General features: G+C 34.1%; 3 protein-coding genes and 1 long non-coding RNA gene across 7 annotated transcripts in view; 3 read left to right on the top strand and 1 right to left on the bottom strand.

Annotated features, from left to right (window-relative positions):
• LOC129928620 (uncharacterized) overlaps nt 1-7,095 on the top strand; it is a 14,320-nt gene extending 7,225 nt beyond the window's left edge. For all 3 annotated transcript variants that reach the window (XR_008780070.1, XR_008780072.1, XR_008780071.1), the window contains exon 5: nt 1-7,095. This exon is cut by the window's left edge and continues 862 nt beyond it. This is a non-coding gene — a long non-coding RNA (uncharacterized LOC129928620).
• A 7,525-nt stretch (nt 7,096-14,620) lies between these two features.
• Nucleotides 14,621-19,795, bottom strand: LOC129928612 (uncharacterized). Of its 2 annotated transcripts, none has more exons than XR_008780058.1 (2): nt 19,659-19,795; nt 14,621-16,866 (listed from the first exon to the last, which is right to left on the bottom strand). XR_008780058.1 is itself a non-coding variant. In XM_056043433.1 (2 exons), exons 1-2 carry the CDS (start codon nt 17,140-17,142, stop codon nt 16,215-16,217), a joined length of 660 nt encoding a protein of 219 aa, XP_055899408.1. In that variant the 5' UTR covers nt 17,143-17,857; the 3' UTR covers nt 15,062-16,214. The 2 variants fall into 2 exon arrangements, 1 of the variants encoding a protein (XP_055899408.1); XM_056043433.1 differs by lacking the exon at nt 19,659-19,795 and adding an exon at nt 17,135-17,857 and having other exon boundaries at nt 15,062-16,866.
• A 3,920-nt stretch (nt 19,796-23,715) lies between these two features.
• LOC129928734 (piggyBac transposable element-derived protein 4-like) lies at nt 23,716-25,581 on the top strand. The gene has a single exon (XM_056044499.1). It carries the CDS (start codon nt 23,716-23,718, stop codon nt 25,579-25,581), a length of 1,866 nt encoding a protein of 621 aa, XP_055900474.1.
• Nucleotides 25,582-43,882: 18,301 nt separating this feature from the next.
• On the top strand, nt 43,883-52,694 carry LOC129928733 (uncharacterized). The gene is made up of 8 exons (XM_056044497.1): nt 43,883-44,032; nt 45,078-45,433; nt 46,014-46,205; nt 46,871-46,936; nt 47,484-47,765; nt 48,343-48,452; nt 49,693-49,789; nt 52,258-52,694. The coding sequence occupies exons 5-8, from the start codon at nt 47,741-47,743 to the stop codon at nt 52,692-52,694; spliced, it is 669 nt and encodes a 222-aa protein (XP_055900472.1). The 5' UTR covers nt 43,883-44,032; nt 45,078-45,433; nt 46,014-46,205; nt 46,871-46,936; nt 47,484-47,740.
• Nucleotides 52,695-70,851: the final 18,157 nt, after the last annotated feature.

The following is a 70,851-nucleotide window of genomic DNA, read 5'->3' as shown; positions in this document are numbered from 1 at the left end:
CAAGCTGTATTTGTATTTGACAAGCTACAAGAGAGGATTAATCTACATCAGTCTACAAAAGAAAGTCTGTAAGTTATAATTAAGGATTGAATATATTCATATGATTAATAAAGTACATTGATTTTGCTGTGGTATAGCAGTAATTGAAGTTGATTATATATAGAGTTAGTGATTGATAACTCTTGGAACCATATTAAATTGATTTTCATTTTTTATATTTGTTACCTTAAAGGGCGGTCGGCGTGGGTCTGTCTTATGTTTTGAGATTGAATCGGCACAATTTATTTGTTCCGTTCGTTTTCACTTCATCTGATAGGGATCTTTAGGGATTTTCTTGTTGTTCTCCTAGTCCTAATAAGGTCCGAGTAGACCAGCCTTGTTCAGTAGGGACTTCTCTATCATTTTGAAATTTTTTGTTTAGTGGTATATAGTTTTGTTTGTACAATCGTAGTGTGATTTCTCTTTGTATTCATATTGTTTGTTTGTGTAAGTCTTGTATTTACATATCTGTGATTCTCTTGTCAAAGTCTTCTATTTATTGATTTCTTTTAAAGCAGACTGTATTGTTATCTATATTGTTTTTGTGTTCGTCACCTATACTTTAATTTATCTCTTTATTCTCTCATTAATTAATTTTTTTTTTCATTTTTTTCACTGCACATTTAACATGTTACAAAGATATATTTGAAGTAATAATATTGTGTACATATATACTATCACTTGAATTAGAGCCTTATTTTTTGAGCTCTTGTACTTATTTTGTATTGACACATTTCTCGTACTCTGATTATTTTGTTGGTACATTTTGACGCAACGCTTATTACTATTGACTCATTTGTACATTGTATTTGGCACACATTGATTACAAACTCAACACATTTATTGGCCATCTATTATTTTAAATATCAAAGATACATGCAAAGTGAGACATTATTATTTGTATTTTGATAACTAAGCACTCACTACACAGTTAATACTACATACAGATTGGAATCCTATATATTTGTTGACTTTATACACGTTGAAGATTATTTAATATTTATTGACATTATACACACTTGAAGCCTAAACCCATACCTATCAACAATGTCTACCTATGATAAAATCTTGGAGTTGGCCAGAGAAATGGAATTGAAGGGTGAAAAGAAAAGAGAATTGGATGAATTAAAGAAGAAAGAACGTGAAGTAGCGGAACGAGATGAACGAGCGGCAGAAAGAGCGCATCAGAAAGAAATGAAAGAAATAGAGGGAAAAGTTGAGTTAGCTAAACTGGAAGCTGCAAAAGTGAATCCGAACATATTACAACCACTGACACAGCAAGCCAAACCATACGTCTCGAAGTTCCATAAGTTCAATGAGAAAAACGAAACTCTTGAAAACTACATTGTGCAATTTGAGCACATAGCCTCAACGTATGACATGTCTCCTAGAGATATGGCCAAGCACCTACTCGCCAATCTTGCAGGTGAACCGCTGAACATAATAGCCACCCTGACACCTGAACAAAAGACTGACTACAAGGCTGTGAAAAACAGACTCCTCGAACACTTTGGCAAATCCGAGGACCACTACAGAAAACTCTTTCGAGACATCAGATTGCAAAAGAACGGTGATTACAACAGAATTATTTTTGAAATTTGAAATTAAGCAAAATATCTTAAAGTGGCTTGAACTCTCCAACCGTGATATGACGAGACCAGACCAAATCATTGATATGTTCTTAATTGACAGTGTACTATTGAATGTTACAGACAACATTTTCACTTTCCTGAAAGAGAAGAAAATTAAAAACGAAACAGAACTCATAACTAACCTGAATTTATTCAAAGACAGCCATCCCAATCACACCATCGACAGAAGAGACCATCATTAACACTGATTCAAGTAAATTCAAATACAGCAGCAACAATAAAACCTGCTTTAACTGCGGCATAAAGGGTCACATAAAGAGCCAATGTAGATCAATCAACAGAAGCACTTTCCAGTATCAAAGTGGCACATATCGAGACAATAAATATGACAACAGAAGAAACAGGAGAGCAACCCAAAGTTACAGCCCTAATGATAGAAGAAGGCAATACAACACCAACAACGATAATTACAACTTCCAGAACTATCAAAGAAGACAGCAATACAATACCAACAACTTTCAGAACTATCACAGACAATCCAGACGTGATGGCTACGAACGAAACAGATACAACAGAAATACTTCAAACAGATGGCAAAGTAACAGCAACAATAGAATCCATAGACGCCCTAGCAGTTATGACAACTCAGCCGCAACCATCGACACTCACGAACACGAACATGTAGCATTCATGAACTCAACTCCAGAAAATAATTCCTATCCATTACTTACAAACGGGCTGGACAACGCATCACGAAACAGTAACATTAGAACTGGAAACACACATGACACTAGTAGTTAGCAAGCTAGACATAGGGCAGCACAACATACAATTTTGTTTATTATACAATAGGATACAACACCATCACAAAATCACTAAATATCAGTAATATAACTAAACAATGACATTGTTCACATAAGTCAACAACTATAATTATCACACTATTTTACATAACACTAGCACCGTTAAGGACTCATTAGCCAGTACAAGTGTAATTCATTGAATCTGTTGATGCCATATTCTACATATAACTTTGATTGTATTTGTACACATGACACTTCAAAAGGTCATATGTGCCCAATTTTTGCATATGTGTAAATTATTTTTCCAAGAGTCCATTTGAACAGAACGCAGTCATATTAAAACCTAAGTATGTGACACTATTTATTGAAATGTATTTTTCATTTTTTCAAATGTACATAACCTTTGTAAATTGTATAGATATGACTGTGACATTGATCTTCACTGATGAATTTATTTTTTCCCACATATCAGTTTTGAAGACTATTTGAGCTTAATTCGAGGCTTGAAACGATACACTTGATGATATGTAATGCAAACAATGATTTTTTGAAAAGAATATTGTATTTAATTAGTGAGATCTATTTGAGCATTACTGATGGCTTGAAAAATAATTGATACTGTGTAATGCAAACTGAATCTTTGAATAGAAGATTGTACTTAATATGAGAATATTGGAGCATTATTGATGGCTCATGAAGTAATATATATAATGTGTGATGTAATCGCTGATTTTTTTAGGAGAAGATTGTATTTAATATGAGAAAATTATTTGAGCATTATTGATGGCTCGTGAAGCAATACATTTGATGTGTGTCATAGACACTGACTTTTTGAGAAGATTGTATTTAATATGAGAAAATTATTGGAGCATTATTGATGGCTCGTGAAGTAATATATTTGATGATGTGTGATGTAGACACTGATATTTTTTGAGGAGAAGATTGTATTTAATGACAAAACTTTTGGAGCATTATTGATGGCTCAAGCAGTATATTTTATATTATGTGATGATAACACTAATTTTGAGAAGAATATTGTATGGATATGAGAAAACTATCGAAGCATGATTAATGGCTCGAAGTAATATACTTGATTTTTGAAAGAACATTGTACTTGATTCATGAAGACTATTGGAGCACTATTAATGGTTCAAAGTAATATATTTGATTTTTGAATAGAACATTGTATTTGAGTGATGAAGACTATTAGAGCACTATTAATGGCTCGAAGTAACATATTTGATGTTACATAACGTGAAAAGCTGATTCATTTTTTCGAGAGAAGATTGTAACTTACACTTATGTTAAAAGAACTTGTGCTCACAGTAAGACATATGAGCCAAATGAATATCATGATAACGACCTTGATGCTTTAATAAGCTTATGACTTTGATGATTTAAATATGTTCCTCATAAATCATCATTAAAGAATATATTTTCTTGACTTCATGATTTAGTAGCATTGTCAAAACATTGCCATTATTTTTGTACATAAACCATTGAGACAACATAAATATTTATTATAGATACATTTCACTTGCATTGATTTATTTTAAAGAACATTGTCAATATCTTTTCATTTGACCATGTAACCATTGTCAATATTTTTCATTTGATTATGTAACCTGATGGGATAAACTAAGTATATTTGTATACGAGCATTTTTCATGGCTGCTCATTCCTTTGTAAAATTAATATTGAAAGCATTCTTTTGATAAATTGAGAATTTACTTTGAAATTTTGTGTAAAGAAACACTTGCTTTTTGAGTAATGTTGACAACTATGAGTATTGTCTACACAGACAAATATTTTTTCAAATATTGTAAGGTCAAATGAGACCATATATTAGTCTCATCAAATTTTTTGATGGCATGATAAGACATGTGCCAGAGATTATAGCACACATTGTACATTTGTATGGATTATTTCTCTCTCAAAAGATGTGACTATACATATAATAGTATTATTACTTAAATTTCAAAAGATTTTTACAAAATCTTTTTTTTTTGAGGGAAAGGGCGTAATGTCACAGTCTTAGTTGACATTGCATGATCTAAAGTTCACATCATGTTAATAGTTTAAAAGACACGTGGAATTCCTAATGTAGAAAAGAGGAAGTAGAATGAATAAAGTTGACTTTGAAGTCAGTCAGTCAGTAAAGTAAAGCAGTCAAGTGAAGTCAAGTTAGAAGTCAAGTGTTATTCTTTGGACCGAGTGGTCAAGTATATTTTAGTCCGGGATGGACAGTAGCGACTTAGAAAAGTCTGTAGTAATTTCAGTTAGAAAGTAACTTGTAGGCAGTTGTTGCCAGTGGTCTTTTGAGACATGTATTAGTTAATCTATATTTCTACACAGTGTTGCCCGCTGAGATGCGGACATGATTTGTTGTTAACGTATTGGATACTTTTGATACCGCTGTTATGCGGATAGGATTATTATTTCTTGACTTGTAGCACTAACAAGGAGTGCAGTATATTATTATTATTATAGTAAAATAAACTTCATGTTGTCTGCTGAACGAACTTGAGTCAGTCGTATAGTGTTTGTCTTGTCACGTGTCTAGAGTACTTCAGGAAGTAAGAACTCAATATTACACCATTCAACGTTCATTGACAGACCCCCTCCCTCCCAACCATTTCCTCTGCCTTATCTTGATGACTTTGACTTTAATTAGACATTAAGCTTTCCATGTGCTGAAATTTAGCATTGTAGAACGGGAAATAAATTGTCTATGACAGTTCAAAGTGTGTATACATTTTTTTTGACGCACCCTGTAAATATATTGTATTCAGTGATTTTTTTATTTTACCATTTTCTAATATTAGTTTGTTAGCTCAATAACTATTAACCTTTTAGATTGTTATCTTTCATAATGTTAATTCTAGAAAACAAGATCTCAAAATTATATTTAGGACGATGATTACAATTACTTAGTCAATTACTTAGATAAAATAATTATAAAACAAAAGTTATATAAAGACATAATTATACAATGTTTATATTTTGTATGTTCATAAAAATGTGTATAGCAGTGTTATGGAGTGTGTGTGTGTGGGTGTTTCCAAGGTAATGTTGAGAAATTAGCGATTGGTTGGCGGATATGCAGTGAGGATGGTGAAATTACAAAAATGGTCTAGTTTAATGCAAATTACCCAGGGATCTGAAACTGTACAGACAGGTTTTTTGTAGTGAGTTAGATTTTGTTTAAAATACCATTTTATATTATTGCTACTAGATTTATTTCATTTCATCTAGGTTAGTATTAGGGTTAGTGTTATGTTGTAATAAAAGTTATATTTAGTTTTGTTTCATAAAAGAAGTTTTTTCAAGTTTCATATTAAATATATATATATATATATCCAAGCAGCAGTTCTCACCAAACTGTCATACACTGGCAGAACTACCTTAAAAAAATGTTCTGCTGGAGGCTGGTGTGGGTAGTATAGAAGAAATACTTATTCAACAGCTGTGATGGGTTGGAAAATTATCCCACATGGGGGGCGACTGCATGCCAAATGGTATCTTCAAGGATGGCGTAACGGGGTACTCCTGTAAGCACTATAAAGATTAACTCAGGCACCTTTTTGCCATAGAGGAAAGTAGGTTGTAATAGGGTTTATGAAAACACTGCACTCATCTTTTATCTTCAGCATCATTATTATTATTAAACCATTACTCAAATTTTGCTTTGTTATTTTGCCATGTAGCGATTTACTGCTGCTGGGGTGAACAATGCTTAAAAAAATAAAAATATGCTGTGTTTTTACTTTGGCCCACATTTATGTCTTTTGTATTTTTCTATACCAGTTCTGTTACTATGCAAATGCAAAAAAAAAAAATGCAAGTTGTTGCATTATTGATATTTTTTATACTAATTTTTTATTTATATTATTAATTATTTATTATTATCTAAGCATCTGTTTGTATTTGAGCTGGGTAATGAATATAGATTCTTAAATTTAATTGTTGTTTGTTGCTTTACTCACTTTTAAACTGTGACCATGTAAATTTTGTCTAGATGGAGAATGGTAATGTCTTAGTGTTAATGATTAGATTGAGAATGTTAATGTCTTAGTGTCAATGACAACAGTGAGAATGGTAATGTCTTAGTGTCAATGATAACAGTGAGAATGGTAATGTCTTAGTGTCAATGATAACAGTGAGAATGGTAATGTCTTAGTGTCAATGATAACAGTGAGAATGGTAATGTCTTAGTGTTATTGATTAGATTGATAATGGTAATGTCTTAGTGTCAATGATTACATTGAGAATAGTAATGTCTTAGTGCCAATGATAACACTGAGACAATCATTAGATTGAGGATGGTAATGTCTTAGTGTCAATGGTGTAACACTATGATTAGAGTGAGATGCACGAGATGATTTCAGTTCACGTGAAAATGGGTCTTACACATTGTCGAGCAAAGAGGTACCATTTTTGATCACATGACCACGATTTTTTAGTAAGTTAGCACCATGATGTATCAAGAGACGTAGGTGTCTCTGTTTTATGAAATTGGATTAAATAATATGAGTACCTAATTGGAGATATTTCTAAGGATGTAGTTTGTATTTGATGTGAAATAATTCGTGATGATATTTTATGGCTGAGATTGCCTACTTTATGAACTATTATTTGATGTAATAAATATTTGTCTGCCAGAGAGGAGTTTGTAATTATTTTATCCATAATATGTGATGTGTTTGATTAAGAATACAAGAACACTACATCAAGGCCAGAAGAGGCCCTTATACCATTCAATCAACATTCACACCATTCAAGATGGTACAAATAGTTAGATTGAGAATGGTAATGTCTTAGTGTCAATGATTACATTGAGAATAGCAATGTCTTAGTGTCAATGATTATATTGAAAATGGTAATGTCTTAGTGTCGATGATTACATTGAGAATGGTAATGTCTTAGTGTCATTGATTACATTGAGAATGTTATGTTAATGATTAGATTGAGAATGGTAATGTCTTAGTGTCAATGATTAGATTGAGAATGGTAATGACTTAGTGTCAATGGTAATGACTTAGTGTCAATGATTAGATTGGGAATGGTAATGACTTAGTGTCAATGATTAGATTGAGAATGGTAATGTCTTAGTGTCAATGATTACATTGAGAATGGTAATGTCTTAGTGTCAATGATTAGATAAAGAATGGAAGGTCTTAGTGTCAATGATTAGATTGGGAATGGTAATGACAGTGTCAATGATTAGATTGGGAATGGTAATGACTTAGTGTCAATGATTACATTGAGAATGGTAATGTCTTAGTGTCAATGATTACATTGAGAATGGTAATGTCTTAGTGTCAATGATTAGATAAAGAATGGAAGGTCTTAGTGTCAATGATTAGATTGGGAATGGTAATGACAGTGTCAATGATTAGATTGGGAATGGTAATGACTTAGTGTCAATGATTAGATTGAGAATGGTAATGTCTTAGTGTCAATGATTAGATTGAGAATGGTAATGACTTAGTGTCAATGATTAGATTAAGAATGGAAGGTCTTAGTGTCAATGATTAGATTGGGAATGGTAATGACTTAGTGTCAATGATTAGATTGAGAATGGTAATGTCTTAGTGTCAATGATTACATTGAGAATGGTAATGTCTTATGTCAATGATTACATTGAGAATGGTAATGTCTTAGTGTCGATGATTACATTGAGAATAGCAATGTCTTAGTGTCAATGATTATATTGAAAATGGTAATGTCTTAGTGTCAATGATTAGATTGAGAATGGTAATGTCTTAGTGTCAATGATTAGATTGAGAATGGTAATGACTTAGTGTCAATGATTAGATTAAGAATGGAAGGTCTTAGTGTCAATGATTAGATTGGGAATGGTAATGACAGTGTCAATGATTACATTGAGAATGGTAATGTCTTATGTCAATGATTACATTGAGAATGGTAATGTCTTAGTGTCAATGATTAGACTGAGAATGGTAAAGTCTTAGTGTTGATGATTACATTGAGAATGTTATGTCAATGATTAGATTGAGAATGGAAACATCTTAACCTCATTGATTAGATTGAAAATGGTAATGACTTAGTGTCAATGATTAGATTGAGAATGGTAATGCCTTAGTGTCAATGATTAGATTAAGAATGGAAGGTCTTAGTGTCAATGATTAGATTGGGAATGGTAATGACTTAGTGTCAATGATTAGATTGAGAATTGTAATGTCTTAGTGTCAATGATTACATTGAGAATGGTAATGTCTTAGTGTTGATGATTACATTGAGAATGGTAATGTCTTAGTGTCAATGATTACATTGAGAATGGAAACATCTTAACCTCATTGATTAGATTGAGAATGGTAATGACTTAGTGTCAATGATTAGATTGAGAATGGTAATGTCTTAGTGTCAATGATTAGATTGAGAATGGTAATGTCTTAGTGTCAATGATTAGATTGAGAATGGAAACATCTTAACCTCATTGATTAGATTGAGAATGGTAATGACTTAGTGTCAATGATTAGATTGAGAATGGTAATGTCTTAGTGTCGATGATTACATTGAGAATGGTAATGTCTTAGTGTCAAAGATTACATTGAGAATGTTATGTCAATGATTAGATTGAGAATGGAAACATCTTAACCTCATTGATTAGATTGAGAATGGAAATGACTTAGTGTCAATGATTAGATTGAGAATGGTAATGTCTTAGTGTCAATGATTAGATTGAGAATGGTAATGTCTTAGTGTCGATGATTACATTGAGAATGGTAATGTCTTAGTGTCAATGATTACATTGAGAATGGAAACATCTTAACCTCATTGATTAGATGGAGAATGGTAATGACTTAAAGTCAATGATTAGATTAAGAATGGAAGGTCTTAGTGTCAATGATTAAATTGAGAATGGTAATGTCTTATTGTCGATGATTACATTGAGAATGGTAATGTCTTAGTGTCAATGATTACATTGAGAATGTTATGTCAATGATTAGATTGAGAATGGTAATGTCTTAGTGTCAATGATTAGATTGAGAATGGAAACATCTTAACCTCATTGATTAGATTGAGAATGGAAATGACTTAGTGTCAATGATTAGATTAAGAATGGAAGGTCTTAGTGTCAATGATTAGATTGAGAATGGTAATGTCATAGTGTCAATGATTATATTGAGAATGTTATGTCAGTTTTTAGATTAAGAATGGTAATTTTTTAGTGTCAATGATTACATTGAGAATGGTAATGCCTTAGTGTCAATGATTAGATTGAGAATGGTAATGTCTTAGTGTCAATGATTAGATTGAGAATGGTAATGCCTTAGTGTCAATGATTAGATTGAGAATGGTAATGTCTTAGTGTCAATGATTAGATTGAGAATGGTAATGCCTTAGTGTCAATGATTAGATTGAGAATGGTAATGTCTTAGTGTCAATTATTAGATTGAGAATTGTTATGTTTAAATGTCAATGATGACTGACTAAGTTTTGGAGGATGTCAGGAGGAGCATACCAGTTTACAGCAACTTCTATTAGTGACCATAAAAAGAGCAATGAAAAAAGGGCCTTAAAAGTTATTCAATTACAATCTTAGAAGCCCAACTACAAAGTACTGTTAAGTAGTAAACTCACTTACATTTTTTTAATAATACTTTGAAAAAGTTTTCTCTATTAAATCAATTATTTTATAAGAGTTAAACATACATTCTCTATGAAGAAAATATGGTTACAGGAGGCGAATCACAATATAATCATCTGTAGTGTAAACAAAATGTTACTTCGTTACCAAAGATTTGTTAATTTCACACAAAAATAAGCACAATGTCATTGTATTCACAAGAATTCATTCAATCTCGTTTTCACTATGCATCTATGCATGAAGATAAACATATTCACATTTTCTAAAGACTCTGGCGTTCAAAATTTTGCACAATGTCATTTTATTTGTACACGAAGGTAGCTGCAAAGTCTTGAGAAAAAAAAAGACTATATCTAAATCATTAAATTAAGCTTGGTCTAAGACTACCTTGTTTCTCATTATATCTTTTATACTTTGCTAATCTACTTATAAGTCATTAAGCTGCTTGGCTTTGTAGCACTGGCAAAGATATATATATTGTAACGTTTCTCACTACCCAGATTCTCTGCAAACTGTACCACACGACACAACCAATTCAAAGAACTTGACAACTCAGGGCTGAGTAACAGTTTAATATCAAATATAGATTAGGATTTTATAACATTAGCCAATTGCGATTGAACTTGGTCCGTGAACGAATAAAAAATTACGGTTGGGGTTCGATGCTTAGTGGAGAATCTTATTAGGGGGTTGCAGCACTTAAAAGGTTGAGAACCGCTGGCCTATCTCAAGAGTTGCCCTGGCTGTAAACGTCATTGTCTAGGGGGTTGGGTAACTGGAAAGCGACTCTAAGCCTTAGTTAGCTTCTTGACGACAGAAACATCTTAACTTGTAAAAGTGTAACATGAACATACAGGGCTAAATTTAACTATGTGGAGGCCCCCGGGGTAGAAATTTTGTAGAGCCCCGTATACTTTTTCAAAATCATAAATTAAAAAATCCACTTATTAATAATAAAACTATATGCCATGTTTTGGAAGAAAGAAACAAAGTAGGCCTACTTGTAAATTTATTCTACTTTATACTTTATAGACTCTTAAACAAAATTTTTATTGTATTTTTTTAGTTAAACAAAGAAGGTACATTTAATTTATCTTTGAGTTTGTGGAGGGTAAGGTCCTGGTTTGACGCACAGCCGTAGAGATTCGAAACTGCATTTCTAAGTTGTAAGCATGATACAAGCATACACGTCTTTCTTGTCAATCGTAAAATTTAAAGTTTTGTCGGAAAAAATGTTCGAAACAAAAAACAACAAACATAAAAGTGGCTGAAACGTCAAAATTTTGAGACTTAAAATCTTGTGGAGGCCCCTTTCTTGTGGATTCACTGGGGCAGTAGCTCCACCATGTCCTGTCCTAAATCCGGCCCTATGAACATAGGCTACTCTTTAAATAGACACATCTCAGAACTTTATAGTTAATGAAACACTTTATTAACTATTCTACGTATTAAGTAGTACGTCCCGTACGCAGATAAACGCAAAAGAAAATACAACGCTCACCAACAAGGACTATCTACGATAAGACTTTCCTACTATAAGCTCTCGACTTACTCAAACCCAAACTATAGTCTAAACTAACCCTCTGAAAGTATATGCACTCTCTCTCATTTGTGCCCCAGTCACCAACTCGCTCTCTCATCTGTCCTTACACACATTCACCTGGACCTGTTGACCAGGATCTTACAATCTCGTGCAACTATGAATTTAGCCCTACCATTATAATAACTAACACGGTTTGTTACACTGGTCTGTAAAAGATTAGTTACTTTATGTAAGACTGGGTGTGTATGATGTGTCTGTCAGATGGACTAGTAAGCAATCAATGAAATAATTACACGTAAGTAACATATCCGGTGGCGCTATGGTTGAGTAGTTAAGTGCTTGACTTCAAAACCTGGGGTCCTGGGTTCGAGTCTTGGTGAAGACTGGGATTTTTTAATTTCGGGATTTTTAAGCGGTCGGTCGTTGTGATCTATAGTTGTTGGCGAACTATAATAATTTTCTCTGAGTGCTGTGCAAACTGCGTTGGTAGCCTAATAATTTAAAGTCGTAGAATAAGCCAATCATAACTGTAATTAATCAACTTTTTACTTGACAGCCAATTAAATTAGTCCACCGATATCTCATCAGTCGAATCTACACCTGTTTATTATTTAAATTTGTTTTGAGGTCAATTAACAAACCTATTAAAGCACATCTTGTTTATTCTTTATTATGATATTGTGTTCAGATATGAGGTGATGAAGACAATACAATATTTTATTTTACAAAAACATTTTCTTTTAGTTTACAATCTTCTTCACATTATCTTCCTTACTAACTCTAATATTTTCACATGCATTTAAAGCTTAAATATATATAGATTACAGACATAACTTCAAAAGAGAAGATAAATACGTCCTACGCATTTCATGTTTAAATCTAGTCAGTGGCGTCACTATGGGGAGAGGCGTGGGGTGCAAAGCCGCACCGGGTGGCACCCATCAGGGGGTGACACCCAAGTCGAGAAAATACACTTTCCCAAAAAACAACTTTTAAAAATACAAATTTCTACCTCGAATGTTTCTCACATTTTAGAATCAGCATGTACTAAACTTTCTGAATTCAGTTTGATTTGACTAGTAATTTTCCTATTATGAGAAAAATATTACGTTGTACACGCCACGGGAAAGAGATTATGAAGCTCAGAAATGTAGAAAAACGTTTGGCACCCGGGGATCCCCCCAGACAACTCTGAGTGAGATTAAGGCGCTCCTCCTTAACAAATTATCTGATCAGTTGAGTGGCGAAAGTAACATTTTATTAATGCAAAATGTTGAGAAACACATTGACATAAGCGCTCGCGCGCTATTCGACACATAGGGCTGCAAGCTTTCTCCACAGCTACTTTCTGTAACGGACTTAGGTTAGTTCTTTGAGAGCTAATTTATGCCCAAACTGTAGTTCTCTACAAGCGTACAAGTATTATAAAGTACACTCAACGAAGGAGTAGAAAATTAGTATTTATTTACTGCAAACAATATAATATATAATATAATATATTACATAAGGGTATCATGACACATCATAGCATTACCCCAAATATTCAGTACGCACACATAGCAAGAATAATAATATAACATCTCCTTACTCTATGCATAATAACCGAAAAACAATCACCAACACCCTACTCAGACAAGGTCAGCTTTCTGACTAGACGGACCACAGGAAACCTTATTGTTCCCCCCCCCCCCCCCCTTGAAAAACCCCGTGCTAAAAACAATCTACAACTCAACTAATAAAATAAACAAACACACACACACAATTTCACTTTTTACACACCCCTCTCTTGACAATATACAATTGGGGCATTTAAATAGCCCCTCAAAGAACTAACCTAAGTCCGTTACACCTTCCTCTTGAATCGGTGTGACACCATGATTAAACGTTGACGGCATGTTTTTGCGCTCCTCTTTTCGGCTTTCGTGTTAAGGATGACTTAAGTAAACATGTTTCGTCTTGTCTAATTGTCACAGTCTTAGTTGACATTGCATGATCTAAAGTTCACGTCATGTTAAGAGTTTAAAAGACACGTGGAATTCCTGATGTAGAATAAAGTTGACTTTGAGTTCAGTCAAGTCAAGTCAAGTCAGTAAGGTTTTGCTCCCGGTCCAGGAAGGTTGGACGTTGCTTCCTGGACTGGTGTATATATATGTATATAGGATGAAAGTCGATGGACTAATGATTGTTGATTAATAATATTTGAGAGTTGATTTCATTATGTGCTTATTGAATATTAAGGTATTATTCGTATTTCAACGGATATCTATAGTTGAAGCTCCAGTGTCACTAGTAGTAATTGTTCTTATTGTTACCCGCTGAGATGCGGACGTGATTGATACATTTGATACCGCTGCTATGCGGATAGGATTGTTTATTATTTCTTGACTTGTAGCACTAACAAGGAGTGCAGTGCATTATTATTGTAGTAAAATAAACTTCATGTTTGTCTGCTGAAACGAGCTTCAGTTAGTTTATAATATTTATATAATATTCGTCTTGTCACGTGTCTAGAGTACTCCAGGAAGCAAGAACTCAGAACACATTGACACTAATGATATATCTCACAAATGTCAATCGACGTTCAGTCGCCTCTTTCCGTAGACGGCGAATGCCTGTGCTGGAAAATATTTCTCTATTTATTGGTAGCATTATCTCGGTATGTTATTCAAATGATCCTTCTCAGCCGTCACTGCTCAGTCTTTTTTCAAGGTGGCGTTGGGACAATGATTGTTTTGAGTAGGTGGATTTCATCTCCAAGCTAATTGATTTGTTTGTTCAAATTGGCCGTGCTTTTTGAAAGATGGCTCCTGCTTTCCAATCCGTGATAACACTGCCTAAATTCGGGTGTAACAAATCAATAATTTAGCTTACAGTTTTATTGTTCAATTTTAAGAAACAAAAAAAACCCACAATAGTTGTTTGTTTTTAGGGAGAGATTTCGTTTTCCTGGGGGGGGGGGGGGGGGGGGGGTGACGACACCGACCCTAGTGACGCCACTGAATCTAGCCATGCATGTTAATTAATAATATAAACTTTAGCCTACTAAGTAGTTGGTTATCCTGGCTGATACCACACTCTAATTTTTAGTACCCATTAGAGTTTGGTGGACTTAGAGGTATCATAAATATTCTGAATCTCAAAGCCCTTGTCTTTACCAGGTTCAGAAGTCATGTGTTGTAACCTTCAGCCATTAAATCACCTAATTAAAGATGTAGTGAAAGAAGTGTATACTAAAAAAAAAATGTATATGGGTTAAATACATTTTGTCGCATCATAACCTCAAAATGAATTTTTAAAATTTTTATTTTTTTTCGACCACATTTTTCACCTGCGGTCACATCATTATTTTTCTTTTTTTATGAAAATTAAACATATTGAAAATTTTTGCAGCCTATTACCTATGATATACTACCAATAAACTACATGTGAAAAATTATTAGTCTAAATTATACAGAACTAAAGATTTTGAGATTCTTGTGGACAACATGCACCTAAAAATACATTTTGAGAAAAACGCATTTAAAGTTTTTAAAATGATATAAAATATTTATTGCAACCATAAAAATGAAAAAAAAAGGGGAATATTTACATAATATAACATAATAGATAATAAAAAAACTATTCATTAAAATGGCCTGATTGATAGGATGGACCTTCGAGAACCTCTGCCCGGTGCTCATGCTCAATTCTTCGTTTTTTCAATTTTTTTCTCCTGGACACTTATGTGATTGATCTTCTTTTTCTAACAACAAGCTGTAGTTTGACATTTTGCTTTTTTCACTAGAAGAAATGTTCTTTAGTGTCCAGGGAACGCCTAATATGTCAAAAACTGATGCCAACAGGCTAAAACAGCAAGGTATGTCGCCGTCCTTAGTTTTTAATGTTGCGAATTCTGTTTTGGGGCATCTTTGCCAAATGAGGGAATGAAAAGATTCATTGGCGTTTTGTGTTCCCATTCTTGAACATGTTTTTAACAGATCTGTGTCTGTTATAGGAAATAACAGTTTTCCTATTTCTGATGTGATGGTCTGATTATGTTTTTTGTATGGCTGTTTTAGTGCCTCTGATCTCTTAAAGTGTGACACCAAGATGTAGTGCCATCAGGACACAACCTGTGGTTATGATCTAGGTCTGAGCTCATCATATGAAAAAATGAGCCCATAACAGCCAGCTTCATTTTTTTGAATGTCAGGAGCATTTTGGCGCAGAACTTTGGAATAGTTATTTGTAATTTTTTCAATTTTTGGCTTTGTAAGCCTATAATTTAGTTCTTTTTTGTTAGACATTTTTAAATTGTTCAAAGTATTAAACATTCTTTTTGAGATGTGGTTAATGCAGTCCTCTTTTAAGATTTCTACATCATATCCTGAGCTGGTAATGGCAGATGAATGTGATTTACTATCACCATCACACAGCATCATGCCATAAACAAGTTTTCTGATGCCACAGAGTGAGAACAAATTTTGGATGCTGCTGCGGCCTCCATTGCATTTGCTGAGCCACTGAAGTTTTTTTGACACATATGCTTAGAGGCATCAAAATTTAGTTCTGCAGAGTTTGACTCACAAACACAGCAATAATTTGATAGGACTTCGGTGTCGATGACGAGTCCAGTATCAAAATCAATAACTGCCAATTCCTGAATGAGATGAGTGGCCCCTTTTATGCCAAGTCCCATCAAAAGAAACTGTAATAACAGGACAGCCTGTTGAACTTATTCTATCATCTGTAGTCAGAGGTTGTGAAATGTTTCTTCCATGCACAACAGCAGATGCCCTAATCATACATTCTTCACCAGCTTCAATTATAGCAGTGTTGACTATGTTAGCTAGATTGTTATAAGTATTTCTGTGCATGCAGGGCATACTCATAAGTCCACAAAACCTATCAAATTTAGAATGCGAGATTCCAGATTCTTTTAATGCAGCGACAGCGCGGACATTAATATCCAGATGAACATTATTACTTTTTTTTGAGGTCCAGTCAGGCCACAAATATGTTTCACAATTTAGGCATTTGATTTTAATCAAATGAGCCATGCCTTTTGATTGTGTGATGCACATGGTTAATTTTTTGTCGAAGCAATGTGGACAGCACAACAAGGAGACCATTGTGGTCAATTCCATTGAATTCATCATGACGTATATGAAATCTTCAGGCAGCCTCTTATTGGTGTTATCAGTGTTAGTAATTGCAGTTAGAATTATTTTTCGTTCAGCTGCACTTGCAGGCTGCGTTGTTGCTGCTTCAGATCCAGCTGTATCCAAAACAGAGCTGCAAACAAATAAAAAAAAATTAGAGGTTCTTTAAAAAAAATTCAATAGTATGAAAGTACACGTCACATCTATTTATGTACAACATAAAGATTATTTTAAATTTTATAATGCATTTTAGGAATCATATATTGTATTCATCAAAAGTAAAAAATGTAAAGTGACATGTTACATGTAGATCTATATATCATGGTTCATACAACTTTTGTGAAAATGAATTCCAGACATTTATGTTTTCCAGACTTACTAACAGTAAAAAGGATGGCTACCTGAGCATGCCATATGTGCTCTGGACTGCTGTATTCGTGATCTTGGGTTCAAACCCTGCCAATAACTAACCCCTGTCGTACTGTGGGAGGTTTGGACTAGGGTGTAATAATAATTTTCAATTATTAAGGAACATACGGTACAAGGGGGAAAAAAAGTCACTAATCTTGTAGCACTTAGACTTGGGAAATTTAATAGGCCCTATATAGTTCAATAGGCCTAACTTAGTTGTAAAATCTTATTCTTAATCTCATAACTAGTCCAACAGTTTTATAATTTTTATATAGATATTTAGTGGCGTAAACATTAGACACTAGTTAAAAAGTAAAGACTTATTTAGACTAGCCTAGGTTAGAGGGCCTACCTCTAGTAGGCCTATAATTCTATTGGAGGAGATAATTTTAAATAAAGATCTAGAGATAGATTAACTGTATTGAACTTGAAATTTAATTTGTAGTAGTGGCTTACTTATGTCTAATTCACAATAGGCCTATGCCTATGTGAATACTGACTTGTTTTTTTTAACGGGGTAAAAATTGATAATATTGATCTAAATCTATTTCATAACCATACTAGATTATAATTATAGATCTATATGCTAAGTATGCTAGATCTAAATCTAGACTTAGATCAAGACTAAATCTAGTAGTAGATCTAGTATTCTAAGTCTTTTTAGTTTTTGAGTTTAGACTCAAGATCTATATTCTACATTGAATAGATTTGGGAAAAAAAAAAAAAAGGGGGGGGGGGGGTAATCGTGCATAGATCGAGACTAAATCTAGTTGCAGACCTAGTAATCTAAGTCATTCTTGTGCTCTAGTCTTTTATCTTTTAGTTTAGACTAAGATCTAGATCTATATTCTATGTTGACTAGATATAATATAACTTGTTTTCTTTATTTAAATGGGGAGGGGGGGGAAATCGCGCATAGATCGAGACTAAATTAGGTACTAAATCTAGTAGTAGACCTAGATCTAGTAATCTAATTTGCGCATAGATGAAGACTAAATCTAATTCTAGACCTAGTAATGGAAGTCATTCTAAAGGCCTAGTCTTTTAGTTTAGACTCAAGTGTGCATAGACAGCTGCCAAATAATTAACCTAAAAAACTAGGGGCCTTCGATGGGAAGTTTTACCGATCTTATAGGCATATTCTATGTTGACTAGATATATTATAATATAATTTGTTTTCTTTATTTAATGTGGGGGGGGGGGGGTAATCACACATAGATCGAGGCTAACATTAGGCTAGTAGAAAACCTTGATCTATTAAAAAGTGGCGCATAGATCAAGACTAAATCTAGTAATCTAGTCTAGTAGAATTTAGAATTTAGTAGATCTAGTAGACCTAGAACAGATATAGATCTAGTAATAAAAGTCGCGCATAGTCATAGATCGAGACTAAATCTAGTAGTAGACCTAGATCTAGTAAACTATCTAAGTCGCGAATAGATCGAGACTTTTAAATCTAGTAGTAGACCTAGATCTAGTAAGTCATTCTTGTTGCCAAATATTTTTGGTTTAGACTCAAGATCTAGATCTAGACTCTCTATATATATTCTATATTGACGTCATTGACGAGATATATTTGTTTTCTTTATTTAAAAAAAGGGGGGGGGGGGAGTTTCGCCCATGCATAAATAAATCTAGGCCAAAAACTTCCCGACCTTTGGTAGCCTAACTGAAATTTGATCGACCATCTAGATAATATAGAATAACATCTTCTAATCATCATCTTTTTTGAAGTAACAACTGTATTATATAAGATAAGATAACAGCAGTCATAATAAACTAGTTACTAGTCTAGGACTAGATCTATTACTAAATCTGATTTAAGTCTACAGTACACCGTCTAGAAATTGGCTGGCATTTCACCGACATGCCGTGGATTGCGCATGCTTTCACAATAGTCAATAGATAGATCTAGTAGGCCTATTAATGGAAGCCTCTATGCCCAACTAGATTCTAGATCTAGCAGCCTAGCGTTTTACCGGTTACGGCGCCTGAGGGCTGAATGACATCGGATTTTTTTTTTTTCAAATTCCAGACATTTAACAAAATTGCATCGAAAAGTAGCAATTTTCCAGACTTTTTTAAGACTGAAATCTGAATTTTGAAATTCCAGACTTTTTCCAGACCGCGTACGAACCTTGATATATGTATTAGATCTTAAAAAAAAAAAGACCAAGTTGAAGTCCTACAACAACTACATGATAATCTAGATTTAGAATCTAGATGTCTAGATCTAGTCAATCTAGAATATCTAGTCATTCTAGTTCTAATGTGATCTATGTCCCTAATCTATACTAGATCTAAAAAAGGATAGATCTCTATGTTTGCAATCACTTTCATGATATTTATTTAATGTCTAGATCTATATATATAGATCTAGATGTGATTCATTGATATGATAAACACGTTGCGTTTGTCGAATTCAAAGATTGATGAAGCAAAGTGATTATCTCATTATTTTATGTGTAAGCACACGCTGGTCTAGTAAATAAAAAACTCTAGATTTAGACTTACCTTTGTAATTATGCATTTGTCTTTGAAGCATGTCTTCCTCTGGGCTTACAGTAACGTTTTTTCTTTCCAAACATATAACCTTTTGTTGGCATTTCTGAGTTTGAATAATGAATCGAGGCTTTCAAATGTTTACACAGAAGAAGGACCGGTTCACGTCATGTGCGCATGCGTGTAAATTTTGTTGTCATAGTTACCAATTTAGCTTTGATAGTGCGCATGCGTAAATATGGCTTAGTGAGTGTGTATATGAGGATATAGGGAAAAAAAAGAGGTAGTGACGTATTTTGAAAGTTTATATTTATAGAATGAGAAACCATGCACATAATCGGAACTAGAAAAGTAGACCTTAGTATGTATACCATCTGTTAGGGATAAGAGCGTACATTAGCTTATCAACTTTAGCTTACAAAATGTTGATTTTTAACCAAAACATCAAAATTTTGCTTATACATCTACTTTTAAAATACAAAATTGATGTATAAAGCGCAGTTTTTTTAGTATTCTGATAGGGAATTCGTTTTCTAGACATTTTAAACTATTAAAATCAATTAATTTTAAAATATCGATATTTTTGACCTAGATCGATGTTTTCTCACTGTGCATACCCCTTAAATAAGTCCGATTTTAAAGATCCATCCCCCCAAAAAAAGCACAAGCCGATTTCAAATAGCCACTACAAATAACAAACAGGTCGATTCAAAACAGAAACTACGAATAATGTTCATATATGAAAAATGCACAAGTCTATTCAATCAGCCACCCCCAAAAGAGTAGAAGTTGATTCTAAATAACCACAAAAAAAAAAAAAAAAAAAAAACATAGGTCCGATTCAAAACAGTCATTACAAAAATGTCGATTCCGAAAAAGCAATCACAAAAAAAAAAAAAAAATGGATTACAAACAACAATTAATTTAAGAAATTTCTTGATTCGAAGACAAGCCTTATTAAGTCCTTAATTAAGATCATTCGGGAAATACCAAAAATAAAATACAAAAGCTTTAAAGCAAGCCTGCAGATTATCACTATAGGTTGTTCCAAGATTTCGAATCTGTCTACAACTGTTCTTACTAAGCATCTAGGAGGTAAAAAGAACCTGTGCAAGAAATTTCTTTTTAATAGGTGCGACAATGTAAGAGATTTCTTGGTTTTCGAAGACAAGCTTTATAATTTCCTTATTAAGTTGATTGGGAAATATCAAAAATAAAATACATAGCTTTCATAGCAAGCCTACGGTTTTTCGCAAATGGTGGTCCTAACGTTTTGATTCTTTCGAAACCCGTTCTTAGTAAGCATCTAGGAGTTAAAAGAAACCTGTGTACGAAATTTCACGTAAATAGAAGCGACAGTTTAAGAGATATCTTGATTTTCGAAGACAAGTCTTATAATCCCCTAATATTTATTTATAGTTGATTTGGGAAATACCAGTAATAAAATACAAAGCTTTGATAGCAAGCCTGTGGTTTTTCGCAAATTGTGGTCCCAACGTTTTGATTCTATCGAAACCCGTTCTTAGTAAGCATCTAGGAGGTAAAAGAAACCTGTGTACGAAATTTCACGTAAATAGAAGCGACAGTTTAAGAGATATCTTGATTTTCAAAGACAAGTCTTATAATCTCCTAATATTTATTTATAGTTGATTTGGGAAATACCAATAATAAAATACAAAGCTTTGATAGCAAGCCTGTGGTTTTTCGCAAATTGTGGTCCCAACGTTTTGATTCTATCGAAACCCGTTCTTAGTAAGCATCTAGGAGGTAAAAGGAACCTGTGTACTAAATCTCACTTGAATAGAAGCGACAGTTTAAGAGATATCTTGATTTTCGGAGACAAGCCTTATAATTTCCTTATTAAGTTGTTTTGGAAATACCAATAATAAAATACAAAGCTTTGATAGCAAGCCTGTGGTTTTTCGCAAATTGTGGTCCCAACGTTTTGATTCTATCGAAACCCGTTCTTAGTAAGCATCTAGGAGGTAAAAGGAACCTGTGTACTAAATCTCACTTGAATAGAAGCGACAGTTTAAGAGATATCTTGATTTTTGTAGACAAGCCTTATAATTTCCTTATTAAGTTGTTTTGGAAATACCAATAATAAAATACAAAGCTTTGATAGCAAGCCTGTGGTTTTTCGCAAATTGTGGTCCCAACGTTTTGATTCTATCGAAACCCGTTCTTAGTAAGCATCTAGGAGGTAAAAGAAACCTGTGTACGAAATTTCACGTAAATAGAAGCGACAGTTTAAGAGATATCTTGATTTTCAAAGACAAGTCTTATAATCTCCTAATATTTATTTATAGTTGATTTGGGAAATACCAATAATAAAATACAAAGCTTTGATAGCAAGCCTGTGGTTTTTCGCAAATTGTGGTCCCAACGTTTTGATTCTATCGAAACCCGTTCTTAGTAAGCATCTAGGAGGTAAAAGGAACCTGTGTACTAAATCTCACTTGAATAGAAGCGACAGTTTAAGAGATATCTTGATTTTCGGAGACAAGCCTTATAATTTCCTTATTAAGTTGTTTTGGAAATACCAATAATAAAATACAAAGCTTTGATAGCAAGCCTGTGGTTTTTCGCAAATTGTGGTCCCAACGTTTTGATTCTATCGAAACCCGTTCTTAGTAAGCATCTAGGAGGTAAAAGGAACCTGTGTACTAAATCTCACTTGAATAGAAGCGACAGTTTAAGAGATATCTTGATTTTTGTAGACAAGCCTTATAATTTCCTTATTAAGTTGTTTTGGAAATACCAATAATAAAATACAAAGCTTTGATAGCAAGCCTGTGGTTTTTCGCAAATTGTGGTCCCAACGTTTTTATTCTATCGAAACCCGTTCTTAGTAAGCATCTAGGAGGTAAAAGAAACCTGTGTACGAAATTTCACGTAAATAGAAGCGACAGTTTAAGAGATATCTTGATTTTCGAAGACAAGTCTTATAATCTCCTAATATTTATTTATAGTTGATCTGGGAAATACCAATAATAAAATACAAAGCTTTGATAGCAAGCCTGTGGTTTTTCGCAAATTGTGGTCCCAACGTTTTGATTCTATCGAAACCCGTTCTTAGTAAGCATCTAGGTGGTAAAAGGAACCTGTGTACTAAATCTCACTTGAATAGAAGCGACAGTTTAAGAGATATCTTGATTTTCGGAGACAAGCCTTATAATTTCCTTATTAAGTTGTTTTGGAAATACCAATAATAAAATACAAAGCTTTGATAGCAAGCCTGTGGTTTTTCGCAAATTGTGGTCCCAACGTTTTTATTCTATCGAAACCCGTTCTTAGTAAGCATCTAGGAGGTAAAAGAAACCTGTGTACGAAATTTCAAATAAATAGAAGCGACAGTTTAAGAGATATCTTGATTTTCAAAGACAATTCTTATAATCTCCTAATATTTATTTATAGTTGATTTGGGAAATACCAATAATAAAATACAAAGCTTTGATAGCAAGCCTGTGGTTTTTCGCAAATTGTGGTCCCAACGTTTTTATTCTATCGAAACCCGTTCTTAGTAAGCATCTAGGAAGTAAAAGGAACCTGTGTACTAAATCTCACTTGAATAGAAGCGACAGTTTAAGAGATATCTTGATTTTCAGAGACAAGCCTTATAATTTCCTTATTAAGTTGATTTGGGAAATACCAATAATAAAATACAAAGCTTTGATAACAAGCCTGTGGTTTTTCGCAAATTGTGGTCCCAACGTTTTGATTCTATCGAAACCCGTTCTTAGTAAGCGTCTAGGAGGTAAAAGGAACCTGTGTACTAAATCTCACTTGAATAGAAGCGACAGTTTAACTCTTTCAGCCTGTTTTGCCAGTATACTGGCAAAACAGCTATACCTCATAGCCTGGTTTGCCAGTATACTGGCTTTTGGGGGGTGGCTTCTAAAATTAGTCCGTTTCTTGTAGTTAGAGTTTTTAAAGTTATTTCTAAAAACAAAAATAGTAAAAAGAAACGAAACCTTCCTTTTTTAAGCGTCTTTATGCAATAACCTGGATTGTTTTTTTGTTTTAATATTATTTTAATTAGTGTGTTGCTTAGCAAACAAAAACAAACATGGATGCTATGCCTGGATGCAGTAGTGTTAGTGGTAGGCCTAAAAGATTGACGGTAGCACAAGCTACTCAATTGTTTTTAGCTTTAGAAAGTTCTAGTGATAGTGATAGTGAAGATGATTCCACATATTTGCCAGAAAATCATGGTGTAGATGATAACATTGTGAAGAAGAAAAGAGCTAGATATGATGATACTGTGGTTGACTCAGATTCTGACAGTGATAGTGGCAGTGAAGCTAACAATGATGGGACTGGTATTATTGCTACAATTCCAGAACCAGATGATTTTAGACCTAGAACTAGTGGTAATAATGATGGGTGGCAATGGGAGAGGGTTGCTGACAATTGTCCTGTCAGTACTGCCAATACATTTAGAATGTCCCAGCCTTCTAAAAGTGGAGTCAATTCTGAGTTAGATTTGACAAGAGATTCTACACCATTTGATGTTTTTACCAGGCTAGTAGATGGTTGTATCATGACCTTTTTAGTTGATAGCATTAATGATTATGCTAAAATTGTGATTCAAAAACACAATCCTCCTACTGTCAGGTCCACTTTTAATAATTGGACAGACACAAATGTTGCAGAAATGTACAAGTTTCTCGCAGTTTTTATTTCGATAGGTCTACAAAACAAAAAGTCTGTCAGGGACTTTTGGTCTAATAAAGACATATATTATCAGCCATGGTTTAATACCATGTTTACAAGAGCTAGATTTGAACTCTTGTTCTTTAGCATGATGCATGTAGGTGAAGCGGTCTCGGTCGGTAAGGATAAAGTTGAACCCTTCGTAAAGATGATGTGTTCAAATTTTCAAAAGGCATTTTATCCTTTTGAGGAGGTTGCTATTGATGAGATGGTGATAGGATTTAAAGGCAGGTTTGGACCATTACAGTACAACCCTAGTAAGCCTGAAAAGCACCACATAAAAAATTATGGCCTGTGTGATAGCAGTACAGGTTATGTAATAAATCTTATTACTTATTATGGAAGTGACACTACTTACTCAGACTCATCAAAGAGTATTACCAGCCATGCAGTCAAAATATTTGATACCCTTCTACAACCACTTCAAAGTGGGCATCATATTTTTGCTGATAGATATTATACATCAACAGATCTCTTGGAATATCTAACTCAGAAAAGATTTTATTATACTGGGACAGTCAACTTGGCTAGGAAAAATTTCCCTGCCGAGCTCAAGAAGCAAAAGCTGCGTCACAGAGAAACTCAATTTTACAAGTCTGTGGGCAGTATAGATGCTCTTTGTGTGGCATGGCAGGATAAGAAAGCTAAAAAGCCTTGCATTATGGTGTCCACAAAATCAACCAATCGCATCATTAATGTGCAACAGAAGCGCAGTGTTGTCGAGAAGCCAGAAATGGTTCACGACTACAATATGATGATGAATGGTTGCGACAGGGCAGACCAAATGCTCTCTTATTATTCTGTGCATTCTAGAAAAAGCATGAAATGGTGGAAGAAAGTCTTTTTCTGGATATTAGAAATTGCACAGATTAATGCCCTCATCATTTATAATGCCACACAGGTTACATGTGACCAGCCTTCAAAAAAGCTTTCTTTAAAAAAATTTAAAGAAACTTTAATTGATGGTTTAGTTGATGCTGCCACTGCACTGGGTGATGTTCCCAGACAGGTGAAAGTGAAGACTGTTAAAGCTGACAGCAAAATAGCACCTGGGCCTCATCTTGTTCATTATGAAGAGAATGATCGCCCTTGTGTCTATTGCAAGAGTCAATCACAACGGAAGCGGACTAGATTCTTTTGCTCGGGTTGCCCGTCGCAACCTCGGCTCTGTGTGAAACATTGTTTTCGTCTATACCATGAGGATCTGGCAAAAATATAGCTTTCGAGTAGTGGCAGTAGCATCTATGTAATGTAAATAAATGTATATATATATGTGTGTGTGTGTGTAAAATGTAAATATTATTCCTATTTCACTGGATATTGTTTTTTGCCAAAAATGATTTCGAATTGGATTTACAACTCTACGCGTCTAAGGTAATATCTGTTTTATAATCTTCACTGCATGTTTAAGTGTTGTATATCAAATTATTCAGAAATGAATCTTCTTTCTAATTAATGAAAAGTATTTAGTCAAAATGGTCAATACAAAAAAAATAAAGAGTATATATTGATGTTATTGCAAAGAAAAAAAAATTGCGAAAAAAAATTGACTATGATCTAAGACATGAAATTACAAATTATTTACATTTAAAAGAATAAAGAAAGGGTAAAAAAGAATTCTTATGCATATCTATGTAGTTTAATATATAATTTATGGTGACTGTAATAATAAAGTAATTAAAAAAAATTATTTTATAATAGATATGGGAAAAAAAGTAGTTTAATTAAAATTTATGCAATTTAGAAAAAAAATTAAATTAAAATAAATAAGCAAGAAATTAGGAAAAAAAACTTGATTTATGTTTATCAAAATGAATTTACTTTAAAATGAGTACAAAATATACTCTTTTCAAGCAATATTATACATATATTATGTATAACAAACCTAGACAAAAAAAATTTTTTTTACTCTTTTATTTTTTTCCATCCTATTCAACCTGCAAAATCATCTATACAAATTAAATAAACTACAAAAAGATTAAAAGAGTTGTGTTGGTGAAGATCTTTGCTTTAATTTGATATATAACTTTATTTATCTGTGATTTACCGTTTATGAGATAAAAAATATTTTTATAACCCTATTGTAAACAAAAACTGGTAGCCATTTTTGCCCGCATCCATTGCTATTTTAGCAACAGGCTGAAAGAGTTAAGAGATATCTTGATTTTCAGAGACAAGCCTTATAATTTCCTTATTAAGTTGTTTTGGAAATACCAATAATAAAATACAAAGCTTTGATAGCAAGCCTGTGGTTTTTCGCAAATTGTGGTCCCAACGTTTTGATTCTATCGAAACCCGTTCTTAGTAAGCATCTAGGAGGTAAAAGGAACCTGTGTACTAAATCTCACTTAAATAGAAGCGACAGTTTAAGAGATATCTTGATTTTCAGAGGCAAGCCTTATAATTTCCTTATTAAGTTGATTTGGGAAATACCAATCATAAAATACAAAGCTTTGATAACAAGCCTGTGGTTTTTCGCAAATTGTGGTCCCAACGTTTTGATTCTATCGAAACCCGTTCTTAGTAAGCATCTAGGAGGTAAAAGAAACCTGTGTACTAAATTTCACTTGAATAGAAGCGACAGTTTAAGAGATATCTTGATTTTCGGAGACAAGCCTTATAATTTCCTTATTAAGTTGTTTTGGAAATACCAATAATAAAATACAAAGCTTTGATAGCAAGCCTGTGGTTTTTCGCAAATTGTGGTCCCAACGTTTTGATTCTATCGAAACCCGTTCTTAGTAAGCATCTAGGAGGTAAAAGGAACCTGTGTACTAGATTTCACTTGAATAGAAGCGACAGTTTAAGAGATATCTTGATTTTCGGAGACAAGCCTTATAATTTCCTTATTTTAAGTTGATTTGGGAAATACCAATAATAAAATACAAAGCTTTGATAGCAAGCCTGTGGTTTTTCGCAAATTGTGGTCCCAACGTTTTTATTCTATCGAAACCCGTTCTTAATAAGCATCTAGGAGGTAAAAAGGAACCTGTGTACTAGATTTCACTTGAATAGAAGCGACAGTTTAAGAGATATCTTGATTTTTGGAGACAAGCCTTATAATTTCCTTATTAAGTTGATTTGGGAAATACCAATAATAAAATACAAAGCTTTGATAGCAAGCCTGTGGTTTTTCGCAAATTGTGGTCCCAACGTTTTTATTCTATCGAAACCCGTTTTTAGTAAGCATCTAGGAGGTAAACGGAACCTGTGTACGAAATTTAACTTAAATAGAAGCGACAGTTTAAGAAAGATCTTGATTTTCGAAGACAAGTCTTATAATCTCCTAATATTTATTTATAGATCTAGTATCCTATTATTTCCGACATTTGGATATTTCCGGTATTTGGTTTCGCCCTTACCAATATAAACAACCATATTCATATTGGTTTACGTTCGATTGACGACTGCTGATAAAGTTTTCTGTACACTACGTGTGGACTTATTATTCAACTTCTAAATCTATATGTAGGCAAAAAACTTAAAAATAAATAGACCTTGTAGATTTGTAATTCTAGATCTAGATCTAGAACTTATAAGACCAAGACTTAGCCGGCAAGCTAGGCTGAGAGAGGCCTTATTGAAGTTATTCCGGGCTATTAAATTAATGTGGCAATTCGATGATCAACTAAACAAATTATCATTTTTTTAGTCCTTGCCATAACTGATGTCTCTCAATCAAAACTTAGAAATAATTAGAAAAGTAAAGCCTATCAAAGCTTGCAATACACATGTGATCTAATTCTAGACTAGATCTATAGATTTATCTAGATTATCAACAGTTCGCTTTCACTTTCAGTGGATCTGATTTCACTACTAGATCTATAAGTATAACTACTACAAGTTGTAGTACAAGATCTGATCTAGATCTATAGGAAAGGCCCATCAGCGAAATGGCATACAAAGCGAACACCTCCCGGTATTTTTTATCCATTCTTATTTATTTCAAAAGTAACTGCAGAACTAATAAAATGGTGTTACAAAGACATTTTTTTACATTTCCCACATATTCACTTTTGTTTTCCCTCAATAAAATAAAGCGTAGCTAAAGGTCAAAGTTGACATGTATGGAAATTTCATTCTCAAAACATTTCCAGATAAACGAGAATAGGTCCGAACTTAAGGCGATTTGCATATTATGCTTCTAAATTGACGAGGAAATAGTTAGCTAGAATAGCTAAGGCTATTCATTCCGTTGAAAAAAAAATATTATGGGGTGTTCGCTCAAAATGACCTTTTTAACTGAAAACCTATTCAGCGAAACCCCTATTATAAGCTTAAAAAGCCATTAATAATAATTTAGTTACTGATTTAATCTGTTTTTCTTTTTGTCTTATCTATTGTTATTGTTTGTAAACTGAAATATTAAAATAATAGGCCTATTTTTAACCTTAACCCAACGTCTTCGATTTCGAAGATTAAGGATGAGTGCATCACTACGTGTTTCACATGACTACGCCCAGTTGCGACCAGCATATTTTCCTGCATTTTCTTTCCGTCTAAAATGTTTGACTCGCAGCTCTCCAACAGTCTCTCAGAGGTCATATGCTGGCAGCTACTTTCCTCTATGCCAGTGAGGGTGAAATGACGCTTCAGTTGATCTTAACAGCGCTTATACAGGATACGGGGGGGGGGGGACCTCTGTTTTGCCCTCCTCCTTTTTTTTTAACTGTCTGGTTAACCTCTTGTTACTAATTAATGAGATTAATATGTGTATAAATGTTTAAAAGAAGTGCAGAATTCATTTTCACAGGGTAACCCCACCATTCTGAGATTAGGTTTTCAGATCTCCAAGAGTTTTCCAGGAGATAATATTCGATTTCAGGATCGGAAAAAACGCGAACTATATATTTAGTAATAAATATAAGAGTTACCATATAATATACATTTATAAAATTACAAGATCTCTCCTGAGCCTTTCGTCTCCATGCCCGAAAACCAAGCTGTTGTAGATCTGTCTCCATACATCATCAATCCATCGCATTCGGGATCTGCCTTTGGGTCAATCAGCTTGTGTGTGTGGGGTGGATCGAGTTGATGGCGCTTAAGTGCACTGAACATAATTTCTTAAAAAAAAAAATAGTTGAGTAACGAGAGTTTATGAAATGGAGAGTAGTACGACGTGGAGTAGCCTATAGGAAGGTGGCGTGATAGAATTTTGTAGTTTCTTTATTTCTTTTAAGAAAAAAAATTGATCGCAAGTTTTGTAGGCTATATAGACATCAGTTCCAAGCAGAGAAAGGAGATGTGGAGCACGAGAAAGTGAAAACAAATTTAGGCTTTATGCCACAAGGAGGACAATAGTTATAATGCTTCATGGAAGAAGTTAGATGATAGAACTAATTGAAGCATAATTTCCTATATTTTAACATGCTATTTCGCTTTTTTTTTACGGCCTTTCGCTCATTATGACTCCGCGAAAATTGCGTTAGCTGATTATGTCCGACCCATACCGCAAGTTGACTTGAATTATAAATTTAATAGCTGATATGGAAAAAAGAGTCAAATTTAGTTTTATAGCCCAATAGGTGAGGAGTCCGCAGATGTTTTCATTATAAAATTCTAAACTAAAAACTGGCACAAAAGCGTTCGCTATTGGTCCTATCCCATAGATATGTATAGATCTAGATCTAATTTTCTTCTACAAGATGACTAGTCTAGATTCTAGGTCTAAATCTTATTACCACTTTGATATTCACTTTGTAAATAAGACATCAACTACTCAGGTCAAACATTTGTTATTGTTGAAATAGATCTATAAATAAATGTTAGCACTATTGTAGAAAAAAACAAACATAGAGTCTGTATAGATTTAGATCTAAATCTAAGTGATTTTTTTATCTATTTTTTTTTTAAGAAATTATGTTCAGTGCACTTAAGCACCATCAACTCGATCCCCCCCCCACACAGGCTGGGCCTGTTCTAATTCTATATACAATAGATACTTAAATCTCTGGATATATAATATAAATAAAAAATAAATCACATTTTATTTTTGTATCGGCAGTCTAGAATATAGAGTTAGATCTAATTTTTGATTTCTAATAAAAATGATGGTAAAAGAAATTATTTCGATACGACTTGAGTCTATTGACATTGCATTTATAAAGCTAGAATTTTTCAGAATCTATAAATAGTAAAACTTTCATTTTCTAAGACTTAAACTCTGTCCAACACAACATTCATCACATTTTATATTTTTCAGATGAAGATGCATAGCGGGCTTCATTATATTGCTTTTGGAACAGAGCCACATACAGATTAATAAAACCAGCTCTTTTGAGTAACAGGAAGGACTTGAAAACTACATATTAAAAAAACAAGCAGCAAAGAAGAAAATTTAAGGCAAGTTGTTTTTCTAAATATTTTGATTTATTATTTAAAATGAACTTCATTGTTTCTTTTGTTGTATGCATAATACAGAACAGGCAAATTATGAAAATAATCTTGACTAGAATCTTTCAATCTAGATTAGATTTAGATTTAACTTTTTAGAACCGATTTCCACAGGGGATGGGAATGGGCAGGGTTTAAACCCGGAACCATCGGTAAGTCTGAACAGTCCATCACACAAAATGCATGACCAGGCAGATATCTTGATTTGAATTACTAACTAAGATACTTTATAAAAAAAAAAACAACTAGTTCTTGGCGTCCATTGTTATTCAAACAGTTAAATAGTTACAAAAATTGATCTTGAAATAAAATGTTTTTTTTTTAAATAAACAAGTTAACTTTAAAGACCTTACGATCTATAAGGCAGATGATGTAAAGGTCACCTGTTTCTGTGGACCACGGTTAACGAGGATGTCTTGGCCAGCACAATGAACAACCACCTTACTTTTCCCCAACTAATGTCAAATACCAATTAAACCTGGTTGGACTCAGAGGTATCCCAAAATTCAAAATACCAGTCTTTAACGAGATTCGAACCTGGTACTGCAGGTTTCACTAAGGGCCTCTTTTGAATGAATAGATCTACAATTTTCATACTAATAGATAAGATAATAATAATTAATATACAAACAATACTTCAATTCATTTCTTTTATTTCCACAAATAAATGAATGCATATTATGATTTGAATAAATATATCTATATATTAAATTATATAAATATTTCTCATTGGATAGCTTGGATATAATACAGGTACAAAAAAAAATACACTGTCTCACATTTACACATATTTATATATAATTTAACTACTATAATTATGAATGTACACAAATTATTTTTTTTAACACACATTATTTCAAATATTCTAGGTAAACCAGCCTATGTATTAGCTGATATGTTTAAAATTCACCCCCAACTGCATCTAAGACAGGGGTGGGCAAATTACGGCCCGGGGGCCGGATGTGGCCCAGCGGAATGTTTTATGCGGCCTGCTGACACCTACAGCAGACATGCCTATAGTCCCGCATTATGCGGAAATGGCCCGCAAAATCATCAAAAAAGCTCACATGTTTCGCCGTTCCGCATTCACGATTTTTTGTTCCGCCAAGTCTGAATTCCGACACTAAAAAAAAATTGCCATTTTATCATTATTTATTAATAGTGCGAATTGAAAATACTGAGTGCAAAATAAAATATATATAGGTCTGTGTTTATTGTTTACATTTCATCTACTTCCGGACCCGGTGTGTCCTAAATTTACGAAGAAATGGTTGAAGACTAGATCTAGATCTACATCTAGTTCTAGACATAGATCTCTAGATCTACTGATCTAGTAGTCTAGGTCTAGATATTAGAATTAGATCTATTCTTAGAATCTATTAAGTGCTAATTAGCCAAATATTCCATTCAAATCCCTTTCTTTTCACGACAATAACTCTACTACAGTACTCTAACTCTACTAGAATTTACTAGATCTATCTATTCTTAATTCTATCATCATCTAGACTCTAGACCTAGAGTGCTAGACAATCTAGGAATCTAGTCTTAGTCTAGACTAGGCTACTAGATAGGTCTAGGTCACTAGACTTCTAGATCTAGAATCTAGACTAGATTTAGATTAGAATGAATAGATTTCAATAGATCTAATCTAGTCTAGATTGTTTTTTAGATTTTAGATGATTTGATAGATTATCATTTATTAATACTTTCATAGATCAAATAGATCTGAATATTCTAATTCTAACACTAACTCCTTGAACTGGTTTCTAAGTAATCTAAGAAACTTTCAAAAGGATTTAAAAAAAAAAACGTTATTAAAGATCTAGACCTAAATTAATTAATTAACTTGACTTAGACTTAGACACAGTAAGTCTAAGGCCCAAATAAGGCTATTAGATCTACTTTTCTTATTACATAGTCTAAATTAGTTTCTAGATCTAGAAGTAGGGCTAGCACTAGATAACTAGATCTAGAAGTAGGCTCTAGATCTATCTAGAAATAGACTTAGAAGGTGATAGATCTCTAGATTCTAGATTTCTATGTATCATTATGTAAATTTAGTTCTTAATAAGTCTATTATAGACTATAGATTTAAACATAAATATTTAGATCTCTAATATAATTATTATAATCTGTGTTCTTAGACATAGAGGACTTATTAGATATAGATCTAGACTTGTACTAGTAGACTCTTAAATTATTTTAGATCTAGAACTATATACAAGATCTAGTGTGACTAGAGTAGAGCCCTAGAATTAGAAAAGGATAGATAATCAAGTAGATCTAGAATAATCTAGACTAGATTTCACTAGATCTAGTCAATAGATTTAGACCTAGTAGTAACAAATAAAAATTGTTTGTTTTTTTAGTTTTTGTTCTTTAGGAGGGTTTTTGGGCCAAAGTCTTGTTGGGGTCTCTTGATTTAGAATGCACCATTGAAGGACATAATCAGCATTCTCTGGTGATGGGCAAGTTTCTCTAGTCCCGACATTTAACTTCCAGAACATATATTGTCTCATTCAGTGAACAAGCCTTTTCCTTTGTGGAAACTAAACAAGCATTACTACTGGTCGATTTTGACTGACTGTAATTTGACAGCAGTCACAAGGATAGAAACTAGTAAGCTAGTTCCACAGTTCCGGAACATCATGCACGAGTGTAAAAAGTAAAATACTGCACATTAAGTACAACTGTATATTTGTCAGGATATTTTAATGTAAAATGACAACAGCAATTTGAAAAAAAAAAATCGTAAAATTGGTTTAAATAATTGCTAACTCTTGTTGTAATTCCTTAACGTGAAGTGTGGGGAAAAAAAAGAAACGTGAATATAATACAGTGTAAATATGAATTAAAAGACATTCTACACAGTTAGCTTAGAGTGTCTCTATAAGTTGTATATAAATATGCGGCCCGCCATTCCCAATTTTTAAAATAATGCGGCCCTCGATACAAAAAGGTTGCCCACCCCTGATCTAAGATATTCATGTACTGTTTTGGATGTTATGTATGTCGACATATCCGATTTGATTTTCTGGCCCAATAAGGAGAGTCTCAGGCCCAAAAAATTTATTTGTACTTATGACAGGAAGATGACAGTAATAAATGACTGTTTTGAAATTTTCATTGAGAGACCTAGCAGCGTTAAAGCACAGGCACAAACCTATTCTTCCTATTAGCACAAAACAGTAAAATATCTGATTGGAACTCATTACTTTCAATAAATGAATTAAAAGTATTTATACTAAGCTTTATAGTTTCTTTGGATTTAATAGCCTTTAAATTTTTATTTTTAGAAGTGATGTTGTTCACAAGAGAATCAAATTTAACTTCTTGTTTTTTAATGAGGTGATATCAATCTCAGAAACCTTAGTTGGCAAAACTTTTTTAAGCTCTGATGGATTTATCCAGTAAGATAACAAGCCTGTAACTGTCTTACTCTCTTTTAGCCTGGTGTTGGCTTCCAGCATAAATAAAGTGTCTGCCACATTTCTTCTTCATCGTTCTCATTGTTATGTTGGAGTGTTCATATGACTAGACCAGTACATGAGATGAACTGCGCAGTGGTTTCCAAATCAGGGAGCACTCCATATAGTTTTCTTTCTATTGGGGTGATTTGGGGCCAATGTCTTATGCAGGCCTCTTGGTAGAGAGAGCAGTTTTGGAGGACGTGGTCGGCATTTTCTGGTGATACTCCACATGGGCAGATTTCACTGGTTCCAATTTTGAGCTTCCGGAACATGTGTTGTCGCATTCTGTTGTGTCCGGTCCTGAGTCGAAAGATTAGACGTTGGTCTTGTCGGGATAGCTTATAGTAAGCGTCATCTTTCTTGTGATTTGGATGGGAGTTCGTCCATTTCTCATTTATTTTATCTACAATTAATTTCTTCATTTCTTCTGGATAGAGTGCAGAGTTTACTTGTGAGTTTGTTCTCCCACTCTTGGCGAGTGTGTCAGCCTTCTCATTTCCTGCTAGTTGTATGTGAGCTGGTATCCATTGGATAACAGTTTTTTTGCTGTTGTTGTTGAGCTTTGTAAGTGCTGTTCTGAGGTTTTTAATATGAGGGGAATCAGAGTTTTGCAAGCTTTGGAGGGTTGTTTTCACGTCTGTTAGAAAGACAATCTGACTGTGAGGGGAACTTGGATGATTTGCTAACATGGTAGCAGCTAGTGCTAGTGCTTCCCTTTCTGCTCTGTGACTGTCAGAGAACTCTCAAGTTGCAATGGATTTTTCTAGTTTTCCTCCATCTGGCCATTCGATAAGTATTCCAGCTCCTCCATTTGGGGTGGCTTTATGGGATGAGCCATCCATGTAAACTCTGATCCACTGATTGCTAGGGTAATTGGTATGTAGAAAACAGTTCACTATTTCCTTGAGCTCTGTTGGTCTGTAATCAGATTTTCTTTTTATGTTTTCAATATGGTCCCTTGTAGTAGGAAGAGGGCTTTTGTCCCAGGGTAGAGATTCATTATAGTGTATTGAGGATTCCAGAGTAATTTTTTCAAGTTGGTGTTTCTTTTTTAGGTTTAGAGATTCCTGTATGAAATTGGTCCTTTTGAGACGTTTTTTTGTGCCAGTTTTGTGAATTTTTGTTCTGAGTGGGTGCCTCTCCAAGGTTTCCAATTTAGTGAATTGGGAAAGGATTTTTATTTCTCTTCTTTCATCCAGAGAGATCAGGGCAGCGGTTTCCTCCATAGCTCTTATGGGTGTTGTTTTTATTGCTCCTGTCATTATCCTTTGACCAATATTTTGAACCTTGTCTATTTTTCTTAAGTTGGTTTGGGCTGCTGAGCCCCATGCTGTGGCACCATACAGGTCTTACATAACTGGTATAGGTCTTTTTCAGGATGTTGTGATTAGCTCCCCAATCTGTGCCAGCTAATTTTTTCAAGAGGGATAGTCTCTGGATGCCTTTTCTCTGTGTTTTATCTATTTGGTTTTTCCAGGTTAGTCTCGGGTCATAGGTGACTCCAAGATAAGTAGGGCTGTCATTTTTTTCTAAAGCTTCCAAATCTAATGTTAATTTTATTGTTTGTTGTTTTGTTGACAGTGAGAATATGGTATATGTGGTCTTTTTTGTGTTGATGGACATGCCCCAGTCTTTGGACCAATTATTGAGTTTATCAAGAGCATCTTGTAATCGAAATTTCGATGTTCCTACATATTCTTCTGTGCTAATTAAGGCAAGGTCATCTGCATACATGCTGCTTTTACTTTTCTAGGTAGGGTTTGATTTAGATCGTTTATGAATATTAGGAAAAGTGTTGGGGGTAGGACTCCTCCTTGGGGGACGCCATTTTTTATACCCACTGTGTGGCTTCTTTGTCCTTGCATGCAAACTAAGGCTTTTCTATTATTTAGGTATTCCTTTATCCAGTTGTACATTCTTTGGGATATGTGATGCTGGATTAGCTTGAGCAAGAGACCTTGTTCTCAGACTTTGTCAAATGCTTTTTCTAAGTCAACCCACACAATTGTTGTTGGTTTCTTTTCTCGAAAGCTGTCTTCTATTTCTTGTGTGATGAAGGCAATTTGATCTTCTGTTGATCTGCCTTTTCTAAAGCTAGCCTGGGCTTCAGTGAGTAGGTTATTTGACTCAAGGATCCATGTCTGCCACATGAGTGCAGGACTCACCAAGTCCAACTATACAAGAACAGTGGGCTGATAGAATAATACCATCTTCTTCTTATATAATACAGACGTTACTTCAAAAAAGATGATTACGTCCTACGCGTCATGCATATTAACCAATGACTTAAATTCTGCCAAGTCCCTGGTTTTCCTGGCTAGCTCAGGTAACCCATTCCATGCTCTAATAGTACTAGGGAAGAAGGAGTATTTGTACAAATTTGTCCTAGCATATGGGACGAGGAATGTGCCTTTATCTTTGTGTCTTTCAGAGTATTTTATTAAATTTTGTTTTTGTATTTGAAGATTATGGTTCAGTGTTTTATGTATGATTGCTACTTTACTTTTGAGCCTTCTGTCCTGAAGGCTTTCTAAATTTAGTGATTTTACTAAAGGTGTTACTCTAGTCAAATGTGAATATTCGTTTGTTATGAATCTCACTGCTCTATTTTGTGTCTGTTCCAGTTTCTTAATGTTTTCTTGAGTTGAGGGGTCCCAAACGGAGGATGCATATTCTATTATTGGCCTAACCAAGGTTAAATAACATTTTAGTTTTATGTTCTTATTTGATTTATAGAAATTTCTTTTAATAAATCCTAATGCTGTGTTTGATTTTTTTGTAGTTTCATCAATATGTGGATTCCATGATAGTTTTTCATTTATTATAACACCTAGGTATTTTGCGTTTTTAGCCTGTGTTACTGGTTTGCCATGAATAAGATAAGGGGAATTAATTTGTTTTAGTTTTTTTGTTACTCTTAACAACTGACATTTTTCTGGGTGGAAAGACATGCTCCAATTTGATTCCCATTTCTGTAATTCATCTAATTCTCTTTGTAAAATATCTGTGTCTTGTGTTGTTTTTATTGTTCTATATATTATGCAATCGTCTGCAAATAATCTGACTTTTGTTCCAGAAGTAATGCAATTTGGTAAATCATTTATGTAAATTAAAAATAGTAGTGGACCCAAGACTGTTCCTTAAGGTACACCTGAGTTTACTGTTATCGGTGTTGATTTAGAGCCATTTATTATTACAGTTTGTTCTCTCCCTATCAGAAAATCTTTAATCCACTGATGCAGTGGACCATTAATGCCAAAATATTTTAATTTTTTAAGCAAACTATGGTGGTGAACTTTGTCAAAAGCCTTAGAAAAATCTAGTAAGATAGCATCTATTTGTTCACTATTATCTTGACTTATTACTATCCAGGGCTGCAGTACATGCTAACCACTGAGAGTGAAGACCTATTAAAAAGAAAAAAAAAATATTTAAAATACCTGTACATATCAAGACATTGGTCTCATATACATGTAAATACCTTTGAATATCAAGATATTAACTATAATATAACAATATTTATTACTTACCTTTGCTAGTGGTTTAAAAGCCATAACATCTTGAACCCAACCATCTAGGAACTGGTTGTAAGCTGCTAAACTCTTGTAAGCCTGTAGACATTTTCAAAAGTAAAAATAGCAATAACATTTTAATAATAGATGTAGAACTCTTGTAATATAAAGAATTGGTTGGACTTCGAAGCATCCTAAAAATATAGAAATTCAAAACCCTAGTTTACACCAAAAATTCAATTGAGACTAGTGAAGTGCTTCAGCCGCAACAGCCGAAAGGTTTGGGCTAAGGTGTAATTAGCTTCAAATCTTAAAGAGCATTTGTAAGTTGTAAAAGAAACACAGATCTAGGACCATTAGATTTATCAACAAGTTACTAGTCTTGATGAGCCTAGTCCTAAAATAAACTTTAAAAAGTCTTCAGCCCTAGACTTAGATCTAAACTGGATAGTAAAGTTTTCTTTGGTTTAGATGCTAGATCTGATCTATATAATACTAGTATCTAATAATAAGTAACTATTATCTGTAACTATAGTCCAAATATATCTTGTGCAGAGATGTGTTTAATGAGCGCCTAAAGGCAGCACTGAAAACCTCCCAGATACCCCTCCGGTCCACCAATGAGATTGGACCATAGCGCTCTGAGCATGCCTTAACTATAAGCATGAAAGTAGTGCTACATAAAAGCTAAATTTATTTATCTTATCAAGTGACCTAGAAGTGAAGACTAGATCTAGCTATATCTATTTGATAAAAATTAAGTTTCATATGCTTAAAATATGCAGCAACAGAGAGATGTAGATTTTAGATGTTATCTAGATTTTCTAGATCTATTCTATAGAGTCTAGATGATATCTAGAATGATCTACTAAGCCTAAGCATTATGTAGGCTAGACTCTAGATCTAGTCACACTCTAATCTGAGACATCATCCAGATTTTGTATATAATATATCTATGATCTATGTAGCCATAGATCTACATCTAGAATACTAGACCTTGAAGGCTTGAGTAGAGAGTAGATCTCTATCACAATCTATGTAGGCCTACATTATATGTTACAACAATGTTGATCTAGCTCTAGACCAGTGTTTCTCAAACTTTTTTGTCTGCCGGCACAGTAAACAAACTACAAAAATTTCGCGGCACACCACAAAGAGCAACAGATGTTTTATAATAAAAAGAAAAAAAGATTTTGCCTGTTTTTCAGTATTATGTTTAATGTGAATGTTGTGCCTGTTTTTGAGAGCAAATGTGATCTAATCGAGGCTCCAAAGTCGACAAACAAACTCGCATTTCATCGTCTTTTGTAAGAAGTCTCTCTCTTTTCTTAGATTTGATTTCAGTCAGTGCTGAAAATCCAAACTCACAAAACCATAAAGATGTAAATGGAAGAATTATTTTGATTGCTTTTAAATTGATTACAGGATATAACTTGTTGATTGAAATCCAAAACACATCCAGGCTTTCTCTGAAAACTTGACTTAAGAATTGCATCGTTTTTTAAATCATTGAGCTGCTCTTCTTCTTTAGTTGTAAAATTTGTAGCTTCATTGTTTCCAAATGGAGAGCTGACCCATTTATATTCATTACTTCAAACTGTTGAGAAGTAATGCTGCAATGCTGACTGCAGGTGTTTCAAAGTGTCCAGAATTTCGGGGGTGATTTCTTTATTTGAAGCACATTTATTGTAAGTACGAAAGCAGTCCTTTCGTGATTTTACTTTGCCACAAAGACAATCAATTTTAACCAAATGATTTTAGTTTTGAGGATGCAATGATGATGGTTTCCGATGGTCCTTGAAGACTTCAATTCAATGAATTTAATTTGTCAAATAAATCAGAGAGAAATGTCACCTTAACCCACCAAATCTCGTCATGAATAGAAAATCCAGTCTTTTTTTTTTTTTTCAGCCTCCAAGAATGAAATCAGCTCAGCCTTGAGTTGGACGACATGCTTTAACACTTTTCCCCTGGAGAGCCAACAAATGTTGGTGTGATACAGGAGACATTAGTAGTCTGAATCCATTGCTTCTCAAAGCTCTGAGGAAAGTCAGAATGCAAGCGGTCGAGATTTGAGGAAGTTTACAACTTCAATCACTTGATCCAGAACAGACATCAAATATTTGAAGGCAAGAGCTTCTCTGTGGATCATGCAGTGAACAACTAATACATTTGGATTTTCTTGACGCACAAGAGTGAAGAATCCCTTTCTATTTCTCTGCATGGAAGGACAGCCATCGGTGCAAACGCTGACACAGTTTGTCTCCACTGTACTTTGAATAGCAAAATGTTTTCGTTCACCACTTAAAAATCTTCGCCTTTGGTCGTAGTTGGTAAGTCTTTTTAAAATAAGAATTTGTTGACACATTTTTCATCCTTTATGAACTGAATAAAAGTTTTCGAAGTATTCCTTCGGTTGCGCTTTTACAGCTGGATGTTTTGTTTCCAAGTGTCTCTTCAATTTGCTTGGAACAAGCGCCTCATTCAACAGAGCTGAATTGCAGATCAGACAGAATGACAATGGAGAATCTTCAGGTCCTGAAGATATGAAACCATATCCGATGTAATCCTCTTTGTACCTTTGTTTGGTTCCATGCTTTTCATTGAACGCTTTCGCAGTTTCATTCTTACCAACGTATTTCTCCATGGATAACAATGACTAAGGCTTAGTAATAATTTGTTATTATTAGCATATACCTACAAAATTTACATGAAACACATCGCTTATTATAATCGTTACCAATTCAAGAACTGCTGAGCGTCTGCTAAGGCGGCCTACATTTGAGTCATTATAATAATATATGTATAGTGGACAACTCCATAACCTGAAGAGCTAACACCCCTTTCCGTCATAATGTAGCGATCCACTACTATTACTGGTCGTTGCAAGTTGGGATGTCGTCCCAAGGTAAAATAAAAATTTAATAGTACGCAAACCTGTGTAACGCTGCACGTGTGGCATTCTGAAAACTCCTCGGCACACCTGCAAATCTTCGGCGGCACACAGTTTGAGAAACACTGCCCTCGACAATAATAAATATTGACTATTCAATCTGATTCTACATTTATGTCAAACAATATTATGAATATAGTAGTCTAGATATGCTAACTTAAATAGTTAGAATATAGATCTAGAATCTAGTCTAGATTAGTTATTAGTAGATCTAGATCTAATCTAGGTCTAACAATAAAATTGATTCGGAATACCTTGAACTCATCCTTTGTGATTGTGTAAGCACGTTCAGTAGAACAAGATTATAAGTGAAGAGATCTGGATAAGCACGCTGGACTGTCGTTCGGACTTATCGATGGTCAGGGGTTCAAACCCTGCCCGCTCCCATCCCCCGCCGTCCTGCGGGAGGTTTGGACTAGGAAGTAATTATCTTCAACTCTGAAGGAACATCCGAAATAAGTAAAACAGTTTACAAAACATGTATTTTTTTAAATTTTTTTTTATATTTAAAAAAAAAAACACAAGGAGGGCAGCAAATCATTTTCTTTATTATGCTGGCTTGCTTTCAAAGTGTAAGAATTAGTATTTGTTTCTGACTATATCTTTCTTTGCTCGACTTATCCATGGTAAGTGCCTAAAAGCTTGTGTTGACTGTGCATAGAAACCAGATTTTTACCAACAATATGTCTGCCGTGCCCTGATCACATGACTATGTCTACCAACCTAAAGGTACCTGGTGTGATGGGGAAGGTAAAGGCGGCTGGTTGTTGTGCTGGCAATCTCATTAACCATGGGCCACAGAAACAGATGACCTTTACATCCTCAGCCCCCTAGATTGTAAGGTCTGAAAGGGGAACTTTACTTTGATTTACTTTAGTGGGTAAAAAAAAGTTTCTTCTTCCCTTTTTTATTCATTAAACACTGTTTTCTTTTTACTCAAAGAACTTGTAGGACTACTTTTAGCCTAATCAATTTGATGGAGGCGTGGTGGCTGAGTGGTAAAGCTCTTGACTTTCATACTGGGGGTCCCGGCTATGAATCCTAGTGAAGACTGGGCACCTCTGAGTCCACCCAGCTCTAATGCCCAATCCATGGTTCAACAAATTTAAAGATCTTACATGGCAGTATGAATAAAATGACAGTCTATAAAGTCAACTAAAAAAAAGTGAAATTGTACAAGATATAAAATGGAAATATTAATTTGGAGCAAGTCACAACATTTTGAAATAGAAATGTACCAGCTACAACTCGCTAGATGCAGCGAATACCAAATCACAAAATTTTGAAATAGAAATGTACCAGCTACAACACACTAGATGCAGGGGATACCAAATCACATCAGTGTAACTGGCAACTCAGATGTAGACTTCTTGGACAACCAGGGAAGGCTAACACCAACCACCTAGCAGGCTGTGAGCTTCCATAAGCAAATTACATTTTGAAAAAGAAATTTACCAGCTACATCACTATAGAACACAGTGCTACATCATATGATTCAGCAGTCAATTCTACAGAAAATAGACAAAGTAAAAAAGTAATACAAAAACTAAACTCCAAACAATAAAAACAACAACCTTCAAAGCAATGGAAGAGATCATTTTTTCCCTGGTTTCTCTGGACAAAATAAGAGAAATAATAATCCTTACTCAGTTTACTAAAATGGAAACCTAAGAGAGCTACCCACTCAAAACTTAAACCCACAAGTCTGGCACTCAAAACTAACTGAAAAGACCATTTCATACAAGAATCTCAAACAAAGAAACACCACTTATAAAATATAATTTATGAATCAGTTAAACAGTGCAATGACTCTCTTCCCTGGGACCTAAGCTCTCTTTTTGCTATGAGACAGTATTGAAAACATAACCAAAAAATCTTATCACAATCAGAAAGATCTCAAGAAAATGGTGAATATTTTTCTACAAATCTAATAAACCAATAACTAGTGGGTCAATTATACAGATGGATCATCTTAAGAATCCACCAGTAACAGAGGAGCTGTCTTATTCAATAAATTGCTCAATTAAGAAAGATTAGAAAATTTAATTGCCACTGGCGATCTCTCAGATGCACTTTCTAATGAATTTCTTTCTAATGTTTAAAAAAATCTGATGCCTCCTCTATCAAAAAAGTCAGGACAGCTCTTATAAACCTCAACAATAATAGCAAGAAAACTGTTCTTCAATGGGTCCCAGCACACTTTCAAATAGAGAAGAAGAAAAATCTGACACTGCCAAAATGGAAGAATAACTAAGCAGTCTTAAGTTCCATGGGAGGTGCAGTGGCTAAGTGGTAAAGCACTTGGCTACTGAACCAGGGTGCATGGTTTGAATCCTGCTGAAGACTGGGGTTTTTAATTTTGGGATCTTTGGGCACCTCTTGAATCCACCCAGCTCTAATGGGTACCTGAAATTAGTTAGGGAAAAGTAAAGGTGGTTGGACACATAACCATAGGCCACAGAAACAGATGACCTTTACATCATCTGCCCTATAGACCACAAGGTCTGAAAGTGGTACTTTACTTTTTCTTTTCTTAAATTCCACTATATCTGGAAGAGAAAAAGAAAAAAAAAGAGTAGTATAAACCAAAACCAAAACAGTTGTCACTCAAACATCAGGATTAAGGATGCATGTTACATTCTATCAGGACACAGTCAATGAATTATTTTTCACCTTTGAACAGGGCACAACATAATGAGGCAACACTTATTCTGGATGTTGAAACTAGTGAAAAGAACACGTGGCCTTGTTTTATCATGAGGCCCATACAAAATACTGGCCCCCCAACAGTCCTTTAGAATAAAGATTGTATGGAAAGCTGCCTGATCTGAAAAGAATGGAGTTCATCTTCGATAAATATATATATATATATCTGAACCCTACAATTTATAATGAGAACACAGAGAAAAAAAAAATGCAAACAGTATGTAATATTTAAGTTAAACTTTTGTCACATGTCTCATATTTGTTTATATTGACTTTAATATTCACATTTATTCAAATAAAATAGCTGTATATTTTATACATTTATCCTTAAAATGTGGCGCACTATTGGCCACTAGTTTAAATGTTTGATGTGTTTAAGGCTATATAAGGTTATAACTATTCCTTTGGCTCACATTGAATTAAAATCATACATTGTAATAATTTGTGTGTCTACATCCTCTTATTGTTTATTTGTGTTTTCAGGTGGCGATTTTATTGTTTACCATGAAGTTGTCTAATTTTCAAATTTTACTGACCAAGTTTTGTACAGTGACTGATCCATCTGCAGTTTCTGAACCAGTAACTGATATCTCAAAAAAATATTGCTTTACTGACGGTGTCTGGTCACCTCAGGTAATCTTTCTCTTTTTCTTTTAATATGTAAAGAAAATTATCTGTATGTATTTTTTTATTTAGAAATGGATACTGTTTGTCTAAGGTGGATACTGTTTATCTAGGGTGGATACTGTTTGTCTAAGGTTGATGTGTTTGACCATGATGGATAAAACAGAGCATGATCTTTGCAAAAGTTGTAGAACATTTTTCCACCATAGAATCCATACATTGAAATGAAAATGTTCAGATTTTATCCATGATCACCTGTCTGAAGATTAGGAACTAGATATAGGTCTTGAAGTATTACACTTAATGATCTATTTAAACAAATAAAAAGAACTCTACTGTTTAACCACAAATATTAATAAAATTTGGAAGACCTTCACATAATCCTTGTTAATTTTTTATTACCTTTTCAATATGTTTAATTTGTTGATTTTTTCTTGAAAAATGTGTAGTTTTGGGTACTGGATAGACAACACTTATACCCACATTCTCATTATAAAATAATTAGTTTCTACTTTTGGACATTATGACAAATAATATAATCCGTTGGCTTTGTGGAGGTATCAAAATGCTCTATAAAAAGGAACTTGATTCAAGAAACACATGGAAGGGAAAAGAGAAATCTATTATACATAAGTAAGAAGTAATGGGATGCACAGTGGATATTAATTTTTTAAAAAGTATTACAAAAAGTAAAGTTTACCTTTCAGACCTTGCGATCTATGGAGCAAATGATGTCAAGGGAATGTTTCTATGGCCAGTGGTTAATGAGCAGGTCCTCATGTGTCCAGCACAATGACTAACCACCTTAATTTTCCCCACCTAAAGTCAGTTACCCATTAGAGTTGGGGGACTGAGGGGCACCCTAAAAATTCAAAATCCCAATCTTCATTGAGCTTCAAACCCTGGACCCCATTGTTTTCCTATGAGGTACACAAATCATTTAGCCGACAAAAAAAATCAAAATATTGATATAGAAGCGAAATGAAAAATGACTGAGCTTTTGGCCCATGACTTTGAAATGCTAATATCTATGTATACTTCTTTATGTTGGCAGATGATCAACATGATTTGTTCATTGAAAGACACTTGAAGGTGTAAGTTGTAAAAGGTTTTGAAAGACTTGCCAAAGCAAGGCATTCTTGACAGGGATAAACATTGGGAGCAGCTCTAGCTGACTCAGCTCAGAGGATGACATCACAGTTAATTGACATCTTTCTGTTAACAATGCATGGATTATCTTATCTTCTTCATTCTAGGGGAATTATGCATTAAGTGAAGACATCTTGCTGTAGAAGAGAAGAAAAATTCAGATATTCCACATGATTTACAATATGGCTTTGATTGTCTTATGTTAATGGCTGGTAAAGAACAGAAACATGTAGGCTGGAGAATCACTTGATAGAAATCAAGGTAGGACTGCACTTTGCACAGAGTAAAGTTGAAGCATGTAGTTACCAAGTGTAAAATAATATTCAAGTTGCTATTAGCTAAACTAGTGAAACCTGTAATTTAACATACATTAACATTCTTTTCTTATTTGAAGTCTACTGTTAAATTTCATCAATTATAACCCTAGCCCTATCAAGTAATTTACAGGTCATGTTTCTGTCTGCCAAGCTATTTACTTCTCATAGTTCTATGTATTCTGCCATAAATTTCTATGAATGAATTCAGCCTTGAGTGGTATATTTTTGTCTGTATTTGCAAATACATATTTGTGTTGCTTTTTGTTGCTGGGGCTGCGCAGCCATGGGAAATACTGCACTCCTCACTAATCTTTGGACTCCAAGACAAGCCTTATACATGATCATTGTTAAGCTCACTATCAGTTCATTATTTAGAATTTTCTTTAAAAAAAAAAGCATTAAAAAAAGTTCCCCTTTCAGACCTTATTGTCTATAATAATATAATATTAATAATACATGCTTTGTCCAATACAAGAAAAAATAAATATTAATTGTTTTTTATTTTTTTTTTTATTTACTGTCAGATGTTTAGTCACTTTGGGAGCAGTGATCTTGAGATTTCGATGCTAGATACTCTCAGATTTGAAAGCCGGTATCTTGGATATTTTCTTAGCTCCTCTAGATCAAGATGGCAAAGAACTTTATAAGGATAGGTCTCCCATCCATCACACAACATTCAAGCACCAATGGGTTTCTTTCAAGGAGTTGAAGATAAGGTTTGAATCAGATTTATCTTTTTACTACCTCTGGCATTTTTTTTATTCGTCTCATGCTAAAAAGTGATATTTTTTTTTTGCAAATTAGAGGACAGAAGGTAATATCAACACTGGCACTGGTGTAGATGAGAGTAGCTGGCAACTGATGCTTTCTGATAGAGACAATTAAGCTCTCAAGAAGGCAGTGGAACACACATTTAAGGCCAAAATAAAACCTGTTTTGAAAGACAGGTGAAAATTCAAAAGAAAACAATTGGATCCTTGAAGGACAACAGCTTTGTCTGCATCAGATGATGAAAAATATGCATGGAAAAAGAGGGTTTGCATAATATTGATGTGTAAAAACAAATGTCACAGATAACAATCTCAGCTCTGCATGGCCTATACAAATGTCTTCCACACATTAGGCTGATTGTTGACAAAGGGCAAAAGATTAGCAGCAAAATCTCAAGTGTGATAATTGAAAAATAGAATTAGACTTGACTCAAAACATTTTGAAAGGACTTGTAATGACAATATCAATGCAATTTCTGATTAAAACAGAAGGAAAGGCTGGATGAAGACTTGGAGAAAAGTTCATTTTCTAAATAACTTTTTTATGTAAATTTCATTGACTTTCTAGAATTTGAGTTCAATCTATTTAACTGTGTTTATTTTGTGCATAGGTAGTTCCCCTTAACAAAGCTGAGATGAGGCAGTTAAAGCAAAAGGACTGCAATGTTTGTTTCTAGGTAATGTTTTATAGACATAACATTTACCATCCTTTTTATTTATGAAAGTAAAAAAGTTTTTTTCTTTTCTGGAGAGGGGGGGGGTTTGTGTAAACTGTTTGTGGTAAAAAAAAAAAAATAATAAAGTTGCCCTTTCCGATCTTGTAGTCTATAGGTCAGATGATGTAAAGGTTATCTGATTCTGTGGCCTACGGCTAACGAGGGTGTCATGTGGCCAACAAAATGACAAACCACTTTACTTTTTCCCTAACTAATGTCAGGTACCCAATAGAGCTGGGTCTTTACCAGGATTTGAGCCATGGACCCTGGTTCAGAAGCTAAGCGCCTTACTACTCAGCCACCGCACCTCCCTGTTTGTGGTAATCAGGGTTTGAGTTTTGAGTTTAGGCACATGGGCACAATTTAGGCCATGTCGTTCCCAGGCCAGATAAACTGACCAAATTTTTACAAAATTCATATATAAAGATAAACTAAATCATGAATAGTGATGTGCCTTTAGAACTGTTTCATGGGAGAAAAACATCTAAAATCATTTTTTTTTCTGCAGGACCAGACACAAGAGAATTCGACAACATATGTATCAGAAGATCAAAATCAGAAACTGAAATCTGCCCATGTGGAGTGTCACCAGAGAATGCTGACCATCTCCTCCAAAACTGCTCTCTTTACCAAGAGGCTGTACATGACACTGGCCCCAAAACACCCCAATAGAAAGAAAACTATATGGAGAGTTCCCTGATTTGGAAACCACTGCGAAAATAATCTCATATACTGGTCCAGTCATCTGAATGCTCCAATAAAAAAATGAGAAGGAAGAAGAAAGAAGATTGTATGTACCATTTTTGTTTGTTTGAGGATGGGGAGAAAAGTGTTCTTAGAATTCAAACACCAAAAGTATGTGTCTTTATGAATTCAATGTAATTGATACTAGGCTTTTTGGGCTGAAAATAAAATGCAGGAAATTTTATTGGAAGTGCAGAAAAAAAAAAGATTTTTTAGCCAAAATAAACAATGTATAGCCTGAGAACAAATCAGGTGGAAGAACCAAGGGTAATGCTAGTATATTATAGAAGTAGTATCTTTTTTTATGCTTGCAACTTCATTGATGCATAAGTGTCACAAACTGCTTGTTAATGTGATATGAAACATAATTTATTTTTTTTTGGTACAGATATAATCACTCTAAAAAAATTATTTCTAAGATAGATAACTGTCTCTAGTAACCTGCTAGTGGACCATGATGAACCTTTTTCTATCTTGCTTTGTATGATATAAACTTTCCTAGTTTTTACTTTAAATTGTCATTCTAGTTGTGTCAGTTATGCTTATAGGCTGTTAGACAAAAATAGTGAAAACAAGAGTACATAACATTTTCTAAAGAAATTTTAAATATTTTGCATTTTTAGGGAAGCAACATGGCTATCAAAAAGCAGAGACGATACAAACCTCATTAGATGGAGAGTTTTATTTTGTTGGTAAAGTCCTTGGTTTTGAGCCAGCAGAGAAACATAGAAAGGTAATTTGTCAACATTTCAGATTTATCACTAAGAGAAAAGCAGAAAAGCTTTGATGGGCAGCATCTCTGTTGACCCAGTGATCCATCCAACTTATGGAACAAGTGATGGTGAAGATGTTCATTACAGTGCTTATGTCTGGCAACACTGAATGACTTACATTTTTAGTTCATGCTTTTAAAAATTTGGTCATAAAAGCTGAATTGAAGCCTTCATCTCTGGCCAGTAGTCATGCTGTTTATTATTGCTTGTATTATTATTGCTTTTGATTAGCATAACTTCCATGCTCCTATAGCAAGCACAGTGCATTCTGGGTCAATATCTTTTGTTGACATGTGAAGTGGGGGGAGGAGGATATCTGTGAGTCTTTCCTTTAGGCTCTCATCAAGCACAACTCTGCATCAAATCAAAAATACCTTGTCTACAATGTGATTTCAATTGAAGCTCTCATCAGATACATACTCAAGCAGTTTATAGCTTAGCATTTATAAATTATCGAATGTGTAATGTTTATATGTATGATTTTTTTTTATGATTTAAAGAAAGAAACTTAAGGATTTTAATTTTTATTCTTTTTGAAATATGTAAGGAATGTTAGAATATTGTTGGCAACATTGTTGGTGTAAAAATGTATTTTCACTTGGTAGCCAAGAATGCTTATAACTGATATATATAATTAATAATAACAATTAATAATAATAATTAACAATAATTTAAGACACAAAATGTCCAAAGCCACACAATTTTATTTAAAATGTCTGATATTTATGTTGCCAACTTTTACCTACATTTCAATTGCTTTATTGTTTCAAAGTTATAGACATTTGAACCTCAGCATTAGGGTCAAAAGGTCAATGCCCCACGAATATTTTTTTTAGATTTATCAATTGGCTATGAACATAAACTGTATTAATTGGAAGCATTAGCTTTCTAAAAAGTAAAATAAAGTCTATTGGCAGATGATGAAAAGGTCTGTTTCTGTGGCCCATGGTTAACAAGGTTGTCATGTCACCAGCACAATGACCAACCGCCTTTCCTTTTCCCTAACTTATATTAGGTACCCATTAGAGCTGGGTTGACTCCGAGGTACGCTAAAGATCCCGAAATTAAAATACCTGTTTTCAGAAGATTAAATGTTTAGTTTCTCTTTATGTTACTACAACTTTTTATTTGTTATAACTTTTTTTTTTTATTGAATATTAACATTTCATGAATTATTACATGACACTTATCATTTTGCAGGGCCGTACACATATATGTAAAATACATGCTAGATCTATGAGTGTAGAGAAAGATATTCGTTATGAGCTGCTGGCTAGATTATGCCCAAACAGTACAGGTATGTATTCACATTATTATGTTTATATTTATGGGGTAATGAACAATGTTAAAAGAGTGTGATGTTTAGCTGTTTTGGATAAAATCTCTTGGCTCCCTATCAATGGGGCTTGAGCTCAAATCTTAATTGAGCTTAGTTGTGTTTGCTGAGCCTCTAAATGCAGTACAGAAACCTTTTTACTCCAAGTTTCCACTAAAAGAGATTAGACCATGAGCATGTTATAAGCATGAAAGATGCGCTCTATAAAAAAAATAATTAGAAAAATAAAGGAATAACTTGTAGTGAATGGAAAGAGCAAGGATATTTATTTGGTAAAAAATTAAATGACTCCAGATTAATACATTAAAATCCTAAATAAGAACCCTTAAAATGCAAAGTAGCGAAACTTTATTGAAAGCTTATAATCAGCCACTTCATAAAACATTCACTAACCCTAACCATATGACAATCAATGACTACAAAACATTTATGGCTGCCTTTTAAGCCAACAATCAGTTGCCTGATTGCAACTTGCTTAAAACATAAGACTCCATAAAGTTATTAGAGCTATTGAAACTATTTTACCAAGCTGGGTTCAAATAAGTACTCAAATTTAATGTTGAGATATTACAGTGAGACTTTCCTAATCCTATTTGATGTTGAGATGAGACTTTGCTAGTCATATTTGGTGTTGAGACATTACATTGAGATTTTCCTAGTCATACTTTGATGTTTAGACTTGACTACTTTCTCTTTCTTCCATTCAAGTTTATACTTTCACTCAGCAATCTAATACTTGATACTCTTTCTATTATTGACAAATTCATGTATGAATACAAGCAATTACTTCATTTTAATGTACATTAGCTTTAAAAACTGTGTATTCATCATAATGTAGTTACCACAATGATCTTTATTGTTTACAAATTTAATTCTCTCACAAACTATGTTCTTTCCTCTCAACAAACACTCTTTATGTTAATGTCTTGTCATCTACTCTTGATAATGGTATTCAGAAGTAAACCTAGATTTCCATTTGAATCAACTTACATTAAAAGAGAAATTCTTCTTCTTCTTCTTCGTTCTCATTGTTATGTTGGAGTGTTCATATGACTAGACCAACACATGAGATGAACTGCGCAGTGGTTTCCAAATCAGGGAGCTCTCCATATAGTTTTCTTTCTATTGGGGTGATTTTTGGCCAATGTCTTATGCGGGCCTCTTGGTAAAGAGAGCAGTTTTGGAGGACGTGGTCAGCATTCTCTGGTGATACTCCACATGGGCAAATTTCACTGGTTCCAATTTTGAGCTTGCGGTACATGTGTACATGTAATTCTGTTGTGTCCAGTCCTGAGTCAAAAGATTAGACGTTGGTCTTGTCGGGATAGCTTATAGTAAGCGTCATCTTTCTTGTGATTTGGATGAGAGCTCGTCCATTTCTCATTTATTTTATTTACAATTAATTTCTTCATTTCTTCTGGATAGAGTGCAGAGTTTATTTGTGAGTTTGTTCTCCCACTCTTGGCGAGTGTGTCAGCCTTCTCATTTCCTTCTAGTTGTATATGAGCTGGTATCCATTGATAACAGTTTTTTTGCTGTTGTTGTTGAGCTTTGTAAGTGCTGTTCTAAGGTGTTTAATATAAGAGGAATCAGAGTTTTGCAAGCTTTGGAGGGTTGTTTTCGCATCAGTTAGAAAGACAATCTGACTTTGTGGGGAACTTGGATGATTTGCTAGCATGGTAGCAGCTAGTGCTTTCCTTTCTGCTCTGTGACTGTCAGAGAGCTCTCCAGTTGCAATGGATTTTTCTAGTTTTCCTCCATCTGGCCATTTGATAAGTATTCCAGCTCCTCCATTTGTGGTGGCTTTATGGGTTGAGCCATCCGTGTAAAATCTGATCCACTGATTGCTAGGGTAATTGGTATGTAGAAAACAGTTCACCATTTCCTTGAGCTCTGTTGGCCTGTTAACAGATTTTCTTTTTATGTTTTCAATATGGTCCCTTATAGTAGGAAGAGGGCTTTCGTCCCAGGGTGGAGATTCATTATAGTTTATTGAGGATTCCAGAGTAATTTTTTCAAGTTGGTGTTTCTTTTTTAGGCTTAGAGATTCCTGTATGAAATTGGTCCTTTTGAGATGGTTTTTGTGCCAGTTTTGTGCAGCGGTTTTCTCCATAGCTCTTATAGGTGTTGTTTTCATTGCTCCTGTCATTATCCTTAGACCAATATTTTGAACCTTGTCTATTTTTCTTAGGTTGGTTTGGGCTGCTGAGCCCCCCCATGCGGTGGTTATAAGAGAAATAAATCTGAATAGTATTTATTTAGAATCTTGTCATACTGATTATTTTGATAGTGACTCCATATTGTCTGCGTTTTTATGCTTTTTTTCTAAGTTTTGAATTAATCATTTGTTTGTTAATGCATTGGTTAAAAAACAAGAGGTCTATTGTTGTTTTTTTTATTTTTACTTTTTTACTTGCTTTTATCAATAGGAGCGGAAATTCGTAGTGTTGGCACAGAAGCTGGAATGTTTGCTATCAGGGTTCATAGGAAGATGGCTACAGAGAAAGATTTTCTGGAAGCAGTAAATAAAGTCATCAAAGCCTACGCCAAATCTAGTGCAACTCCTTGCTACATGACTTACAATGAAATCAATTGTAGCTTGATAGAAATGTCTACTAGAGAATCAGTACAGAACTTGTGTTTACTCACTGATCTGATTTTAAACTTAAGTGAATCATTGTTTGTATTCATGATGTTTTATTTCAACTTATTAAATCATGGTATCTTTCTTATTAAATATGTTGTCAGTGTGGTTTTTACTTTTGTCAGTAATTTGTTACATCTGGATGTTCCTTTGCAATTTAAGATAATTGCATCCCAAACCTCCTGCAGGATAGCTGGGAATGAGTATGGGCATTTCATCTAGTAGGGTAGCTAATAGAATCTGGAATGAACTAGATCAGTGTGCTTGATACTCAGGGCATTAAAAAGCAATGCATGAACAGTACCCAGATGTGGCTTAATATCAATTGATAAAGACACTAGAAAGCATTATGAAAATAATTCTTCAAAAATCAAGTGTACAGAAATAATTTTTTGGGTAAATAGGTTGGCATGTCTTGAGCTTATTTAAAACATAAAAATATATTTTTAAAAATTTAGACAATTAGGTTCCAAACTAAATTGCTGTCATTTAAGTTTGTAAAATTAGGCTTCTAATTACTATTACTATTACAATGGCTGCATTGTATATATAAGTACTTGCTTAAATCAATAAGATTTGAGCATTTCTTGTGTAACTGTTAACAGTTAGTTGAAAATAAGATTTGAGCATTTCTTGTGTAACAGTTAGTTGAAAATGTAATAATGCTGAAAAACGTGCTGTAAATAGTAACAGAGGATCTAGACATTTAAATATTTATGCTAAATAAATTTTAACTTTGGGATGCTGTGGGTGAGAGGTTAAGTGCTTGTCTTCCAAACTGAGGGGATCTAAGGGTTCAAATGTTGCTGAAGAATGGGATCTTTGATTCTTACGATGCCTGAGCCCCTCCTGCCCGAAGCTTACTGGTTAAGGCGCCAGTTACTCGCCTTTGCCCCTTCTCCTGTTAGTGAGAACAGTTCCGCCGGACTCAATATCTGAGCCACACATGAAGGCCATGAGTTGGACTGGTTGTCAGAGGCTATTCGAGATGCATGCCATTTGGAAGAATTTTATAGGTAGTGGAGTGCTTTCATCCATTACCACTTCCGGCTATGACAACCTTGCTGGCTACCCACCTAGGAGAAGGAAAACTCTGAATTCAAACCTCTGTTGCTTTGCAGCCATACCCAATCATGGAAAAGGCTTCGGGAGTCAACCCTGAGGAAAAGTCAGGAGCTGGCTACCCTAAGGCAGTTTGCAGCACCCAGTGCTACACTCTGGCAGAACCTGCGACGCCGCTAACCCCAAACTGTATCGGCACTGCCGTTCCTTTGGATACATCAGCTGCATGGAGAGGGAGGAACTGATGTGTGGGCAACATCGTTCCAACCACAGCTAATGCCCAGACATTCATCTCACCGAGTAGATGATCCATAGGAGGCCATAGAATGATGCCTGAGAGTCCAACCAAATCTATTGGGCACCAGACAGTAGTTGGGGAAAGTAACGCTGGTTGGTCATTGTGGTACTTTACCTTCTTACAGGGTCATTATCTGTAGATAAAAGTTGCATTGTATAATACGATTTTTACAATAGAGTTGGGTGGCTAATATGATTAAACACAATTAAACTTCAACTATAATTCACAAAAGTGGACTAAACAAGAAGATGGAACATATTAAAACTCTTTTATTGTCTCCCCTACTTACTATTATTTTCTCTAACATTGAACTGGTACTCTTATGTTCAACATTCTAGGTCATTTAGAGTAGGGTCATAAATACAATTGACTGATGTTTCACAAAACCAATGTTTATGTAAGCATCCAATGTATACATCTCATGACAGTGACACATACATTATATAACAAATAGCAGTATTAACCTGGATTTTAATAGCCAAGATGTAGGTTTTGTTTCATTTAATTTTTTTATTTGAAAAATATTTTATTACAATATAATTATTCTACAATGCTGTCAGAAAGCAAACATCCCAGTCTACAACATAGTGCCCCCCCACCCCTGGGTCAAAACAATTAGGCTTCAAGGAAGTAAGAAAACAAGACTTCATTAGGAATGGAAAAGCATTGCTCAAGTCTTGGTTGGGAAGAGAGTCTTTATGACCATGTCAACAATCCCAACATTCTGTTTCACAAATGCAATGGGGATTGTTGAGTGTGGTAAAGAGCAGGAAGATGGCAGGAGTTCTTGGTGTGCTTAGCAGTCTGCCAATCTCTAGCCCCCGTGTCTGGAGCTTCTGAAGCATTGGATATAGTAGTGTGATACAGACACCAAGTAGGATCTCTTCCAGACAGAACAATCATTTCAGTCAGGCTGGTGAGAGGAAGCTTTAATTATTTTTTGCTGGCCTATTGTTTCACAAGCCTTCAGTTCAACTCTTCAGACAGTTTTGAAAAAAAGCTTCAATGAACTCAAAAACCTTAGACCATGTAAAATTTTATAAAAAGAAGAATTCCATCAAATCAAATCATAGCTATATATACAAATTCAGCTTGTAAGTAAAATTAAAACTTAACAAAAATTTAAAATAAAAAATTAATAAAGTACAAATTTAATGAAACCTCTGTGGTTTTACACAAATACTTTTTAAAAAATCATGATAGAAACTAATGACTTATACATGTGACCAACACAAATCATCTCACAAAAAATTACATTATTAATTCAATAGATTGTGCACACACAAAATGAAGAAGCAATAAAGTATAGCTCGGGAAGAATCAATTCAAATGCATTTTAGCATCCAATACTTTACAGTTTATATTTTTAATAATAACAAAAAGCTTTACGCAGTTTATAGTTTGTATGATTGTGAAATAGATTAATGTATGAACTTGGTTGTATATAAACTTTGTACATTGTCAATATCTATATGTTACAACATCTAATCACAGAAAAAATATACCAAGACCACATCATAGCATCATTATCAGAAAGACAACTACAGTGGTATTTAACATTGAAATCATGTAAAAATTAAAAAAAGGAAAATTCCAACCTTAACAGCTAATAATCAACCTTTGCATAATATACACACTATCCATATGGATATTTACAACAACAAAAACAATCAAAGCTAGCTTTCCCAGTTCAGTGATAGGATTCCAAGGTTGAGTAAATTACTATTTTAATATATATAGAGGAGATTTTTTTTAAAAATTTTGCTACAAAATTTCAAACATCTTTTTTACTAACATAAAATATAAATTTTTAATGGTACAAAATAATAGACTGGTACAAAATAAAATAAAGTGAAAACAGAAACATTTTCCTAAAAGAGAAATATGATAATTAATGAAATGGTGGATACTTGAACATTCATCTGTCTAGTGGATACTTGCACATTCAACTGTCTGGTGGATACTTGAACATTCATCTATCTGGTGGATACTTGAACATTCATCTGTCTGGTGGATACTTGAACATTCATCTGTCTGGTGGATACTTGAACATTCAACTGTGTTATTGCTTTAAAAGTTAATAAATGAAACTTTTGCGCTGAAAAATAATGATACAAATATGTAATTAGTTACTAGCTATTTGAATTGTATATAATTATTAAATACATCTTGACACTATCATAATGATAACCATTCAATATGCCCATTTCTTCCCAGATTCAACAAATTAGAATCTTTCAAAGATAACAGAAAAAAAAGAAAAGTTTTTACAGAAAACTGATTAGATACTTAAGATTAAAAAAAGGACTCCTTATGACAAGGCAATTATTAGTTGTTGAATATAAACTTAGCAAGTTGCAAAATACCATAAAATCAGTTTTTCTAGTTTTTGAGATCTAAACATGACAGTCAGATGGTCATACTACCACACAAAACTAATAGCAGCTCTTCCATTTTTGTAAGCCAGTAATAATATAAGGCTTGTCTTAAGAGTCTGAAGATTAGCGAGGAATGCAGTATTTCCCGTGGCTACACAGCCCCAGCTGTGTCCTACATATTTTGCCACATCCAGGGCAAGATAGTAAAATATGTCTATAAACAACTTATATAAATGTTTATTCACAAACCTTCTATTTACTCAACTCTCCTTGGCAACTTTGACTTTGTTAGGTCAACATATGAAGGGGCCTTAAAAAAAAAACAATTTACAACTCATGTTAAAATGTCATTGCATAATTTTATACAAACACTTATATTACAGCTATTGTTAACTTTACAAATATATTATAGTTACTGTTGATGTGTGTTTTATATAGGTTGCACCAATCGGTGTTTGGGAGTAACATCCTTTGTAACTGTTGTTGTCAACCAATATGGCGTTAGATTAAACAGCTGATTTCATAAACAGCTGATTTCATGTCTTATAAGTTATATCCAGAGTCTTGTTATTATTCGTTCATAATAATCAACATGGTGGCAGCGGTAACAAGAACTATATTTAGATTTATATCAGTGATATAAAACTAGTTAAATTTAAAAAAAAAAATTGATCTAAAGTGTAGATCTAGAATCTAGTAGATTCCAGAGTCTCAGTCTAGAATATTATTAAATATATATAGAGAGGCTCGGAGTTATTCAGTTACGGTAAATATACTATAGTGAAGTTTTCGTGGAATATGGCAGAAGGTCTACTTAAACCACCAACAGAGTTAAAAGTGACTGAAGGTAATGTCAGTGAAAACTTTCGCCAATGGAGAAGACACGTGGAACTGTTACTGTTAGCAATAGAAGCTGAAGAAAAACCTAAAATCAGACAAAAAGCAATAATATTACATTGTGCTGGACCTCAGGCCCAAGAGATTTGTGAGCAGTTGCAGCATGATGAGAATGAAGACGTAAATGACCCGCAAATATTACTAAAGAAATTACACGACTATTACAACCCCAGAAAAAATGAAGTTCTGGAAAGTTTCAGATTTTGGAACATAGAAAAGATGTCATCTTGTGATGTGTTTATTATGCAGCTTAGAGCTCAGGCTGAAAAATGTAATTTTAAAGAAAAGGATAGAATGATTAGAGACAAGATTATATTCGCTGTGGAGAAAAGATTGCAGGAGAGATTACTGAATCACGATGATCTTACCTTGAAGAAGTGCATAGAGATATGCCAAACATACAAGCAAACTGCAAAAGGATTGGCAGAGATAAATAAGGAAACTGTTGTGAAGAGAGATAAGATAGAACAGAAGAAAAATGACAACAGAAACAACGTAATAGATTGCTGGTTTTGTGGAGGCAGACATGCAGTGAACAGAACAGCATGCCCAGCTTGGGGAAAAAATTGCAATAAATGCAAAGGCAAAAATCATTTTGCAGTTAAGTGTAAGACTAAGAATAAAATACATATGCATAATGCAATGGATGAATTTGACCAAGAGGAACAATTAAACTCAATTAATGTGTTAAACATAAATAGGGTCAGAATGACAGCACTATTCATGATAAATAGTCAACAAATAAGATTTCAACTGGACACAGGAGCAGATGTTAACATTATATGTAAGAAATACGTTAAAAAGACACAAATTAAGAAGAGTGTTCAAACATTAACAATATAATATAATTCCAAATTAAAAACCGAGGGCACTGCTAACTTAATAATAACAAATCCTAAAAACAAAAAGAATTATTTGTTAACATTCACAGTTGTAGAGAACCACTATCAATCCTAATTAGGCCGTAAAACATGCCATAGTTTAAGTCTGATCACATTAAATGAAGATAGATTCATATCACAAGTAAACACAATGGATTGTCATCTGGGAGATTTAGGTGAAACATCATTAACTATCAATGAGAACAAAGCTCCGGTGGTATCACCTTGTCGTAATATACCATTTGCATTTCAAAAGAAAGTGGAAGCAGAAATAGAGACATTAGTGAAAAGGAAAATATTAATTCCTGTAAATGAACCAACAGATTGGGTCAGCCAGATGGCTGTGGTTCAAAAGCCAAATGGGGATTTAAGGATCTGCATTGAACCAAGACATCTAAACACTGCTTTAAAAAGAGAACATTTTAAGTTACCAGCTTTGGAAGCTGTAATGCCACAGTTCCTAAATGCTAAAATATTTTATAAATTGGACGTAAAGGAGGCTTACTGGCATGTACGTCTAGATGAAAAGTCTAGTCTACTAACAACCATGATCACACCATATGGGTGGTACAGATGGTCAAGACTTCCTTTTGGACTAAGTGTAAGTGGAGAAATATTCCAGAAGAAGTTAACAGAAGCATTGTTAGGATTAGAAGGATGCATTAATGTGGCTGATGATATCGTGATTGTGGGATGTGGTCAGTCCAAAGAAGAAGCAGAAAAAGATCACTCTGACAAAATGAAGAGATTAAGAGAGAGATGCAAAGAGAAACGCATTAAATCAAATGAAACAAAAACAGTAAAGAAACAAGACCAGATAAGTTTCATGGGACACTGCATTAGTGCACAAGGCATAAAGCCTGACACAAAGAAGATCAAAGCTATTCTGGAAATGAAGAAACCAGAAAATAGCCAGGAAGCAAGAAAATTATGTGGAATGGTGCAGTATTTGTTAAAATTTTTGAACAATCTAGCCGAAGTGTCTCAACCATTAAGAGAACTAACAAAGAAAGATTGCAATTTTAGATGGACTGAAAAATGTGAAGAGGCATTCAACAAGATAAAAACAATGATTACCAATACTCCAGTTTTTATATTCTACAACCCTGACAAGAAACTGGAAATACAAGTGGACAGTAGTCAACATGGACTTGGAGCTGTACTAATGCAAGAAGGACAACCAATAGAATTTGCCTCTAGAGCATTGACACCAACTGAAAAACGGTGGGCTCATTGAAAAAGAACTACTTGCCGTGGTTTATGGGCTAGAAAGATTTAATCAATATACATTTGGAAGACATGTCATAATAATAAATGATCATAAGCCACTTGCAAACATCTTAAGGAAGCCTCTAAACCAGGCTCCAAGAAGATTACAAAACTTGATGTTAAGGAGCAATCGTTATGATTTCTCATTTCAGTGGGTAGAAGGAAACAGTTTACACATTGCTGACACATTATCACGACTGTGCAATCAAGAAGAGCAGCAAGATGAAGTTTTTAACATATGCCAGACACAAGTTGTGGACATACCGGATCCATTATTAGAAAGAATAAAACAAGAAACAGACTTAGATGACACATTAAATAAATTATCAAAGCAAATTATGAATGGATGGCCTCAAAGAAAACAAGATTTAGACAACATGATAAGAACATATTTTGATTTTGCTGATACTTTGGGACTTAGTAATGGAGTAATTTTGAAAGGAGAAAGAATAGTCATACCTTTCAGTATGCATCAAGAAATGAAGAAAAACCTGCACACAGCACACATTGCATATGATGGAATGATGAGGAGGCCCCAACAGACGATATTCTGGCCAGGCATGGCTGATGAAATAAAGCAGATGGCAGACATGCACTGCTTGTCAAGAAAGAAAACCTATGAACCAGAGAGAAACACTTATACAACATGATGAAGGAAATGTTCCATGGGAAAAAGTTGGAGCTGACCTGATGGAAGTGGATGTAAGACGGTATCTAATTACTGTTGATTATTACTCTAATTTTACTGAGTATGATTATCTTTCAACAACAACATCACAAGATGTGATTAGAAAATTAAAAGGACAATTGTCGCTGCCTAGTTTTAGTTGTAGGCATGACGACGTGAATGTGTCAGTGTGTTGTAGGTATTGTTCCTTAAGTAGATACTCTCTCATACGCACTATATTTGCAGCTGCGTGCGTATACTAGCGTACTCAACTCTTCAAGCACAAACGTTCCGAAACATTAATAAATGCTCTTGTAGCAGACGATAATTTTATTATACATAAAATATAATTCACAAAATATACTGGCGACTTCAGCCGTCACAAAATATAAACCAATAAATACTGGCTGCTCATGCCATGTAGAATAGGTAATCACATCAATGAAATGTTCACAATATAAGTCCGAAGAAATCTCTCAAGTTAACATAAGATCAAATTCATTAAGGTACATATTACAGACAGAGAAAATCGTACATCCACTCTCTGCTGGAGTTCTTCACTAACTAGTTAACATTGACCCTTATTTTAGAGTCCTTTAACTTATTCACGTGTTCTCAGCACGGAATATTACAATGGGTGACTGAGTGTCACATCATGTCACAGAGGTTCTAAAACTGGACTGTGACATACGCCCCACACTCCAAAAAAGATTTTTTACCAAAAATCTTTGACAAGTATATTTTACATCAATATCACTGTACAAATATATATGTGAGCTTAGTACCTTATTCCATGAAGTGCTGTAAGTTCACTTCAATTGCTCATATCATCTTTTATATAATCTTAGTAATTATGTATAACATCATATAAATTACTGAGTTCAAAATGTATAATCATTTATATACTTAATTCACTGAGAGCAAAATCACTGAAATATCACACTACTTGTAATGAAAAGTACCTCCATCAAGTGTTAACAGCTTTATGCATACATTTGTACTGAAAAAAATTTGTACATGCAATCACATGCTAATCAATATAAAAAGGAAAAATATATAAGTTATTTCACGTCCAATGTTTTACTATAATTGTAGATGCAAAACATTATCAATGTGTATCAGTTGACACACTGAGTAAATTTACTCAAAATGATTTCAGAAAAATTTTCATATTTATTTACAACTGTGATGTCTTGTATCAAAATATTATTTTAAGTTTTGCCATCATCAAGAAAAATAAAAAAAAATTCAGAGACATGTCAATCCAGTTCAAGGTTGACCTTGCATAAGACTACTATAAATAGTCTGAGTGTAGTATTGAAGTACAATAGTAAACAAATTTCCATGTTTATAAACATTCATTGTAGTATTCAGGTATGTAAAAAATTTTAGACAATATTTACATTGTTTTGAAAAAAAAATTCAGGTCAACAGTTCAAGTAGTTTACATCTCATTGTTTACATTGCTGTGCATGCTCAGTAGTAAAACAAAATATGTACACACAAAATAAACACATCTGGTATTTGTCATATTACAAGTTGACAATAAAATACAATGAGTAAATAGATGATCTGTTATTGATCATAAGCATAATAGGTCAATAGCAATTGAAGTGTCATGATGACCCAAGAGAAAAATGTAACAATAAAGTGTCATGACCTATTTGAAAAATGTGTAGAATGTTAAGTTGACTTAGTTGACTACTACTACTTGGTTCTAAATGATTTGTACTGGTTATTTACTCTATCAGAATGTCCTGGCTGATGTGTTTAATGTCATTATTATCACTTGCTTCATTTTCATGTATTATGTATCTGGATAAAAAGTCAGCTATTACATTTTCATGTCCTGGAATGCTTTGTAAGTCAAATTTGTAATCTGAGAGAATGAGTGTCCATCTGTTTATCCTGTCATTTTTTAGCTCTTTTCTTTTTAGTGCCAGTAATGGTTTATGATCACACTTAATGCTGAAAAATCTTCCTAACAAGTAATTCTTGAGTTTTACAACTGACCATACAATGGCTAATAATTCTTTTTCAATCACTGAGTATTTTCTTTCTGTTTCAGATAGTGTTCTACTGATGTGTACTATTGGCTTAAAAAATGACTCTCTTTGCTGTAGTAAGCATGTCCCAATACCAGTGTTGGAGGCATCAGTGTATAGTGATATTGTTGATGTTGGGTCAATACTGGCTAATTCTAGTTTCTCATTAATTATTTAAGTTGCTTAATGCTAGTCTACTTTTTTCATCCATACAAATTGTGTTTCCATGCTTCTTTTTAGTAAATTCAACAAGGGGTTCAATTATCTGTGCATAATTTGGAATGAACTTTCTATAAAAGTTGCAAAGTCCTAATAATGATCTCATGTCTTTCTTAGTCCTAGGTTCTTTTATGTTTTTAATCTTTGTTAGGTTTGTTTCAGTGGGTGTGATTTTGTCATTGGTAATGCAATATCCTAAGAATTGGATTTCAGGCTTGGCTAGGTTTAATTTCTTGGGGGCTAATGTCATGTTGTGTGTTCTTAGTCTTGAAAATATTTGCTCTAGTACATGAATGTGTTCCTGTTGTGAGTTGGTGAAAACACAAATGTCATCTACATAAGACAATACATTATTTATGCCTTCTAATAATTTTGACATGCATTTCTGAAATGTGGCTGTACTATTTATTAAGCCGAATGGCATGACATTCCAGACATAGATACCTTCTAGGCCTGGCATAGTGCATTTGAATGCAGTATATTCCTTAGAGTCAGGGTCCATTTTAATCTGCCAGAATCCTCTGTTTAAGTCCATTGTTGTGAATAGGGATGATTTACTTAAAGTTGTAATTATACTGTCAGTGTCTGGTAGGGGTTCTGGGTCTATGATTGTGCATTTGTTTATTTCTCTAAAGTCACAGCAGATTCTTACTCCACTGTCTTTCTTTTTTACAATGACCATGGGTGATGCATATTTATTTACATGTTTCTGATCTCTCTATCTTCCCATCTTTGATTAAGTTGGTCATTTCTGTTCTAACTAGGTCCTCGTATGCTTTGGGGATACTATAGGCTTTTGTCTTAGTTGGTAGTGCTTTGTTGAGTTTTATTGTGTGTTCTATCAGATTGGTACATCCTAGCTTTTGTGTAATTACATCACTATATTTAACTGTCAAATTCTGTAACACATCATTTTCAATATTTGGACTACTGTTGTGTGCGGTGTTTATGGTGCTTGCTATATGTTCTTGTATGTTGTGTTTGGTTTCTACATCAAGTTCAATTATATCTGTGTCAGTTATTTGTCTCTTATCCAATTTAACAAGCTTATCAATATTGAGTTTGCATTCTCTACCATCTTTATCAATGATGTACACTTTGTTATTAATTCTCTCTATAACTTTAAAAGGTCCCTCAGTCTTATCTTTACAGTGTTTGTTTTCTATCTTAACAAAAATTTGGTCACCTACATTTAGTGTTCTTAGTTTTCTATTTCTGTTTTTTATTTTCCTATGCCTTTCTAGATTTTTGTCCATGTTTATCTCTGCTAGTTTTATTCCTTGTCTAAGCTGTTGTTTGGTCTGAATTATCCAAGGATGGTACTGTTCTATGTTCTCTAAGTTTAACATGTTGTCGGCCCATAACTCTAAAGGTCCTTTAGGTTTTCTGTTAAATACAAGCTCATAGGGGCTGAATTTGGTGGTTTCATGGATGCTAGTGTTGTAGGCAAATATAGCATAGCTAAGAGTCTGGTCCCAGGTACTCATTGAGTCTCTTTCTAGCTTACATATCATCTGTTTTACAGTTCTGTTCCATTTCTCTATGACTCCATTTCCCTGTGGTGAGTAGATAGTGCTATGGACTAGGCGGATGTTAGTCATTTCTGCAAATGCCTGGTTAAGGTGGGACTTAAAGTTTGATGCATTGTCTGACAGTAACTTATTAGGGAATCCAAATTTAAGAAAAAGTGTTTTCAAACAATTACATATGTCAATAGCCTTTATATCTTTTAGAGGAAATGCCTCTGCCCATCTAGTGGACATGTCAATGATACCCAAAATATATTTATTCCCTTTACTGCTGGTAGTTAGGGGTCCCATTATGTCCATGGCAATTTTGTCCCAAAAATAGTGAGATTTATCTGATTTTTCTAATGGGGCTCTAGTCACTGTTTTTTGTTTGGCACATTCTGTGCAACTGTTTACATAGTTCTTATTGTCCTTTCCCATCTTTGGCCAGAAGAATTTGTTGGCTATCTTAGCATATACTTTTTTTTTCCTAAGTGTCCTGCTGTGGGGTCATCATGTGCCATATTTAATATTTTAGCTCTTAAAGTTTTAGGGATCAGGATTTGAAGTCTAGTACAGTTTTCTTTCCTGTTGTATCTAATGGCTATGTTGTTAATTTCTATATGGTGGTTATTTAAATTTATCTTGTTATAATCTTTGCTTAAGAGGTCTTGTATTGTGGTGTCATTTTTCTGCATAGCTATTAGTTCCTCCCTAGTTATGCCTATTTCATTAAGTAATACAGTGGGGCATTCTATTTCTGGTGTTATTTTTTTGTGTGATCTGGTTTCAACTAATAATGCCTCATGTTTGAATAGGGAATACTTTTGTCTATCTTCCGCCCATTGCATAACTTCTTCTAGTGTTGGATCTTTTACACCTTCTACATTGCCTATTATTAGATCTTGTGCTGGGGTGTCCATGACTATGGCTTCTAGTTCTCCTGTAATCCAGGGTGATTCTATTAGGACTTTAGCGGTCTTGCAAATATCAAATTTTTGTATGTTTGCATAGGTCACTTTTACTGTATCTTCCAGATACTGTCCTGGTTCAACTAAAGAGGCTTTAACTATTATTGCCGAGGCTCCACTGTCACGAATTGATCCTACTTCTTTAGAATTGACATAGGATGGAAAGACTTTTATTTTGGACTTATTTGATTGCATATAGGCTACATTTTCCTCTCTATGGGTGTTGGTGTTATTGCCATTGTTGTTTCTATTGTTTCTATTTCCGCTATTGTAGTTGTTTGGGTGGTAGTTAAATTGGTCCCTTCTAGATTGTCTGTTGTTTCTATTATAGTTATTGTGTTGGTAACTGTTTGTAAAATTTCTTCTTTCATTGGGACTTGCACTCTGGTGTGGTCTATATGGTCTATTATTGTAATTATTATTGTGCTTATAGCTGTTTGGGTTGTAGAAATTAGTGTAGCTTCTGTACCTATAATTGTTATTGTAGTTTCTGGGAGCTTTGCATTGGTTTTTCATGTGACCTCTTCTCCCACAATTGAAACAAGTCTTGGTGTTAGACCATTTGTATTTATCATTGTTGTTGTTGTTGGATGTTGTTGCTGTGGCTGCAAGTTGGTATAGCTCTCTTTTGTCAATGGTGTGTCTTTAAATAAATTTAGATTCGTTATCAGTTCAGTCTCTGTCTTGATCTTTTTTTCTTTAAGGAAAGTAAATACCAAGTCTGTCACGTTGTTGAGGACATTGTCAATAAGTAGCATGTCTAGGATTTGTGTCGGGTCCTTGATGTCACATTTTGCTAGCTCTAACCATTTTATCATATTAGTCCTCATGTCGAATATTATTCTATTAAAGTCCCCATCTTTTTTCAATTTAGTGTCCCTGAACAGCTTACGATAGAAGTCTGAATTTTTCCCGAAGTGCTCTAGTAATCTAGTCTTTACTGCCGCATAGTCTTTCTTTTGGTCTACAGTTAAAGTGGAAATGATGTTGAGGGGTTCTCCCGACAAATTTGCTAGTAGGTGTTTGGCCATGTCCTCATTGTTAAGATTATAAGTTGAGGCAATATGCTCAAATTGGACTAAATAGTTTTCAAGTGTTTCATCTTTTGAATTGTATTTATGGAATTTAGAGATGAATGGCTTTGTTGTAGACTGTTGGGTTATAATGTTGGGATTTGTTTTGGCAGCTTCTAGTTTGGCTAACTCTACTTTGTCCTGGCTTTCTCTTTGTTTAGTTTCTAGTTCTTTTAATTCTTTTTGATGAGCTCTTTCAGCAGCTCTTTCTTCCCTATCTTTATCCTTTTCTATTCTATCTTTTTCTTTATCAGCCCTATCTCTTTCCTCCCTTTCTCTCTTTTCAGCCTTTTCTAATTCTTTTTTGATAAATTCCTTTTTCTCATCCCCTTCTAGTTCCATGACTTTCACTAGTTCTAAAATTTTGTCATAGGAAGACATGTTTAATGCTTTGTGTGCTCAAAATAATTAGTTAATTAAGTGAGGAAGAATGTATTGTGTTATGCTTATTAATACAGTGTGTGTCAATTATTTTACATGTGTGTATTATACAATAATAAAAAATTTCAATCAATGGTTATAATGTAATGACAGAATGTAATGAGAATTGTCAAACAAATGTATCGATCTAGATCAAAATTTACTCATTAGTTACTCAATTATAAACTATTCAAATTCAATAGTCATAAATATCAACATATGTTATACATGTGTGCTGTTGTGCCAAAGTAAAATAGTAAAAAATGTAAATTAGTAAAAGAAAGAAATATATGTACAGTATAAGTAAAAGGACAAACACAGAAACAATATAGAGAACAACACAGTCTGCTTTTAAAGAAATTAATAAAAAGTAGAAATGTGACAGGAGAAATACAGATATATGGATACAGGACTTTTAAACAAACAACAATATAGATACAGATTAAGTACACTGACAGAAATACAAACAAGACTCAACAGCTAAATAAATATTTTCCCACTATATTCTATGACCTCCGTACCAACAAGGAGAGCCTCAAACGCATTGGGCCTTATAGAGGTTAAAGAACAAATAGGATAGACCCTAATAGATCCTATTGTTATGATAGTTCATAAAATAGTCCCTCTCCAGCCACCCTCAAAAAAACACGTAGAGAAATGAAATCAAAATATGGCTACAAGAATGCCAAGAGTTATCAATTACTAACTCTACTAACAATCAAGTTTAATTACTGCTATATCAAAGCAAAATCCATGTACTTTATAATCATATGCATGTATTTAATTTGTTAATAATGACTTACAGACTCTTTTCTTGTTGACTAGTGTAGTTTAATCCTCTTCTCTCTTGTAGCTTGTCAAATGCAATTACAGCTTGAGTGGTTCAATAATCCATGTATAAGTAATCCAATTTAAGAATACACGTCACTATGAGCATTAAAGTGGTAGTAGAAAAATAATCCAGTTCAATGCCATAAGATGGCTCAAATGCTCAAATTTACAATTAATACAAGTTCTGTCAAGTACTCCAAAATAATAATCCACAGTGGTTAGGAAGTTCACAACTAGGTAATCCAAGATAATTACTTACTAGGGGCTTCTGTTAGTTCAAATTAATATAATCCAGTTCTTGGAAAGATAGAACTTGTACAGGTACTTGTATATTAGGCTATGTATTACTCCTAAGTAGCCCAAATAAATAACATCAAATCAGGATATCCATCAGTATGCTGAAAAAAAAATATTGACCATAAGTAAGAGAATGTCTCAGCTGAGAGCTATTTCTCTACAAGACCTGAATGGTACGACCATGTCAAGGTGCGAGTGTGCCAATGATGAATAGTGGCGAGCACTAGTGATGAAGCGGTGTATCTGTCATCAAACGATGTCTTGAATGGTATAGCTCTTTCTTTCAGATGACACCTGTAGCTCTAGTTAGGAATAGAGTCGTCTTCTGCTTTCGGTTTCACACAGGTGTCACAGGTAGATCTAGGAACAGAGTTGATTAAGTTGAATGGATCTCAGCATGCAGATGTAGAATAGCTTTGGCAAAGCTATTTAGGTTACTTGAATGATTCGGTCTGCATGTAATGGCGTGACTGGTGTTGATGTCTAACTAGTTTATGATGACCTAGATCTAGTTAGAGATGACCTGAATTTCAACATGTGTTGGAATCTTGTCTAGCCAGTGGCGATCAGGCAAGTGCGTTCTGTGGCGTTTTGACACCGAGTTCAAATCTAGATCTAGTGATGTTTTATAGCTTGCTTTATTACAGGTTGGACAGCAATGCCTTGTAAATACCTTGATTTCCTTGTAGATCTTGTGGGCAGGCTGGATTTGGTCCTTGTTTAGTTAGACGCCATCTTGAGAAAAAAGTACCGGTCTAAGGTGTAGTCTTGCGCTGTTTACTATAGAGGCGATTGAGATCCGTTGAGAACGTGCAGGTTCACTTGTCTTTTAAGACACCTTTACTGGCCACCAAATGTCGCTGCCTAGTTTTAGTTGTAGGCGTGACGACGTGAATGTGTCCGTGTGTTGTAGGTATTGTTCCTTAAGTAGATACTCTCTCATACGCACTATATTTGCAGGTGCGTGCGTATACTAGCGTACTGAACTCTTCAAGCACAAACGTTCCGAAACATTAATAAATGCTCTTGTAGCAGACGATAATTTTATTATACATAAAATATAATTCACAAAATATACTGGCGACTTCAGCTGTCACAAAATATAAACCAATAAATACTGGCTGCTCATGCCATGTAGAATAGGTAATCACATCAATGAAATGTTCACAATATAAGTCCGAAGAAATCTCTCAAGTTAACATAAGATCAAATTCATTAAGGTACATATTACAGACAGAGAAAATCGTACATCCACTCTCTGCTGGAGTTCTTCACTAACTAGTTAACATTGACCCTTATTTTAGAGTCCTTTAACTTATTCACGTGTTCTCAGCATGGAATATTACAATGGGTGACTGAGTGTCACATCATGTCACAGTGGTTCTAAAACTGGACTGTGACAACAATTTGCTCGTTTTGGTGCTCCAAAAATGTTAATAACAGATGGAGGTCCACAATTTAGTTCAAATGAGTTTTTGAGATTCACAAGGCGATGGAACATCAATCACATCAGATCAGATCCTGGTTATCCGAGAACAAATGGGAAGGCGGAAGCTGCTGTAAAGATAATGAAGAATTTAATACTGAAAACTAATCATAATGGTGATGATCCATATGAAGCTTTACTGGAACTCAGAAATACACCTCGGAAATGTACTGGATTTAGCCCAGCTGAAATGTGCCTCAAAAGAAGTCCTCGGACATTCCCAGCACTTCAAAGTGTTTAAGTGAACATGTTGTAGCTGAGAAGAAAGAGAATTACAAACGACAAGTAAAAAGACAATATGATAAGCAAGCTCGGGATTTACCAAAACTCCATCTAGGGCAAACTATTTATTACCAAAACCCAGGTCAAACTGGATGGTATCCTGGAATGATCAGGGAACATCCATCTCCAAGATCTTATAAGATCAAGGGAGATAATGGAGGACTCTACATACGCAACAGATTTCATATTAGGCCAAGTAAAACTATTTTGAAAGACACTGACACAGATGTCTATGATGGGAATGTCTTGGATGATGATGATAATGAAAGGCCAGATTTCTCTGATAACTGTTCTCAACATGCATCACAGTCTGAAGTAGTTTCTCATGTACCAGACACTAATTGTGATAGAAATATGCCAGCAAGAACAAGCACTAATACAAAATATAGACCTGTGTGGCATAGGGATTATGATATGTACTAAGAATTTTTATGACAATATTAATATGCATGTGGAAATATTTATTCTATATGTGTCACACTCTCAATTGAAATTTATTTTTTTAGTTGTTATAATATTTATAAAATATGATGAGTTATTAATGTTTGTTATTTTAATTGCAAATATTTCTGATATGTATTTTGTTAGCTATAGAAAGGGAAGGATGTTGATGTGTGTTTTATATAGGTTGCACCAATCAGTGTTTTGGAGTAACATCCCTTGTAACTGTTGTTGTCAACCAATATGGCGTTAGATTAAACAGCTGATTTCATGTCTTATAAGTTATATCCAGTCTTTTATTATTCGTTCATAATAATCAACAGTTACTAGATCCTATCACAAACTTTTACCTGGTAATTTGGAGTACTCTTGGGAGTTCAGAGCAGACTGTGTGGCAGTTTCTGTCTTCTTCAAAACAAAACAAAAACATTTGAACTGTCTTATCCTCACTAAATATTTGTTTACATATTGAAAAAAACAACAACAACCATTTTTAGCATACATTACATGATATAGTAGAGAAGAAAGGTTTGCTGATCAATTAACTTAGGAACTTAAAATGTCAAGCTTAAACTTGGTTCTGACACATAATGATACCTAGACATAGACTCCCAAATAGCTAAGACAGAATGACCAAAAGTGTCTGGCACAGAGAAGCCATCACCATACAAACTTAACTAGAGGTCAGTCTGACTTTTCCTCTCAACAATTCTCTATACTTTGAATCATGGACAGTGTATAGAAGGCATGCCATGAAGCTAAGCTCTAAATGATAGAGCATATGGACACCACACTATGAGAATAGAAGCACAAACTGCAAAGGATAAAGAAAAAAAAAAGCCTTGAAAGAAGAAAAATAGAAATCCACACAGCCTTACATTTACCCAGTATGCAGCCAAACATTCCAAGCTCATCAGAAAGGCACAAAAAAATGGAATGTGCCACCTAGAGGACAGATGTGTCCTATGAATTATAATGAACGAACTATACATTAAATATGATGTGAGCTGTTAATAGATGTTTTATTTTAGATGATTCAGACAAGAAAGATGATGCCTATTATAAGCTATCCTGACAAGATCAATGCCTAATCTTTCGACTCAGGACTGGACACAACAGAATGAGACAACATATGTACCGGAAGCTCAAAATTGGAACCAGTGAAATCTGCCTATGTGGAGTGTCACCAGAGAATGTCCTTCAAAACTGTTCTCTTTACCATGAGGCCTGTACAAGACACTGACCTCAAATCACCCCAAAAGAAAGAAAACTATATGGAGAGATCCCTGATTAAAACCACTGCTCAGTTGATATAAAAATATTGGTTAAGTCATCTGAATGCTCCAGCACAAAA

This window comes from Biomphalaria glabrata, chromosome 10 (assembly GCF_947242115.1).
Source record: "Biomphalaria glabrata chromosome 10, xgBioGlab47.1, whole genome shotgun sequence".
Lineage (NCBI taxonomy): Eukaryota > Metazoa > Mollusca > Gastropoda > Planorbidae > Biomphalaria > Biomphalaria glabrata.
This window is presented reverse-complemented; position numbering and strand designations above follow the sequence as displayed.

What these genes read in the sequence shown, in the direction of transcription:
- LOC129928733 (XM_056044497.1), top strand. Translation starts at nt 47,741, where the DNA reads ATGAGAAGGAAGAAGAAAGAAGATT. An exon ending in AAGGAAGAAGAAAGAAGATT is followed by an intron (nt 47,766 to 48,342) that starts GTATGTACCATT and finishes TTGCATTTTTAG; the next exon opens with GGAAGCAACATGGCTATCAA. An exon ending in ATTATGCCCAAACAGTACAG is followed by an intron (nt 49,790 to 52,257) that starts GTATGTATTCAC and finishes TTTTATCAATAG; the next exon opens with GAGCGGAAATTCGTAGTGTT.
- LOC129928734 (XM_056044499.1), top strand. Translation starts at nt 23,716, where the DNA reads ATGGATGCTATGCCTGGATGCAGTAGTGTTAGTGGTAGGCCTAAAAGA.